At 40.7% G+C, this 72,089-nt stretch overlaps 2 protein-coding genes across 4 annotated transcripts; both read right to left on the reverse strand.

The window, feature by feature from the left end:
• Nucleotides 1–1,863: 1,863 nt before the first annotated feature.
• ALDH18A1 (aldehyde dehydrogenase 18 family member A1) lies at nucleotides 1,864–35,687 on the reverse strand. Of its 2 annotated transcripts, none has more exons than XM_063102111.1 (18): nucleotides 35,534–35,687; nucleotides 34,351–34,466; nucleotides 27,778–27,992; nucleotides 24,643–24,792; nucleotides 24,448–24,552; nucleotides 21,357–21,509; nucleotides 20,839–20,929; nucleotides 17,448–17,572; nucleotides 16,566–16,710; nucleotides 15,830–15,903; nucleotides 14,626–14,719; nucleotides 12,707–12,927; nucleotides 10,512–10,649; nucleotides 8,303–8,498; nucleotides 8,075–8,196; nucleotides 5,723–5,909; nucleotides 4,594–4,689; nucleotides 1,864–2,342 (listed from the first exon to the last, which is right to left on the reverse strand). In XM_063102111.1, the coding sequence occupies exons 2-18, from the start codon at nucleotides 34,436–34,438 to the stop codon at nucleotides 2,161–2,163; spliced, it is 2,382 nt and encodes a 793-aa protein (XP_062958181.1). In that variant the 5' UTR covers nucleotides 34,439–34,466; nucleotides 35,534–35,687; the 3' UTR covers nucleotides 1,864–2,160. The 2 variants fall into 2 exon arrangements, with proteins under 2 accessions (XP_062958181.1, XP_062958180.1); XM_063102110.1 differs by having other exon boundaries at nucleotides 21,351–21,509.
• A 4,145-nt stretch (nucleotides 35,688–39,832) lies between these two features.
• TCTN3 (tectonic family member 3) lies at nucleotides 39,833–67,238 on the reverse strand. 2 transcript variants are annotated; one of them, XM_063102978.1, is made up of 14 exons: nucleotides 66,926–67,238; nucleotides 66,625–66,748; nucleotides 66,203–66,321; nucleotides 54,956–55,083; nucleotides 54,611–54,719; nucleotides 54,300–54,415; nucleotides 53,698–53,733; nucleotides 53,056–53,136; nucleotides 51,904–52,029; nucleotides 50,913–51,020; nucleotides 50,379–50,473; nucleotides 49,933–50,086; nucleotides 47,908–48,045; nucleotides 39,833–40,731 (listed from the first exon to the last, which is right to left on the reverse strand). In XM_063102978.1, exons 1-14 carry the CDS (start codon nucleotides 67,182–67,184, stop codon nucleotides 40,495–40,497), a joined length of 1,830 nt encoding a protein of 609 aa, XP_062959048.1. In that variant the 5' UTR covers nucleotides 67,185–67,238; the 3' UTR covers nucleotides 39,833–40,494. The 2 variants fall into 2 exon arrangements, with proteins under 2 accessions (XP_062959048.1, XP_062959049.1); XM_063102979.1 differs by lacking the exon at nucleotides 53,698–53,733.
• Between the last annotated feature and the right edge of the window lie 4,851 nt (nucleotides 67,239–72,089).

A 72,089-nucleotide genomic window follows, 5' to 3' on the forward strand; every position in this document is an offset into this window, starting at 1 on the left:
TGGAAAAAGGGAGAATGCTGATGGCCCATGGTCTCTGTAGAAATTGACTAAGGCTAAGGTTTTTGCATAGGGAAATGGCCTTGTTGGGTTACTGAGCTTTACCTGTGTTCTCTAGGCCAAACACCACCCCATCCCATGCCCTAAGAATGGCGGCTCCAGTAGAGATTCTACCAACACCAGCTGTCTAGAAGGTAATACCCACCTGTTTGCCCATATAAACTTCTGCCCCAAATTGGTGTACTCACTGCTCCCCGGTTTCATCCCCCACCTCTGGACTTTTGCTTGCAACGCTCTGCCCTCACATCACTCCTAGGACTCATCCTTCTCAGGGCCCAGACCCAGTCCCCAAGGGCTCCAGATCTCTTGGGTCACTTTCTATTTTAGACTCCTGGGGCATCTGTTGTCTGGTTGGGAGCGGATTGTGGTATTTGCGATAGTTTCAGGCAGGACTTTGTTTATTCCCTTTTCAGGCAAGCTATGTCAGAATTCTCCATTCAGAAGGCACGGCAGGCAGAGTAACTTGCCAGACCATGTAAGGGTCTGATGAGAGGTAGAGTTTGGAATCAGCCTGGGAACATGTTCCACCTGACACCATAATTCTTGGGCTCATAAAACATCCTCAGAGGATAACAAGCAGCAGCATGTAAGTGAGTGCTTATTTCTTTAGGAGGGCCCTTACAAGACAGAAATCTTTCAACTGCAGACTGTTGGGTACAAGGGACCCTAAGGACAGGAGCTAGATGGAGGGAGAGAGGTGAGGGGTTTGAGCTCTCAGGTGATCTCGAGGCAACAGGACTGGCAGAGAGGAGCTGGGACAATGAAGTTATTTACATCCAAAGTGAACTGGATGTCAGCTGGCGTGAAGGCCATATGAGTGGATGCTGCGGGGACATGATACAGTGGCAGCACTCCGACTGCACACCATCACCATGCTTTCAGTCTTTATGGGGTTTAACCTCCCGTTTTCCTTTCCTCTCCCCCAGCCTGTGTATCTCCCCTGGGGGTGTGCCTGTGTGGCTTCCACTGACACTGGTGAGGCAGAAAGCCTGTCTCTCTAGACAACTTCCAGAGAAGAGACCATGCCTAAAAGCAGGGACATGGGGGTCACAAGGAAGACAAAGAAGAGAGGAATGACAAATAAGGGAGAAAACTTTAATCATGCACACAGGCTTTTCTTAAGAACTTTATTTCTCCAAAAGGGGAAAAGAATTCAGAGTATTAAAATAATCCTCTAATTTTTGTTTTGAAGGAAGGGACAGGATGACAAAATAATTCATACAAAAATTCCAAGCATAATGGCTGTAGATATGCCTCCCGCTCGGTGGGGAACATCCTGAAACTTGCGCCTCTTGTCTGCAGCTCGGGTTCCAACTGCAACACGGGGAATGTCACATCTCCTGGACCAGGAGAGGCTGCAAGTGTCTGGAATGCTGATTTATTTACTCCGCAAATAAATAAAAGGTCAATCTTCCCAGTGGAAATGATTCAGTATATTTTTGTGACTTTCTGATGAGAATGCTAAAAAGAAGAGCTGCCCTTCTTAAATTCCAAATCTTTCCTTTTCTGAGAAGACGATGGGTGAAAGAAATGAAACATGAGAAGACTTATTAGGAATGACTGGCTCTAGTACCAACCAAATGCCAAGGGAGGCTTTACCTCACCAAGGCGATAAAAGCAGCCACGATTTTTCTTTGCTTTTATGTGGGGAAACCATACCTTCCTGTTTCCATCGCTGAAGGGCAGTGGACTAGGCAAGTGAAGTCCCTATCTGTAGCAATTATTTTCTAGGAAGGAAAGGAAGGAAAGGAAGGAAGGAAGGGAGGGGAGGGAGGGGAGGGAGGGGAGGGAGGGGAGGGAGGGGAGGGAGGGGAGGGAGGGGGAGGGGGGAGGGAGGGAGGGAGGGAGGAAGGAAGGGAGGAAGGAAGGAAGGAAGGAAGCAAGGAAGGAAGGAAGGAAGGAAGGAAGGAAAAGACAAGCTGGAATAAGCATGTTAGCCAAGACTGATACTGACAAATTAAACCCAGAAGCATCTAGGTGCACTTTCTGACAGGCAGACCCTTCCAGGATTGGGAGACAAGATGTGGCTTCTCCCCTGAGATGCTTAAGACAAGTTTAACTGTGAAGTCCTCTTGGAACACTCCCGGGTTTTCCTGGCTCTTTTCAGTTGGTGTTTCTCTGAGGAATGGGGAGGTTCTCATGAAGATATTTTAAACTTCCATGCTCTGAGAAATCGGACACCACGTGGTCCTGCCCTCGTAGCAGCCACTTAGTAGTAAGTAGTCCCTCCAGTCCTACTGGTCCCCGGGCGTGGATTCGTGATGTACTGATTCCCACCTCAGCTCCTGCGAAAAGCATGGATATAAAGTCACGGCTCTTCCCAGCCTCTGCTTCCTGTCCACCCACCAGACCCACACTGTTTCACTCTCCTCACTTGGCACCCTCCCTCCCTGCTAACTTCTGACCCATCCTCCCCAGGCCAGCTTAAATCCCACAGTCCCCATAAGGATTTCTCAGTCACTATAAGTCCTGATGCACCCCCTTCTTCTAACGAAACATAGTGTGTGGGCCTCTCTTCTGTACTTTATCCCCAGTGCATTCTGACAGTGCTAGAAGTGCTGTTTCTGATATGAGTTTGGCATCTGAATTGTGTGCCATATTTTGATATTTGGGCATGTTTTGAGGCATACAACAATGTTTAATATGGAGGTTTCATTTCCCCAAATATTCTTTACATTGTATAAAGTAAGGGACATGTTCTTTGTATCCCCCAGAAGTCTTACATGAAAGGGTACTGTTCACTTCTCTTCCCTCTCGCTCCCAGCTTAGACCTGGGGGACATCAGTTTTCCTGGGTCTGGCTTGGTGCTCTGCACTGTATACAGTGGAGGCAGAATTCCCCCATTCATCACAACTTCACTGAGCATGTACTACAATACCAGGCGCTGTGCTGGGCCCTGGGGGTAAAGTGATGAATAGTAAATATACAAGGTCCTGTGTTCGTGGAGATGCTACTCTAGTGGGCAAGTCAACCAAAGGACAGGGAAGTAAATAATCTCATGCAGTGTTTGAGTGCAGTGAAGGTGCTATGATACAGATGGTGTGATGGGGATGTGGACACCTGGGGGGTCAGGGAAAGCCTCCCTCAGGAGGTTTGTTTTGGCTGAAACCCAAACAATGAGAAGGAGCTGGCTGGGAGGAGCAGGTGGAAAGGTGCTGCAGGCAGAGGGAAGAGCAAGTGCAGAGACCCCAGGGGGATGTGCTTGGGGTAGTGGCTGGCAAGGAGAATGAGGCACAGGGATTCCCATTCTGGTTCAATGGTGTTGAGACCATGTTACTCTGAACATGTTACCTATCTTCATCTCTCATGCTTTAGTTGTTTTATCTGGAAGATGATAGAGCACATTTTGTAGAACTAAGTGAGAAAATGCATGTGATGCACTTAGCATGGTACTGGAAACATAGTAAATGCTCAGTAAATATCTGCCACTGTCACTAATGCATTTCACAGGAATTTAAGTCAGCCAGAGTTTGGGCTTTTTCTCTGAACTGGTGCTGGAAGGATGATGGAATGATCTTTTTTGCTCTTTCCTCATGTCTCATCCCTCATCACCAGTCACCTCAGCCCTTAAAAGTATGCTGCTATTTCTTTTCCAAGAACATGGAGTACAAAGATCAGTGCAAGAGATGTGATAATTAAATCAAAACCTCAACATAATAGAAATGGGGAACTAAAAATAGAGTCTAATGACTAAGAATAACTGAGTAAAATTCCCTTTAATAACTTTTAACAATCCAGTGAGAACTATTTCTCCAGGCAGATCATCTATTCAAAAAGTTCAGGGGATTAAAATACTTAAAGTGGTTGAAATAATTCTCAAATATTCAGAAAATGTGCCATAAATGTCTTATTGGAGTTCTGTATAATGGTAACCCTGAAAACCAGACTATCCAAATAAGCCCTACATTACAGAAGGCTGGAGATTTTATAACAAATGGAAGTTGGGAGAAGGGTGTCTTTCTGAAGCTTTTTACTTCAAAGTCTACTTTAGAAGTTAACCTTGCACCTTTGGGCTTACCAGTGTGTTTTCGATGCTGGTACTTAGGCCCAGTGAAGGTACTAACACCTTCTTTTGTCCTATCCCTGTTGGGGTTCCTATCTCTGAGGCAACCTGGCTATGTCACCCTGAAGAAATAAGTCTGCAGTAGTAGTGTCCTCAAGGGATCTTGGCATGTACACCTGTCACAGCCTGTGCACAAACACAGATAGTGGTCTGCTCATACTGCAGTGGGAGCAAGTTTGGGACTGAATGTCAGCCATGTGACTTCGGGTAAGTTACTTTACTTCTTTGAATCTGTTTCCCCATCTATGAAAAAGGAAAGATGAGCACCTACTTTTTTAACATGTGAAATGCCTACAGCATAGGACTTCCACCAACTCATGGTAGATAACTATTACTCTGATAGTACTACTTTGCCACAAGTCTGTCTCTACTATCTTGATCAAGCATATGACAGTAAATGTCTCCTCCACCTCACCATGCTCTTTGAACAACACAGCAATTCACAAGGGTCTCCTTTCCAAAGTCTTTCTTACCCAGTCCAAAGCGGTAGCCATCAGAGAAGCGAGTGCTGGTGTTCCAGAACACACAGGCACTATCTACATGCTGGAGGAAGAACTCTGCTGTTTTCTCTGCATGGTAAAGAAAGAGAAACTGATTTAGGATGCCCCATATAGAGAACATTCCTGCTTCTAGCCTCTCACTGGTGATAGATCTGGGTAGGGTCTGGGCCCCATGGAGACTCCCCGTGTGTTTTCCTCACATATTAAACATGTAGGCTTGTGAAAAATCTGAAGAGGAAGAAGGCAAACCAGCTTCATCAGTCACAAAGTTGTGGAAAGACTGGGCTGGAGTCCAGATCTCCCACGCAGATGTGCCTCGGCACCCTTATGGTCTGCCCACACTCTCTATTTACAGGCTCCAGAGCCAGGTTACCTAGGTCTCAACTCCAACACCACACCCACAGCTGTGTGATCTTGCGCAGGTGTCTGAACCTCTCTGCACCAGAGTAAAAAGGGGCTGATGACATTACCTGCTTCATAAGGCTGTGGAGAAGATGCAATGAGTTGGCACCCATGGAGCACTCATCCCACTGCCTAGCACCCAGTAAGTGCTCAGGAAATATTAGCTGTTATTACTAGTTATTACTGGTGGTAGTGTTATGACTCCCCAATAAACTGAGTGTAAATTCCTCAAGGGGGTCCTACTGGCTTCCTTCACCATCAGGCTTCTGGTGCCTGCCAGCTAGGAGGGTCCCTCAGTGCACACTTGTGGAGTGAATGAATGAAGGTGCAGAGTTGGTTCTGCCCTTAACCTCTTGGGCCTTGGTTTCCTCAGCTGTAAAATGGGTTTATTTTAACTACCTGGTAAGAATTGTTGCATGGATTAAGTGACAATCCCTCTGACACAGAGTAAGCTGTCTTTAAGGTGGAGCAAATCCTCCATGTCCTGCCTCCCCCGACAGGGCTGCTGTGACTACAGAACGAGGTAAGAGATGTGAAAGAACTCAGCAAACCATCAAATGCAACCCATACTAGGCATTATCATCAGCCTACTTGGCTCATGTTCTCCTGCAGGCCAAGAGGGGCTGAGAATAGCAAGACGACCTTGGAGATCAAAGCAGAGAAGGCAGACACCATATACTTGAACCATCTGGACACTGACCATTTTCTGTGACGATGACATCCGTGTGGGAGCTGCCATATTTGTGGATGTGGTCAATGGCTTCCTGGATGCTGTCCACCACTTCAATGCACAATTCCAGGTCCCCATACTCAGTTCGGAGCGACTTCACTTCGGAGGGGCTGAAGGTCAGATAGGAAGCAAACTTGGGGCCTGCATGAATTTTTACCTGGAACAAAATAAGTCCCAGGGCAACAAGATAAAAACAACAGAAATAAGCAATCCAAGAGCCACCAGCACGATGAACCTGTATGATGCAGCAGGAGACTGTAAGGCCAAAGCCCAAAGCAGCTCATGTGGCCTGGGTAACGGAACCAGTCCCTGCCTTCTGGCCCTCCAGGATGCTCTGCTTTAACACTGACTGGCCACTTGCCAGAAATGGGCCCTGGAGAAAGTGGGAGCAGAGATTTAAGCAGGAAGCCTCTGAATGTTAAGACTGTGTGAGACATTTAATGGGCTATCACCATAAGCCCTTGACTTCTGGCATCTTACTAAAATGAACAGTTGACTATAAAAATCCCATTCTCTGCTTATGGGATCTAAGCACTAGACTCATAGGGAATGATGGCGGTGCCATGTATGCATTTCTACACCCTGCACCTGCAGAAGTCCTTGCTTTGCTTTAGAGGTTTGTTTACAACCTTCATGACATGGTCAGGTTCTTTCAGCATCTCAAACTGTGGTTACTTGTCAGATTTCTGACTGTGTCAGTCTGGCCCTACCTCTAGGTTCAGCTCAGCTCCTTACACTAATCCTGCTCCTGGTTGGAGGAATACTAGGCCCTGACTGAGGCTGGTCACTGAGGGCCCCAGTCACAGGTCTGTTCCCACATAGGCTTTGTTCTCTGAGACCTCGCCAGGACAGGATCCACACCTTGATTCTTTGGGACCAAGTTCTAACCTTTGCTCAAGTTACAACAAGTGGCGTTGGTCTTGTCCTCATTGATCCCAAGAACCTGCTCTGGTTTCCTGCCTGGGACCTCATTTCCTCCAGGACTGTGGTCCAAACATATTTCTCAGGGACTGGAGCCTCACCCCGTGCAAGTCACCTTGCTGGGTTTACTTCCTGCCATACAAAGGCTACACCAATTATATATACTGACTCATTCTGATCTGAGGAATTTCAAAGCAATCCTCATTTTTTATATTATTTTATTTTTTTGGCAGCTGGCTGGTTCAAGAACCTGAACCCTTGACCTTGGTGTTATAACACTGTGCTCTTACCATCTGAGCTAACTGGCCAGCCCAAGGCAATCCTCATTTTGATGACTGAGGATATCATGGGTTTGTCCAAATAAGGACTGGAGGGTTTAGTTCTGACTGAAGAAGAGCTTTCCTCCTATCCAGTCTAGTTCCCTACGGTGGTTGGCAGACATAGGTGCCCAATCAAACCACTAATGTAAAGTAAGGCCCCCAAAATGAAGGATGTGATCTAATTCCCTTTTAATCTGTGGGGTGCATTTTCACTTTCAAAGCAATTCAGGTTCTCACTGGGACCTGCCACATTTATAAGCTGACTGGAGCCTTCTTTTCCAGCAAGAGAATGGAAGGGAAGAGACACATGCTCAGGGTTAAACCAACCAAAGCTAGCAGGCACCTTCTCTACTGCTGCGCTAGTTTATATAATTCTGAAAGCGTGTCATCACATCAGATATCAAAGCTTAAAACGCATCCAAGCAGAAAATTGAAGAGACTGTCCATTTTTGCTTTGAGAGTATCTATTTTCTTATAATCATGAATTTAGGATGGAGCATAACTTTATATTTGAAACTTACTGGCTTTATTTGTTTACAACCTTAATGACATGGTAAAAACGTATAGAGAGGACACTATAAAAATTGCCGACTCCCAAATATCATTGAGTATGTTAATATTGGTAATTGAAAACATCTTTTGGGGGGGGGGAATAAATGCATGTAAATTTCTGGTTTGAAAACATGTCTGCACCATCTTTTCAAATCAAATCCAAAAAGGAATGTGTTTGGAAACATAAATTTTAAACTTTGCTGTCTAAATAAAAGGTTGCCAGAGATAGTCCATTTACCTTGTGGTCTGTCTTACCTTTGAACTCTCTTAGCACGTAACACATTCCACTCTGTCATAAAGCTATTTGTGTATTGATGTAGTCCCCCTACTCGACCGTCAGATGGCAGGGTTTACGTTTAACTCAGCTCTGTACTTAGCATAGAACTTTGTACATAGGAGAAACTCAAAAATATTGTTTCCTAAATTGCCTTAAATGGTATGGCAGCTGTTGCTGATCTAACCCCACAGGCCTCCGAATCTCAAAGTGGAAGACAGGAAGCAGTGTACTAGTCCTGTGGGTCTGTCTTACCTGTTCTACTCTCAGCATATCAATGATCTGGTCGAACAATGGTGTTCTCAGCAGGTCCCGGTGGATTAACAAAGTCTCCAAAGCATTACAGGCTGCTGGATATTCACATTTAGAGTCTCTGACTAAAAGAAGAAGAGCAAAGAATTGTTTCCATTAACATGATCCAGAGCCACAGAGGATTTAATACGTATTTCACCCTCATAAAACAGGAGACCCCACCCAGCTCACCTAGTCTGGTGACCTTATCGACACTGGCCTCTGAATCCACATACATGTGGCAGATCCCTTCACTGTGCCCCATCACTGGAATCCCCTTCGCAGCTTTCTGGATGTCTCTGACCAACTGAGAAGAGCCACGTGGAATGATCAGATCTATCATTTTGTCTAGGCGGCAAAGATCTTCAACTTCTTCTCTGGTATTCACCTGAAGAAGGAGAGAATAAAAAGATAAAGATGACATCTTCTGGACACACAAAATATAGAAACAGCAACTTCCCTTTTATAGATAAATGTCTGCATACCCTGAGAACTAAATCAGGCACTGAGAAAATTTACTCTAAAAGCAAAACTAAGTTCATGAGAATCGAAGTCATCCAGCAAAAGCTTATCAAACACTACACATTCGATTCTGTGCTCTGCATCACAAAACATGCAGGACACAGTCCCTGCCCTCAAAAGAGTTCAGAGCCTAGTAGGGAAGATGGGACTAGGACACCACTAGCCGTAACACTGGGCAGATAATTATAAAAATGCCAGAAGAGGTAGGAAGGGCTGTCTATGGAAGTCAGAGGCTGTATAGATTATGCCAGGCTATGAGGATCACCAAAGGAAGGGCCCCTCTAATCACAGCCTTACGGAAATGCTGGCTCTTGCTAGGGAGCTACAGTTCTCCATGACGTCTGCTGACAACCTCTACCTTGGGATGCTGACTGGACTGACTAAAATGCTTGTGTTGGAACACTGAGATTATGGGCATTTTGTTTTCTCTCCTTGATTTTTAATTTTCCTCCATATGGTCATGTTACTTTTATGACAAATATAAATATACATGTACCAGAACGTTCATAGCAAGCAACTTTATTCCACATAGCCAAAAACTAAAAACAACCCAAATACTCATCATCAGAAGAAAGGGTAAACTATAGTATATGCATGTAAATAGAATACTACATGGCAATAGTAAGAGAAAATTACTGTGAGAAAACTGGAAAACAAGAAAACAATGTGGATGAATATTACAGACATGATGAACAAAAGACATACGACATAAAAGTGCATTTTGTATGATTCCATTTATAGGAAGTTCAAGAATAGGCAAAAGTAACTGAATGTAAAAGAAAGTGGTTACTTTATGGTAGGGGTGGGGCATATTGATCGGGAAGCCCCTTGGGATGTCGGGAATGTTCTACATCTTGTTACAGCTGGTGGGTGGAGGATGTGTGTACATATACATGAACAAGGCCACGGGGTTGTTCACATAAGATCTGTAAATTTAGTGTATGTATGTTAAACATTAATAGGAAGAAAGGAAGGAGGGGAGGGAGGGAATCTATCTAAGCTAGGATGTGGTAGAGCTGGGATACGATTCCCTAAAATCTGTGCTCTTTCTACCCACTGTATTGCCATATGAAAAAACCTGGATTCTCATCATTGAGTGTATAATGCAACAGGTTTGTAGACATTCTCCCAGAAGCCAAAAGAATTCTGGAATGTCGGAGTGAGTGGGCCTCAATGAAAAAAGTGAAGGATCTGGAGTCAGTCCAGGTCCAAATCTGAAGTCTACCACAGATTGTGTGAGTTTGGTAAATTACTTTACCTCTAAGTCTGTTTTTTTCCAATCTAGGAAGTGGGCCTACTAATTAATGATATTTTCCTCATGGGGTTGTAGCAAGGATTAAATGAGATAAAGGATGAAAAGTACCTTGCACACAGTAGGTGCTTAATAAATTATAGGTATTACTATTGAACTTCATTTGACAGTTGAGGAGAGTGATGCAATGGTCAGTTAAAATAATGACCACAGTGATGACAGCATGGTCTCATACTTATACAACGCATGATGGTTAACGACAAACTTTCATAACATGTCTCATCTGACTTATCCTAAATCACTCTGCCAATGAAAAGAACCCAGGCCTCCCACTCTAGGTCTGGTACTCTGCTGCCCTGTGACCCAAAGCATGAAGGTCTAATGGACATTCTTATAAATCAGTAGTGCCGGGACACAGCTGTATGGGAGTGGCCTTCCTAAGCCACCAAAGACTCATCTGGCTCTATGGAATGGCCTAATGTCAGCAGGCTAACCCACTGCCACTCCAATTAAGCCTGCCTGCAGAAGATCTTTGCTCTACATGGCCTAAGCTTTGCTTCTAACACCGAACCTCCTGACCTGGCCCTTCTTGGCCAGACTTGGCTCAGCTCATTCCCAGGGACCTACCAGCTGTACAGCCTCCTTGACTCCATGGATCGAGAGGGCCTCCTGGGTCAGGAGGTGAAGAATCCGGTTGCTGTGTGCGGCCTCCTTCCCTCCTTTGAGTAACAAGCCATTACCACTTGCGATAGCCAACGCTGCCACCTGCAGATCAAAGCAGAGAGCAGTGGATCAAAGGGAAAAAACACCACGGCAACATAACATCGCATTCACTGAGCATTTTTTCTGTGCTAAGCATTGTGTTCATCACTTTATAAGGCCTATGCTGTTGCATCTTCACAACATCCCCCACTTAACAAATAAGGACAATGCAGTCCAGAGAAGTTGGTGACTCCCCAAGGTCACATAGCTTATAAATGGCAGGGCTAGAAGCCAGACTGAGGTGGTTGGACTCCAGAGCCGGACCACCTGGATCTTAGGAACTAAACTAGATGGCTTCCTTGACACAATTAGCAAAGTAACCTGAGATAAATGGCCAGGGTCACACAAATCCCCTCTCCCCTTTGGCCACTGCGGAGAACAGGGTACTCAGCTGCCTCTGTAGGGAAGCACTTGCTCCACCTGACTCAGACTGAGGCTGGGCGCACCTCTGGATGCATCCTACTTTGGCCCTGGAATTGTTCCAAGAGCCCTAAATGCTTGGTACTGAGAACCAGGAGAGGACTAGAACACCTGCCAGCCCCTGGACATCTATTATGGCAGAGACTGCTGGGAAAGAAATACGTGACTTTTTGGGGAGGAAAAGGCAGACCATCCAAGAAGACGGTTAGTTATTCTGTTAGAGTAAAGAGTGAGTGACACTGACCCGATCATCCTAAGACTGAAACTTAATTTCCTGAATGCTCTTGGGATGAATGAAAATCTTCCTGCTTTTGTAGTGTAGGCAAAGAAACTTTAGTAAAAAACCTTGCCTGCCCATATTAATCTCCAGATTAGGGGTTCTTAATCTTTTTTTGTTTTTCTTGTTCCTAAAACAACCCCTTACAAAAATTATGTAAACTTTCTCCTGATAAATGCACAAACACACAGAATCCTGCATACGATTTTTAGGATTCATAGATTCTGTGAAGGCATCCAGGGTTAAGATCCCAGGTGAGGAGCCTCAGCTGTAGTTGGCTAAAGAGGAAACCTTCCTCCTTGTGAGGTATCAGCTGATATGGACGAGAGGTAGCAGAGAAGCTTCATGGATAGCCCAGACAAAGACATGAGACCCATTTCTATGAGCAGAGGTGAGATTTGCAGTCATTACCAGGGCATTTCAGCAAGATGGGTGTGTGGCCAGAGGGGGTGGTGTGCCAGCATCAGCCAAGTGCTGAGGACAGACCTCAGTGGAACAGGAGTCCCTTAGTGAACAAGCTGGTTTTAGGTCATGTCAAGGAGTACCCTCCATGGTCACCTATGCCTTTTAGTAAAGCGATGCTAATTTTTTGTTTTAAAATAGAATTTCCCTTTGAGTCTTTGGGGCTAGTGCAAAGAAAGAGCTGGTATCATCCTACTGGACAGCCCTGTGGGAAAACAGTCTAAGAATTCTGGGAGAGAGTTTAGGGCAACAAAGTGAGGGCACCCTCTAATGCCACCTTCTTTTTACCAACACAGCTGCTTGGCCAAACCTCTAACACATGGTTTCTCAATATCAGCCTGTGATATGTCAACTTCTTTAAAGAAGGTTGCATTCTAGTTTCCATTAACTATTGAAAGTTCTTTTTCTTCATGATGTACCTACAGGAAGCCATCTGTGGCATTAAGAATAAAGGGGTCTTTTTCACATGGGCAAAGCCAGCTATTAGATGCACAACTCTGCAGCAGGCCAGCAGGGACTGGTGGTCAGAGAACAAAGTATACCATGAGCTAAGATATTTAGAAATTTGCTGCCATATCATGGTATGGTAGGTTGATCTGGGCTCCAGTCCCAGTCCACTCTTACAAGTGTGACAGGAATATTAACTTCTTTAAAGTTCAGTTTTTTCCAACTGTAAAATGGACATATGAATACCTACTTCAGCATTACTGGGAACCAAGAACATAAATTACCTTAAGAACGACCTGAGAATAAAGTCTCAAAAATTATTTTTTGGGGTAAAAAAAGATAAGACCTTCACACACAAACACACACAATTATCTTTGAGAGACTTATCTCCAGTCCTGAAAATATACTCTTCCTCCAATTTCCCTACTCCAACGGCGGATTATTAGTCACACACCTGGGGTAGACAGTCAGGGCGAGATTCAAAGATCACCAGTAGAACTCCAATTGGGACAGTCACTTGTTCTAGTTCCAGGTTTTTAGCAATCCGGGTCCGGCGCAAAACACGTCCCACACTGTCCTGTGAGGAGGCTGCGATCTGCCGCAGACCAATGGCCAGGCTGTTCAACTTAGATGTGGAGAGGCTTAAACGTTTCAGCAGAGGAGCTGCAAGTCTCCCTGAAAAGGTGTTAGGAACACATGATAAAGTAAGTAAATCTGGGCAGGCTACAGCCATCAACTAACTGATCTTTCCTGATGTGTTACTGAACACGTGGCTCTGCATTAGGAACAGACAGGGAACTTAGGGTTCTCGGTAAGACAATGACATGCCATTTTATACAGCTTTTCCTCGAGGGCAGTTTGGCAGTATGCATCATAATCTAAGGCTGTATACACCCATACCCTTTATGCCAACAATTTCAGTTCCAGAAATTTCATTTACATGAGAAAGCCTGCATGTAATAAGGATGCTTGCCACAGCATTTCTATAACAGTGAGAAACTGGATTGTACCTAAAAATTCTGACATTGGGATAGAGTGCAGTTATTATAAATAATATATCTATATTTATTAATATGGAAAGCTGTCTAGGATATGGTTTGTGAAAAAGGCAAACTATAAAACAGCATGTATGATATAATCCTATTTATCAAACACTGCATATATATGTGTGCACAGGGAGATGTCTGGAAGGCCTCAAGAACCACGATGCTGTCTACTTTATCTTTTGGCATTATTTAAACTTTTTATAATGACAATTATTCTTATAACCAGAAGCAATAAAGATGTTTTCTCTTGAAATGATTCTCTGTGTGTGTGTGTATATATATACACACACACCCCATTCACTTATATATACACATATATATACCAAAGAAAACCATTTAGAATCACATATCACCAATCATTGCAGTGGTTAATGTTGATATATAAAAATTTTCCCTTTCTTTTTTATAGACACAACCACCAAGATAAAATAATAATATTTCTACTTTGGAGGAGAGGAATCAACCTTACATTAAGAAAAAAAATTAAATCATTCTACCAACTAATTTTATACACACACACACACACACACACACACACACACACACACACACACACACACACACACACACACACTTTTCTTTTCTTTTCCCCATTTGCTAAATACCAAGTTTTGATTACAGTGCACATTAAATGCTACATTCTAGTTTTTCACCTAACAATGCAAGTTCAGCCATCCCACCTACTCTGTCATTAGCACCTCAAGGGCAGCTCTGGATGGCACCTGGTACTAACTCCGGGAAGATCTCACACTGGTTAATTAACTAAAAACAAGCTATTTCTACAGCTCTTTTATATGTTCAGTCCAACTGTGTTTGAATCCCAGGTCCATCACTGGCCATATGGCTTTGGGCAAGTGACAACTTCTCTGAGCTTTAGTTTCCTCCTCTGTAAAATGGAGATGATAGTACTGAAGAGTAAATGAAATCCTGTCTATAAAGCCCTTAGCATAATGCCCTGCAATAAAGAAAGGCCTCAAAAAATGTTAGCTGCTATTAGCTGAATGTCTAATGTAGTTGGGTTCTCAATCTTTCTTCTTTTTTTTTTTCCCCTGAAACTGCCATAGCAGCCCTGGCTTGTGACCTGTAGAGAATGGAAAAAGCTCCTTTGGGGTCTGTACTAAATTACCTAGGTAAGGGTGTGGGGGTAGGATGTGTGATTTGAAAAAGCCCAACTAATACTTAATAAAAATGATGCATGATATACAATTTCTTCTATAATAATCTTGTCTTTAGGCAGACTATGATATAAGAATTATTAGTTAAACAAAGGACAAAACCCTCCCCCAAGACCCCTCCACAACACTGCTCTAAATTGCCTGGTCTTTACCCTCTGCCTCCTCCAAGTCTTTTTTGTTGGCTAACAGGATCTCATCACGCTGGTCCGTCAACAGATCAGCCAGATGATGGATAATTTCCGCTCTCTAGAAGAAAGGCAAACCATTAAAAAATCAAATGGGTATGTCAGTCCCAGAAGAATACACACACAGTTTTTAGACTTACTCTTCTGAGAGTGCCAGGCCTTGCTTCTAAATCCAAGGTCACCATTGATTGAAATCTCCTTACTTCCTATCATTCATTTTCCACCACTGCTCCCCTTATTTCTTCCTTCCTCTCTCACAGTCAACCTCCTCTCACTTCTTTTTACTTTTCCTCCTCTTCTGGCACTCTTGATGATTATCATTAGAAAACTATGGCCCACTGAGGGGGGAGGGAGCATGATAAATTATACTACTTGTCCGTCAGACAGGAGCCAGCATTTTGAATCAGCATGATACACACATCTTTACGTAATGATTATCACAAGCTAGATAGAGATAGCTTATTTCCCAGGTAAGTTTTTATACCTAGTTTTTCTTTTTGTCAATTACTTATTCAATGAATTCAGTCACAGGGAAAAATCCAATCCTAGATGCTTGAAGAGAGCCCAATCCTTACCCAGCTAGATCAGGAAACATGGCAAACTGGCGTGTGCTTACTGAAGGAGCAGAGGGAAGAGGTATGAGAGAGGGAAGCTAGGAGCCTCCTTTGCTTTCCCCTTTCTCTACTTGTATTTATTTTAAACTCTCTTCTCCTTTCTTAGGCCAAAGTATTTCCCAGAAGAAACCTATATTCTAGTTCATTGTAGACAGGGCAGGGCTACCCACTATGGAGCAGGCTCTTGAATTACCATCTTACAGGTAAGTTAGGTGATTTGGAATGGGCTAGGATAAGTAATTTTCCCACATTTCCATGCCCGGTATATGGCAGTATTAGGTAGCCTTCCTAGTCTTGTCATTTTCGTGATGCTTTTGATCAAAACATTGTAGTGATGAAAACCTACCTTAGGCCTCAGCCTACAAAGGACAAAAGGAAAAATAAAATTAAGAAAAAGAAAAAAGGCAGAGCAAATCTGAGTCAGACTTATAACTCAGATAACTCTGTGGAATATTAGGAGAAAAGGGGGAGTCAGCAGGTTGGACTGTTGTACTAAACTGCACAGTATGACTTGCTCTGAAAACTGTTACAAAAGAATCAGTTAAGGTTATTATTACCTGCTCAGGTTCCAAAGTGGCCAACATCCTTCCTCCAGATCGAGCCATTTCTCCCTGCTGTTCGACAGTAGGGCCTGCAAAGATATGTACAAACATCAGATCATGATGAACTTGAGTTCTCTGTCACCTTCCCATCACGTGCACAGAAGGAACACTTGGTGTATTGGTGTGCTTGTTTCACCTACAGGGATCACGGTCACCAAAAGAATGGCAAACGAATGTGCCAGATTAACTCAGACAAAAACACAACAACTTGCCTGCATCTCTGGGGTAGACAATATACTTTCTCTCTTGTGGTGTTCTTTTCAATCCCACTGTGGCTAATATTTTCTAATGTGTTTGCATTTCTGAATGAGGAACATAGGCAATTCTATCTTTTGTGAACTCCTGAGAGTTCATACCATATTTTATGCATCTTTGCATCTCTAGTGCTTATTAGTACCTGCCATCCAGCAAAGGCCTAGCAAATGTTTCTTGAGAAAATGAATGCTTAAATTCTTTAACTCACTGATTTTGTAGAGAAGAGGAGGCCTAGTTAGGAAGGTTAGATAGAATTTTACAAAAGCCAACCAAAATCCAATTTTACAAACAGTATTCAGAAGAATACTATATTTCATAACAATAGCACATTAATTTTGTGATCTATTCCCAGAGTGAGAGCTCAGGCTTCAGTCCCATGTAGGCTGGGTATCACTAGCTAATGTCTACAGGCCTTAGGACCTCATGAAGCACTTACCTGCAGGTTTTACTTCTGAAAAGAAGGTGCCAACTTTTTTTCCCTCTACGATGTCTGTGATGACATGCCCAGACACTTTTGGGTGAGTTCCATTGGCAATAACAACAGAAGTGCCACCTTGCAAAGCCCAGAGGGCTGCTTTCACCTAACAGGACAGGTTAGATTCAAAGATGGGATTCACATTAAAGATGAGATTTAGATCTAGTCATCCATAATTTTAACTTGTAAAAAGATATAAAATGCAATTTGATATTGAGCAAGTTAAGTATGTGCAGGAATGTTTTTAATAGCTCAGAAGCTCTGAAAACACGTGCAGCCCATGTACTCTTCCCAGCCCAACTTTGGCATGTGCTGCCTAAAGATGAACCAACCTCTCCTTTGTTTTCAGCATGCTCTCTCTTCAAGACTCACTAGTATGGGACTCATCACTTCCACATTTGACTTTTTGTGCCTCAGCTTAGAAACAACTTAGTGAACAGCCTGGGGTTTGACCAGAATCTGATCCTGATTACCTTAGTTTTTATAAATAGGGCTCTTGTCCTCATCTCTGCCATTGCTACGTATAGTGCTATACCTTAAGGATATAACTTCTTAGAATAATTAATGGGAGAGAAAGAATATATTTGAGCTGATAATATTAGAGGATTTATGAATTATGAAAAATATGAACACACTATATAATATTAATAAAAAACATACACAGACATGACTAAATATAGGAACACAATATTCATTGAAACTGTATTTAGATATGTGTATATTTAAGTGTGTATATGCATAGTATCTGAACAATCAGCCCCTAAACAATTATAAAAGTAAAAAGGATAAAATACTGTCTTGGCTTTATAATTGTTATAGGCAGTTAAGACACCAGATTCTTACCTTGGATTCCATGCCACCCATTCCCACTCTAGACTTGGTTCCAAACGTCACAGACTGCTGATCTCCAGGATAAAATATATCAATAAGCTTTGCATCATCTGACCCTGGGGGGCTATCAAAGAGGCCTAAAAAGTAGACAAGAGTCGGTAACATCACTCACTTCCATCTCCTGATGACATCACTCACTTCACCAAGTGAAGGAAGTGAGTGTCCCCCAAGACAGGCCTCCCGGGCACCTGTCAAGCACTCTGTACATTACTCATCCAGAGTTCCACTGTACCACCACATGCTCTAACCAGAAAAGAGAACAAGGGATCTGTGGAGTCAACCCAACAAGAAGATAGCTCCAGCAGGACCCGCCTTACATACTTTATAATCTGGCTTAATAAATGAATGTTTCCTAACATCAGAGCATATCCTCGGCACAAAATTTATTAACCCTGCCACAGTCCATTGACAAGCTGTCCCCACCCCTGCCACTGCCACTTATGATGCTGTACCAATATAACTGAAAAAGAAGAGTGGCTATACAGAAACACCGTAGCAGCCACCTGTCTAATGCGACAGTTCCAAGCAGGATGAAATGTGGAACAGCTACTCATTAACTCATAGTACCCTTTGGAAGTCACTAATTCATACTCCCCATTTTATGAGTGAGTCGTTGGCAGATCAGGCTACATCAGCAGGAGAGCTCATGAGTCTCGACATTCAGTCTGGATTTATCACCCTAAAGCATATGTCCTTTTTATAACTAAGGAGAGTGACATAAAGTAGAATCACATGAAATGTTATATGCATACAAGACTTAAAATCCTTACAATTTCACTTTGAAAAAGAGTGAGTAGGAGCCTTGGAAGAGGAAAGGAGGTGGGTGAGAGGGGCCTGAGAAAATGGAGTCAAGTGAAGACCTAACAGGGACACAGGTAGGGAGGCACTGCCTGTGGCTGGGGACTGGCTGAAGGACGTTTTGGGAAGCGATGTTTTTGGTTTCAAGTCATGGCTTTTCCTGTGCTATATACCTCTTCCCTCCATTATTCCAGATACAATCCTGCTATATACAACTTCTCTGGGGAAGTAAGCAAATCGGGGAAGGGGGTGAGGAAATCAGTGTCCAGTATAAAGCAAAGCAGTGCAAACCCTGAGCAGCAATTATAAGGAAAGGAAAAATAATCTCACAATTTCTGTCTACCTTAACCTCCTGCTCCATAGCCCCCCCTATGATTTAGGGCTAAGTTCTTCCCAGAAAATACAGTGTAATGAGATCACAGGCTTAGATTTAGAGGCTATTTCAGTTTCATATAATAATATGGGAAAGACTACACAATTCCAAGCCAAACCTTCTCCAGAGATGCTGAGGGGTTCATAGCATTCCGATATTCTGCCTACTCCTCTTTTTCCCTTACAGCAGACTCTCAGCCTCACAAAGAGCATATTTAAAATTCTGATATTGTTTTAAAAATGAGCATTCAGTGGATAAATAAACGAATTACAGCAAGAGCACAAGCCTGCCAATGACCAGTTTGAAGATACATCAAAACTGTTTACTACAGTCTAGATCAAATCAGGTTTTATATATTTATCTCGCAAACTTACATCCTTGACCTTGCCAGCAGTACTGGAGAGAGGGAAGAGAAGAGCATAGGCTTTTCAACTGAACAGACTTAGATTTGAAAAATGGCCTCTGCTAAGCACTTGCTATGTAACTTTGGATATACCATTTAACTGATCTGAACGTTTTTTAATTTCTTCATCTGTATAATTGGGTTAACTTTGTAGGGCTGCTACAAAGATTGAGTAAATTGACATTTATGAAGCACCTAGCACACTATTTGTACATAGCAGAAACTTAGTAAAAACCTACTGACTAACCAAAATGTCTTTTTCTCCAGGGTGGTTCACACTTACCTTAATTTAGCTGTCTCATGCTGAGACTTCAAATTACAGTAGATAAACACAGCACCAAGGCTTCTTACAGGTAAGTATCTCTGACTTTCCACAAGGTCAGAAGACAGATTAATCCATCCGTATCTGCCCCTGTGTCCACTAGGCAGCCCCTGCCCTTACCTTACACTGCTGTAGGGTAAAAATGGAGACCAAGACCTGCCATATTACCCTGCCTTCGGTGTGGGCTGGGAATTAAATAAGGTTTTTCTGACCTCCTAGAAATGTAACATGAAGCTTTTGGGATCCTGGAGATTCGGCCTATTTTGGGCACAGCTACTATATTTCTTATACTATAAAATGGAAATAGCTTAAAGTGAGAAGAGTGAATGGAGATTCAAATTGAAGCCAAGAGAGGCCCCTTCATGAGGAAGGGGAAAGCAGAGAGGAACAGAATAACATATAAGAATATGGCGGTCATACTGCCTAGATTTTCTACAATGGCTCTAATTTAAAATAATCTGTCCTGTGATTTACATTAAAAACTGAAAGTAATCAAAACCACAAAGAGATATCACTTCACACCCATTAGGATGGCTATAATAAAAAAGGCAGATAATAACAAGTAAGTGTCTGCAAGGCTGTGAACAAATCAGAACCCTCATATGCTGGTGGGAATGTGAAATGGTGCAGCTGCTTTGGAAAACAGTCTGACAGTTCCTCCAAAGGTTTTTAAACATCGAGCTACCATACGATGCATCAATTCTACTCTTAGGGGAAATAAAAACATGCTCAAGCAAAAACTTGTACATTAATGTTCATAGCAGTATTACTCATAATAGCCAAAATGTCCATCAGCTGATGAGAGGATAAATAAAACGTGGTATATCCACAGAGTGGAATATTATTTGGAAAAAAAAGAAATGAAATACTGATACATGCTATAACACGGATGAACCTTAAAAATATTATGCTAAGTAAAAGAAAGCAGTCACAAAGGACCACACAGTGTATGATTCCATTTATACAAAATGTTCAGAATAGGTAAATCCAAAGAGACAGAAAGTAGACTGCATGTTGCCTAGGGCTGTGGAGTTTGGGTGGAAGTGAGGAGTGAGCGCTAATTAACAGGTATGGGGTTTCTTGTTAGGGGGTGATGAAAATGTTCTGTAATCGTGGTGATGGTTGCACAACTGTGTGAATATACTAAAACTCACTGAATTGTAAACTTTAAATAGGTGAATTGTATGGTATGTGAATATCTCCATAAAGCTGTTATGAACCAAAAAAACTGAGAGCACCTGGAAATAACATTTCATCAAACTGCATCTCCCAGACTTGCCCACCCTCTTTAGAGTCATAAAAACCCTTTGTCAAACCATATGGCTCCCAAAATAATGTTCCATAGTAAAAAAAAAAAGATCAGGACTCAAAGAGGGAAACTCATGTGCTCACATAACGCAGCATTTAAAACAGAGGACAGATAAAAGAAAATGGCATTACTTTGTACCTTCTACATCTGAAAGTATTATCAGAAGGTCAGTCTTCATTTCCACGGCCAGACGGGCAGCCAGGCTATCATTATCTTTAACACTAATAACCTAGAATGTAGGTAAAAGGTCGTGAGTGAGCTATGCAGTCCAAAAAGAAATTCACAGAAGCACTCAGCCAGGCTCTGGCAGGCAAAATCAATGGCCCAAATATGTAGATGACAGCTCTTGCAGGTCCTTTCTGTCTGCAAAACACAATGCCTACTGGCAATCCCTTTTCCAAACATGCAGCCTTCTATTCACTGAAATATACAAGCCATGCTCATAGCACCATCTTAAATCACTACAGCACCTCACCCTGTTGAATGAAACCCCCTGACTTCAGAAGAGCTTATGCAGCCACTGCTCCATGATGCCAGCTTCTCCCCAATCTCTCCATCTTGCTTATGCCAAACTTCTGGTGTTAGTACATGCAGCACAGCATGGCATTAGTGTCTCCAGCATGCTCAACCCTTAGGAATACTTCACCCACATTTACCCCCTGGAGGTCACTGTTGGGCTCAGCTGGGGGGACAACAGCATCGTTTGTGTTGACAATGGGGACGATGTTCATTCGGAGGAGCTCATGAAGAGTCCCATTGAGGTTCCGGCGCTTCTGCTCATCGTGGAAATCCAAATTGGTCACCAAAATCTAAAAGGATTAAACAGACCAAAAATGCAGGAGAGAGGAAAATGATGAACTTCTCAGGAATGGTATACAAAAGATACTAAGAGTAGGAGAGTTAAACTTTCAGCTTCTGGGACCTCATACAGATTGGAATAAAATGTCTATCTTTGGATGCTTGTCCAATCCTTTCAGAGATAAAAATTACAATCACCTGGAAGACTTATTTAAGGATACTCAAGCCTTCTTGCAAAAGTACTTTAATCCTCAGAGAATTACTCATCCATTTACAAAATTAAGAAAATTAATGTATCTACTTTAGAGGGATACTGGGGAGATTAATTTACTATCCATTAATTTCTAAAATATCTCTGTATCCTAGCATGTGATTCGGGCCCTGACCATAGTAGGCACTTAAATATTTGGTGAGTGAGTGAATGAATGAATGAATGATTTACCCTGCTTAGAAAAATGTACTAGACAGAATGGAATAGGCCTATGCTGTCACTGTTCCTGCTCTGAAGCAGACCATTACTGGAGTTAACAAAGGCTGTGTTTGAGCGTGTGGGCTCAGTCTGAGAGGTTTATGGAGGTGAGTCTTTAGTCACAACCTGAAAGATGGACTGGACACCATCGGGAAAGGATGAGCATAAGGCCCTCAAAGGTAGAGTGGAGAGCTGGAGGTGGCGGCTGATAAACAGCTCTGCTTTCTTGCTTGAATAAGTACTAGGCAATGTTTAGAAAGAGAGAAAGGTAAATGGGGAGGATAGCAAGAAATTAAATGGTAACAAACCCTAAAGCTCAAGAATAAACGTTTTATTGTAATTCCTCTGATGTTTAAGAAAGAGGGTTTTTACTCTGCAGAGCAGGCTGAAGTTGGAAAGGTTGGAGGCAGATTGTCAAGAAGGAGGGTCCTGAAACAGTCCAAGTGGGGACAGTGAAGGCATGAACCAGGCTGTGGCTTTGGTAACTGAGAACACAGCAATAAAACGGCAGCTTTGACGATACATCAAATGCAGGTGAAGTCAGAGTGGTAACATTACTGAGGGAAATAATTCACTCACTTGATAAAAATCTTGTTAAGTACCTCTGAAATGCTAGGCTCTGTACTAGCTGCCAGAATGGAGAATAAAAATGTTTGTGGTTTGGGGGAAGATGGAAAGGGGCATATTTTTATAAGGGAAGCTCATAAACTTTTCAGAAAAGCTTAGTACTCTAGGAAACAGAACTGGGTCCAAGCTGAACATATAGATTCTGGTCATGATGGCAAAAGATCAAACAATAAAAGTAAACAACGTGTGTAGGAGAGGTGAGCAGGCGGTCTAAAGGTCCAGGGAAAATACCTGTCGCTAAAACAGTTTCACAAAGGTTGGGGATCTGACTGCAAAGGTAGAAGATGAGAGCTCCGAGAGGGAAAAGTATGTGCTTGGAGAGGGCAATCTGTTGAGTACAAATCAGTTTCATTTCTATGAAGAGAAAATAAACTGTTGTACTTGATTAAGTCTTTAACCTGGCAAACAACTTACTAGAGATTTTCAAAAGCCACTGATAATGGTCTTCTATATAGTACTACTACTGAAAACAAGGAACAGGATGAAGTGCAAAGGGCAAAGATGTCCTGTGGATAAGATGGCCTGTGGGGGAGGCACAGGAGTGAGAGAAAAGAGGCCCAGGGATTGGTGCTTGTCAGGAATTGGAGGGGGCACTCTTTCAATATTAATGGAAACAATGTCTGATGTGCACTGACTTAAAACAAAACAAAAGCATAGCTGCTAGACCTAAGTTTTCTCACCTGGCTCCTGCCACTTTTAAAAAGTTAAAGACTGAAATTGTCATCAGATTGTGGAAGAGAGAGCTGATAATTTCTATTGTACTTATAGTAAAAGAAAAAAAATCTAAGATTATAGAAAATGGTGTCCCTGGCCATAGGCAATAAGGGGCCATGCCTTTCTGTTTGAATTCACTCACCCAAGGACACTCTGGACTAATACCAGAACATCACTGTGGATGACAACTGTGAAAAAGACAGAGAAACAGAAAAACAATAGGAAATGAGGAAACAAAACCTGAAATCATGTGTGTATGACAACACCCTTTGTGTAAAATAACACTGGTGTAAATGGCAGGATCAGAGGCAGCAAAGGAGCTGAAAATAATAACTTGGGGAGTTAGATTTTTTTCAGTTGTTCTGTGATGTGACAGCTATTTAGATGTTCTATTTAGTGGGTAGTTACACAATTGGTTAAAAATACAATTTGATGCCTGTACCAGCCAGCAAAAAAAAAAAATTGAAAAAAATTTCAGGAAATTTATGTAAAAATTAAATAATGTAGGAAGAAGATTCTAGAACATTCAGGGATAACCACTAAAAATTTGCAAGTCCCATGAAGACTAGAACCATGTTTGGTTCATTCACCACAGTACCCTCAATGCCCAAAAGACTGCTTGGTACACCATAAGTTGCTCTATAAATATTTGCTGAATGCATGAAAAACCAGCATTCCTCTTTCCCTTCAATGCTCAACAGATATCTACTATAAACGGCAACCAGGCACAAAGAGAAGCAAGGCTCCTGAAATCAAAGTGAAATGAAGTGAAATGAAGACATCTAACTTTTCTGTCTGCAAAAATATTTGGTAGTCCTAAGAGTTATTAGTGTGATGATGAGCTAACACTTACTGAGAATGTGTTATGTACCAGATACTATACTAAGCACTTTCCATATATTTTCTCACTGAGCCCTTCTAAAAACCCTCTGAAGTAGGCACTGATATTATCCTCATTTTTCAGGTGAGGAAACGGGCACAAAAAGATACACTTAAAGACTTTCTCTCAGGCAGCGAATAGTGATGAAGCTGAGAATGTACTCTGGCAGTTGGGCTCCAGAGCCCTGCTCGTAATCCTTTTGCTCCCTAGGAACCACCTACGAAGGTCTCATGCCCCCATACAAAGCCCATCCTCTCACCTGGGCAGCACAGATGCTGTACTGGGTAAACATGGCTTCATACAAGGCCATGAGCCCACTCTGTCCGGCGGCTGCACAAGCTCGTGCCTCTAAGACTGGAATTGCCTGTAATATACCAATCAGACAAGGCATGATTGGGAATGAGGGAGAAAGACGTGAGGAACCCTGTTACAGGGTGTGGGGCACAGCACTCACCATCTCTTTCAGCTGGTTTTGCCCTGAGTGCAGGGCCTGCCGGACACTTTGAGACAGAAGGATCTCATGGCGCAAGCGCTGCTTGCCAAAGGCTACGGCTCCACTGGTTACCAGCATCATCTCTCGGCCCTGATTCTGCAGCACTGACACCTGGCAGTGAGGAAGAAAAGCCACCACAAGGCACTGTACCATCTCCTTCTTCTCTTCACAAGAGACCTATAGGGTAGGCTAATGAGTGGATTCTAAATACTAGTTTGGGCTAGTGTTGGGCTAGCCCAACAAAGGCTCCCTCTCCATCATTTTTTCCCCTTGCAATTTGCAATTTTTTCCTAAACTGAGCTGTTTTTCTTTAGGATTTCCCAGCCTACATTTTCCTGATTGTGTCCCTATAGTAATGTTTAATAATGAGCTCTGTATTTCCTGTAAACTGCTGTTAGGTATGGAGGCTTGATTTTTTTTTTTTTTTTTTGCCTGAGAATCATTTATAGGTTGTAGTGTACATGTCCATTAAGGGATACATAATTCCCAGTTGTCTTTCTTTCTGTGATGTTAGCAGCTGTTGGTGATCATCACCAAGGTCCATTATTCCATTAGGGGGTGCACAATGCTGATATTCTAATTCAATCATTCCTTCTTCATTTACAGGCTGGAATATTTCCATAAAGGGAAACTTTCCTTCATCAACTATTTGATTACCTCGAGGTATAGTTTGTCATGAAAAGCAGGACAAATGGGTGTCTCTTTCCCTTTACTTATCTGTTTTCAAATTAATGAATAGGTTCTTTAGAACCTTCCAAAGATGACCAATAATTATTTTTAAGTATCATTATGAACTCATGGATTTAAACATATTTCATTGCAGTGCACTAATTACCTTTATTGATGCTCAAACAAAGCGTCTTTGGCCAGTGGAAGCCATCTTAACTTGGCTCCTGAGTCCATCTAACACGATCAGATGCCTTGAACAAGAAAATTGACTCTGCATATCAGGCCCTACCCTGATTGAGAGAGCCCTTCTGTTAGGTGCACAGGTAGCCTTAGAAGGGGAGTTCGTGACCTAGGCAAATATTTACCAGCCTCTCCGTACCATTTTCACTAAGTTTCTCCTCTGCTCAAAATCTTCCATATGCTTTTGAGATTGACCACAACTCCCCCGCTTGGCTTTAGAGCCCTGACTAATGTAATGATCCACTTTAATTCCCATTCTTTCTGGTGAGACCACCAGCACTGATTTCGGGCTCGCCTCCTCTCTGGCCCACAGCATGCCATATTCATTTCTGTCTGTCTTCCATCTGGAATCTATTCCTAGAGCCTGTCCCTTCTCCAGAACCACTAGGCTGCACAACCCCAGTACTGTGCCTTTAGCAGTGTGGAACTTTTCCACTCTGTTGGCACAAATCCTACCAGTCTGTCAAGGCCCAGGCTGAGTCCCAGCTCTCCTAGTAAGAACAAGAAAACCACATTCTCATCTGACTTTCTCATCTTTGCACTCATCAGTCACTGCCATTTAGACCCACTCATTTGGATATCTGCTGCCTTTAACAATCACCTGATTATTTTGGGAGTCCCGGTACTGGCTCCCCAAGGGCAGAGATAACAGGTAGGGTTCAGTTATACCCCTCGTAATGGAGATCCTTCATAAATATTTGTTAAACTGAATTGATCTGATGGATTTAATCTGGGAGGCAGGCTTGATAACTGCTTAGTACAGAAATCATAAAAAGAAAATTCCATGAAGTTTCAGGTTAACAGTTTCCCAATATGAATTTCTCAGGAAAGTTGTTTTTTAAAACTTGGAAATATGGTTATGGAGGACAGAGCTGAGTTATAGCTGAAATGGAAGAATTCTGTCTTTATCTCTGGGATGCCTGGGTATCTGGTTTCTGACTTGGCCAAATCTGGCCTGTTGCCTGTTTTTGTAAATAAAGTTTTATTGGATCGCAACCATGCTCATTCGTTTACATATTGTCTATGGTTGCTTCTGTGCTACAATGGCAGAGCTGAGTAGTGGACTCAGAGAAAAAATAGCCTACAACACCTAAAATATTTACTATGTGGCATCTTGCACAAAAAGTTTGCTGATCCCTGCTACTGGCCAAGGTAAGGGTAATCGGATTTATGATGTGATGTTTAGAGTTCAAAACTCCGCTGCTGACATCTGAGGTCAGTTTCTTTACTGATAGCCTGGCTTGAGTGCATGGCCAGTGAGACATAACAACTCCACTGGAAACTTCTGCTTTGAGCCCTCCCAAAGCCAAGATTCCTCACACAAATCTCAGTGAATCAATCTGGAGACAGAGTGTGGTCCATGGATGAATAAATACCCTGGGGGGGCTTGTGCACAGATATCTCTCAGAGCCCCCAATGCTTGCTTGCTGCCTTGTGTCCTTTGCCTTCAAATAAAAGCCTTACACGAGTATTCTCTGTGGAATCTGGTGAGTCCTTTCAAATATGTGAACTAGAGAAATCTTTGCAGTGATAGCTTATTTCAAGATTACTGGCCTAATTTAAAAAGAAAAAGAAAATTAAAAATTTTAAAAATTCCATCAAGCTTCAGATTAGCAGTTTCTCAATATCAACTCCTCAGGAAAGTTGAAAATGTGGTTAGGGGGACAGGGGTGAGTTACAGCTGGAATAGAAGAGCTCTAGCTTTATCTCTGAGATGGTTGGATGTCTGGTTTTTGACTCAACCAGCAAAACAGAGAAAAATAACAAAAGCTCAGAATTTACATACATCCATCTGGGTACTCAACCCTGACAACATATTAGAGTCACCTCAGGAACTTTAAAAACATAGATACTACATCTCGGAGATACTTAAATGGTTGGGTATGAAGCCCAGGCGTTTCCAAGTCCCCGGGTAATCCTATCGTGCAGCCAGGATTAAGAATCATTGATAAATACACCTTACTACGAAGTCTGAGGGATAAGCTACATGAAAACAATTCTACTCCTTGATGTCACCTTTTCTAGCCCTGGGATTCTGTCTCTCACTGACATCTACATAGCTAAAGAGAGTTCTCAGGTTGGATTAAATCCATTGCACTCAAAGCAAGATTATTATCAACATAAGCCTGAACTAACAACTTAAAAACCCTGTTTTAGTTCAGCATAATTTTCCATCTTGGTAATTACCTGCTCAACAATAGAGGCCAGGCGCCCCAGTGCCAGGCCACATTCATCCCCTCGGGTCACCACAGCACTTCCGAGTTTCACCACAATTCTCTTGGCATGCTTCAGCTCACTGCGGTGGGCAAAGGACTTGCCGTGTGTACGACTGAGGGGTACAGTGATAAAGGGGATGTTGCTCCAAGAACGAGCATGTCTGATGGCTGAAGGCTGGACATGATCTGTAGCCCCCAGAGTAAAATGCAAGAAAAAAAGAAATACACAATATAATTTCTTAATAAAAAGATGCACGCACAGTATTAACCAGTTTAGCCACCAAAAAATAGCTTTAAGTAAAACCAGTATACCAAAAACTATACCTAGCATGTTCTCATTCTAGTATTGGATGGAGTTTACACCCTGTACACAGGCACGCTCAAACACTGCTGGTGAAGAGCTTAAACAAAATAATCTTTCCTAAAGACATACCGGCAATATATATCACAAACCTCAAAATGTTTGTATCTTTTGATCCAGCAATTCCATGTTCAGAAATGAATTCTAAAGAACAAATCAGAGATGGGGACAGAGAGATCTATCAGAAAGCTGTGACTTAGAGTGTTATTTATGATAGGAAAAATCAGAAGAATAAATGTCCAAAAAGAGGAGAAAGATTAGTTAACATTTTTAGAATTTTTAATAACAGGAAAATGCCCATAATATGTTAGATTCATATACATCTCTAAATGCATAGAAAAAAGATGAATAAAATAAAAAAAAATTAATATTTTATCTCGATGGGATTACGGGTGATTTAAATTTCCTTCTTTATTCTTTCCTATTTTTTCCAAATTTATGCAGTAAAAATACATTGCTTTCATAATCAGAAAAATGTGTGCTTCTAAAGAAACCATACCACCATTAAAAAAGGGAGAGTCTGGGCCGGCCCATGGCTCACTTGGTAGAGTGTGGTGCTGATAACACCAAAGCCATAGGTTCAGGTCCCTATATAGGGATGGCTGGTTGGCTCACTTTGGAGAGCGTGGTGCTGACAACACCAAGTCAAGGGTTGAGACACTCTTACCGGTCATCTTTAAAAAAAAAAAAAAAAAAGGAGAGTCTGATTAGCAAAGAGAAAAGTAATTGGTATATATAATAATAAAAAAAATAACTAATTCACCCATGATTTTTCTCTCTGACATGGCAGCATGAATCCAGATGCCTGTAACAATGATAAAAGAAACCGGAAAGTTTTTTGAAGGAAAACCAATGTTGAGTCAGATACTTTCTTTCTATCCGTTTGGACATCTGCCCCTAAACAATCCTTTCCTGATTCTGTTTCTTGCAACACTGTACAAGATTTCTAAGGAGGAAAACAAATTCTTGATTAAAAAGCTGAAAAGATATCTGCATAAAGTCGAAAGTAAAAAAGTGAATGCTAAATGTCAGGCACAGAACCCCTTCACCACTTCTCATGGGCCCAACTCCTTCGGCTGGTTGCTTACCCTTTTCCATAAATTAACAGATCCCCAAGTTTTAGCCAGGCACACTGCTACCAATCAAAAGCCTACATTTCCAGCCGTTCTTGCTTAGCTAGAAATGACCATGTGACTAAGTTCTGGCTAGTGAGACACCTGTGAAAATGTTCTGCGAGATTTCTAGGAACTTCCCTAAAAAGAGAGAAGTGCTTTCTTCTTCCCTTTGTCTATACTGCAGCTTGGAACATGGGTATGAAGGCTGGAGCTCAAACATCCATTTTGGACTAGAAGAAAACATTAGGAACTGTGAAGCAACAAGAAAGGAGGAGTATGGATCTCGGCTAATTTTAAAGCACTACTCTGGAAGCCCTGGACCGCCTGCCTTCTTGTAGGACTGCCAGGCTTCTTTCAGGAGAAAGAAAGAAAACCACATTTCTGCCTGATTTGAGCCATTACTGTTTTGAGTGTTCTGTTAAACACACCCGACTGTGACTGACGCAGAAGGCAGATGGGCAGGGTTGGGCCTGGCTGGGAGAGGAGATGCTGGTATACCGCAGATGGGGGAGACGGGGGCAGGGGCTTGTCCTCACTCACAGCAAACAGACCTGCACTTAGTGGGACGCCTTGTTTACAGGAGGCAAGACCAGATGAGTAACACAGGTGCTCAGTGGGACTAAAGTTTAGGGACTTCTCTCCAAAGAATTATCCATGTATCATCACAGACAACTAATAAATATTTGAATGAATTACTAAAATAATCATTCCAAGCCACCTTTCAGACCATTGTTCCATAACCATTACAGAGTAACTGCCTTCACTTGAATCAAACATTATCACCTCCCTTTATGTTTACAGACAAATTTCTCAAAATTTCTCTAGAACTTCTCCCTCTCTCTCCTGACCACTAACTCCTTCCCTAACTGTAATCTAGTTTCTTCCCTACTCTTACTCTCTACAGCACAACAAGGATGGGTAAAGCAGGCAGCTTATTCTCATGGACTGGAAGATCACTGTGTGTTCTCCTCCTTCTCTGCCTCCTTCACACACAAATCTTAGAAAGAACATTTTAAACGAAGTTGTAAAGAGTCCTTTCTGCCCTCCCTCAAATAATCACTTTTTTAAGTGACTATGTTTCAGTTTTTGGAGATACAAGAAAGCCGACCTGGTCTTTTTTCACAGCAGGCTTGCAGTCCAGCTCCTGGCACAAAGCTTCTCAGTAAGTCACCATCTGGGATAGAACTAGGGCTTTGGCACCCTTGCTGGATCCACAGGTGGACTGTCTCTTCATGCTGGGGGAGTCCCAGGGACTAAAGAGGGTCTGTTATTGGGGTTAAGTTTCCTGGAGTGAGAGCTATCTTTCTTCATTAGGTAAATCAATACAGGTACCCTGACTCAGTCTTCAGGGATATTATCCTAAGCAATATATACACCTAAGTCTAAGCTTAAAAGTTGTACACATGATGGTTTGGCCTCACTGACCTGATAGAAGGGTGGTAGAGGGAGAAACCTATTTCCCTGGGGTTTGGACCTAGGATTAACAGTGGCTGTTTGCAGAGGTCAGAGCTACACCAAGTATCACATATCCCTTCGGCAGCTGTCAAGACTAGACCTACTGGCTATTTTCTTCTCCTGCCCATGCCAGGGGCTGTCCTGTTCTGGAAGGGCAGTTAGCATAGGTGTGGCAGCCTGATAGGGCACCTCAGGAAAACAGGTAGTGGCAAGCATGTCAGTCCAGGTGATCAAGTAGCAGGAACCAATCATCTAGGACCCAGGCTAGCATGAAGGGGACTTCTGACCCACAGTCTCTATCAGCAGAGGAGAGAGGCATGGCTCAGTGCTAGGCAGTCAAGGGTCATTCCAGCTACAGGCAACTGGATCACAGCAGTAGATCAGGGCTGACAAGGTTCAAGAGGAGGTTACAAATATCAACAAGGTTTCAAGCAGGTTAAAAACTCAGTGAAGTCCAGTGGGTTCTAGCACCAAGGAGAGCTTCATGGGATCCAGGGCTTTTTGGATTTCCTGTTGAACAATGCATTTTACCTTCCCAGATTGACCCTCCTTTCTTGGGGCATCTGTTATGTTCTACACTGTGTTATACTTTTTAGGGTAAATATTGAGGACCGAGAAGGCCTTGATTAGTTAGGAAAATCCAAGGCTTCTGGATGAAAATTGCTTCTCATCTTCTAAGAAACCTTTAGGCTCTAAGTCCCAAAGAAAATCCATCTCCTCCTAGTAGATATGAGGGGATAGCAAGGTGCGTGTGTATACACACACGTATGGTGGAGGCTGCAGGAGGGTTGTCCATATTCCTCAAACGTGTCATGTATTATACTCCAAGGGAGGTTTTTACTTCTTCAGCATCAGAGTCCTTATGATCAGCAACTAATGAGGTTCTGTTATAGGCCTGAACAAGAAGAGACCCTGGCATGATTTCTCTCTCTCTCTTCCTGGCCTTCTACCTCCTTCTGTTTGTCTCCATATGCTTTCTTACTTTGCCTTTCTTATTTCTTTTCTGCTCTTCTGCTCATCATGGTCAGTGGACACAGGGCTCCAGGCTCTATAATCTGGACAAAAAACTCCAAAAATCTAGAGACAAGATTAGAAAGTGTCTCCTCTGTAAACGCAGCTGAGAATAAATAATAATATCAACCACAAAAATATTGAAGTGAACACTTACTATATGGCAGAAGCTGTGCTAAGTATCTATATACCATATACAAAGGTAGAAGCTGTAAAAAGGACAGTGTAGGCTCTAGAGTCAGACCGTCTTGAGTTGGAATCTCAACCCCTCCACATCCTTGCTGTTACCTTATCTATTTCATAAAGTTGTTATGGGGAATGAAACGAGTTAATGCGTGAACAAGGATTGGCTGAAAGTAACCATTCAATAAATATTATTTGGTATTATAAAAAAGTATTAGCTATCATCATCATCTTACTGAATTCTCATGAATTAAGCCTCATGAGTTAAGCATTATTATGAATTAGTTATTATTATCCCCATTTTATAAATAAGGAAACTGAGTATCTTAACATCACCAGATTACAAAAATGGCTACAATGCTTTACAGCTTTTCCCACCCACAGGTGGAATCTACTTTCCCACTCCTTGAATCTGGGCTGGCCCTGTGACTTGCTTTGACCAAAACAACGTAGCAGAAGGAACGCTTTAAATTCTGACCCTAAGCCTAAAGAGGCCTGGCTGGTACTATGCTTTCTGTCCTTGGGAACCCTGCAAGCAACATGTTAAGAAGCCAGATAGCCTGCTCCAGGATGAAAAGACCACACAGAACACAGATGATCTATCATCCCAGAGAGGCCCCTGAGTCAATCTGAGAGCTGGCACAGACACAGAACCACTGTTTGCCAAACCCAGTCCAAAATGCCAACCCATAGAAATCTACCTAAATAAACAATCACCGTTTTAAGTCACTAGGTTACTTAATTAGTAAACAGCAGAACTAGTTTTCAAACCCAGGGAGCCTGGCTCCAGATCCTAAACTTTTAACCTTTACACTCTTCATATGAATGGGAAATGGAGATTTTATGGATAATTATAAACTTGATTAACTGATAAGGAAGTCATCTTGCAATGAGACTTGGAGATGGGCTCCTGGTAAGATTTAGGTGATATTAAGGAGATAACCGACTCAAAACATCATAAATAGCCTTTCAACAAATGATTCTGGAACAACTGGATATCCACAGGCAAAAAACGAACCTTGACCTAAACCTCACACCTTATACAAAAATTAACTCAAAATGGATCATGGATTTAAATGTATAATGTAAAACTTTCAGGAAAAAAACAAACTCTTCAGGATCTTGGACTATACAAATAGCTCTTAAACTTGACCCCAAAAGTACAATTCATAAAAAGAAAAATGGATAAATTGGACCTCTTCAACATAAAAAGGTCTCCTCTGTAAAAGACTCTATTAAGAGAATAAAATGACAAACTAACAACTGGGAGAAAATATTTGCAAACCACACATCTAACAAAGAATTAACATCTAAAAGATATAAAGAATTCTCAAAATTCAATAGTAAAAAAACAATCCAATTAAAAACGAGCAAAAGACATGAGCAGACATTTCAATGAAGAGGATCTAAAGATGGCAAATAAGCACATGAAAAGATGTTCAACATCATTAGCCTTTAGGGAAAAGCAAACTAAAGCCACGGTGGGATATCAATACACACCTATCAGAATGGCTAAAATAAAAAAGAGTGACAACATCAAATGCTGATGAAGATGCAGAGAAAAGTGGATCACTCACACATTGCTGATGAAAATGTAGAATGGTATAGCTGCAAAAACAGTTTGTCAGTTTCTTATAAAACTAAACATGCAACTACTAACAAACCCAACAACTCCACTCTTGGGCACGTATCCCAGAGAAATGAAAACTATATTCACACAAAATCCTCTGCATGAATGTTCACAGCAACCTTATTCATAACAGCCAAAAAAAAGCCCAGAAATAACTCAGATGTCCTTCAATGGGAGAATGGTTACATTAACTGTGGTACATCTACATAACCACTAAATACTACTCAGTAATTGAAAGGAACCAATTGATACACACAGCAACTTGAATGAATCTCCAGAGAATTATTCTGAGTTAGGTTACATATTGATTTCATTTATATAACATTCTTAAAGTGACAAAATTATAAAAATGTAGAACAGATTACTGGTGGCTAAGAGTTAGGGATAGGGAAAGGGAAGGTGCTATAAAAGAAATTTTAGAGATCCTGTGGTGATGAAATGTTCTGTATCTTGACTGTATCAATGTCAACATCTTGGTTGAGATATTGGGTGAAACTGAGTAAAGGGTATAAGGGACCTCTCTATTATTTCTTATAACTGCAAGTACATTTACAATTATCTCAAAATCACAATTACAAAAAAATTTCATGAACAAAAACAGCCTGTAAAAATTTGGTGGGGAACACTTTATTGACAAATACAAACACTTTGTATGTCACTAGCAGGCTGCCTCCTTGCTTTTGTCCAATTTTGCCAAACTACGTTTTTTTTTTCTCCTTTAAAACCTTGTTTGAAACACTCTTCGGTACTAATCTTCCCCCATACTTATAAGTTTCCTATGGTACATACGAGAGCTGGAGACAGTTGTGCACTGGACCCAGGACAGAAGACGTTGCCTGAAGGGCTGGAACCCACAGCGGTAAGCTTGACTCAACATGTTGAGATGTGGTCACCGATCACAGTATCTGCAGAACACATTTTTTAAAAAGGAAATCATAAAAAATACTAGACAATTCATTTTATTTTCCTCCATTTCCCCATACTCTCAGAGTATGGTGTGTGGTGTGTGGTGTGTGGTGTGTGGTGTGTGTGTGTGTGTGTGTGTGTGTGTGTGTGTGTGTGTGTGTGTGTGTGTGTGTGTGTGTATGGTGTGTGGTGTGTGGTGTGTGGTGTGTGGTGTGTGGTGTGTGTGTGTGTGTGTGTGTGTGTGTGTGTGTGTGTCCGCGCGCGCGCGCGTGTCTGTCTAGACTCAATGTCATCAGTTGAAAAATGTATGCATGTTTTGACTCTGGGTATTTCTCAAGTACCTCTTTACAAGTTCTAAGCAGAAAGCCCTTATCTCACTGATTTGCACAGAGAACTGAACTTCAGTCCCAACAAACTTCACCCAGAAACACACGTTCGGTATATGGCTTAAAATACCAATGAAAGACAAAGACCCGGCGATAAAGCTCACCAGCCCAGAGGCAGGGCGCAGGGGTTAATGATGGGGAAGGGATTGGGGGTGGGGGGCCGGCAGGGATCTGCGTGCGTCCTGATCTGCCAGGAAGGAAATATCACACACCATATGCCACGCTGCAAAAGGGAGCCCGGTTTTGAGGAGAGGATTACGAACGCCCAGGAGGGCCACAGGGAGCTGAAGACACAGGCCGCCGAGAGTGGGGGTGCGGCCAGTTACGAACCCGGGTATACCACCCCCACCACTCCTCGGTGCACTGGAAGCTGGCCCCGGACTCTCGGACCAAGAAGCGGCCCGCAGAGTCTTCAGCCTGCACCTGGCCCTCTCTCACTTGGGTGTACCCAAGCCATCTGTAGACCCGGGGCCTGCGGGCGGATGGGACCGCGCCGGGGCCTTGCAACGCGCCCCGGGCGACCCAGCGCCGCCGCCAACCCTCAGCAGGCACCGGCGCCCACCGCGACCCGACCCCGGAGCCCGGGCCACGCCCCCGCACCCCCACGGGGGCCCGCGGGCCGGCGCACACACCCCTCCCGCCGCAGCCCGGGCGCGCATCCCCGCCGCGGAGCCGCGTACCTGCCTCGCCGCCGCCGGCCGGCCCCGCCGAGCGGCCCGCACTCCTCGCCGGCCAGATGCGCCCGCTCGCTCTCCTTTTTCTTCCGTCCACGTCCCGCACGGTGACGTTACGTCAGCGGCGCTGGAGTAAAGCCGGGCCGCGGAGCCTCCGCTGTTGACGTGAGGCGAGGGGCGGGTCTGGAGCTGCGCCGCGACAAAGACGTAGGTAACTTCTGAGAATCCGGCCCGCGCTCCACGTGGCGGGCACCGTCTGCCACGCGCCTGCCGACGCGAGGAGGCGGGGTCCGAGTTCTGGGGTGAACGCCCACGTCCCCGGAGGGGGACAGGGGCCCAAGACAGTGTCCAAGAGCCACCCCAGCGGGCCTTCCAGGGAGGTGGAAAAGGTGCCTGGCACCGTCAGCTGCTGGAGTAAGTTTCATAAGGTGTATCTGTCAATGTTGATCATGTATATCCCTGGCACACTTCTAAAATAGGTTGGATCGCTTTACACACATTTACAGAGAACCTCCCCCCCCTCCCCTCCCCCCCCGAACTTTGTTTAAATGGGGAAAATGTGGCACTGCGATCAAGTGAATTGCCCCCTAGTCATCTGGAGGTTTCCCCAAAGGTCCTAGCCCAACTCTTTTCATCGAGGGTTGTGGTAAGAATATTGCATTTTAAAAGTGTCTTAAATCTCTGACAATCGGAACGATTCCAAAGGCGAATGCACCCTTAAAATGAGAGCACGGTTTCTCCCTCTTTCCTACTTTGTGTTTTCCTCAAAGGGCACATTCCTGAACAGGTACATAGTGCTGGGCACGGGGGGGTGGAAGGGCAGCACTTGATTGGAGGTCGGTGACAGGAAGGCATCTTGCCTTTCTGTAGTCCCTGACATTACTGCTGAGCCTATTTATTATTCGTTTTTTCATTCATTAAACGTTGGCGACTGCTATGGTCTGAATGCGTTTCTCGAAATTCATGTGTTGGAAACTTAATCTCCAATGCAAGAGTGTTTGGAGGTGGGGCCTAATGGGAGGTCTTCAGGTAATGAGGGCTCTGCCCTCGTGAATGGATTAATGCCAGTTTAAGAAGGGCTTGCAGGAGTGGGTTTGCCCTCTTCTGCTCTTAGGCCATGTGAGGACACAGCTTTCCTCCTTGGCTTGCCCTCTGCCTTCTGCCATGTGAAGGACTCTGTAAGGAGCCGTCCCCAGGTGTTGGCACCTTGATCTCAGACTTCCCAGCCTCCAGAACTGTGAGAAATAAATTTCTGTTCTTTATATATTACATAATCTGTGGTATTCTGTTATAGCAGCACAAAATGGACTAAGACAGCTACTGACTGTGCCAGACATTCCCTAGATGTGGAGGAAGACCTCATCCCCTGCCTAGTTGCGTTCACAGCTTTTCGGGAGAAACAGATATATAAGCAAATAATTAGAACACACCGTGATAAATACTAGAGAAGGGGGGAGCCCAGAGATTCAGAGATGGCTTTAGGGGAGCCCAGAGATTCAGAGATGGCTTTAAAAAGAGAGTTGTCATTTGACTTGTGCTTTGAAGGACAAAGGATGAAGTAAGTAGCTCATCGAGAAGAGGGGAGCAGGGTTATATGAGAAAGAGGGAATAAAATACGGAGAGGCCTGAGACACCCTGTGAGAAGGCCCTGCATGTGAGACATGACAGGAGAGGTATCTGGCTGGGAGCCCACCTTGCAAAAGGGCTTTCTGTGCTATGCTAAAGATCCTGAATTTTATGATCCTCAAAGACAGAACCATGACTTTTATTTATTTTTTTAGAACCATGACTTTTAAAGTACTGGAATGGTATGACCAGATTTTTGTGTCAGAAATTGGTAAAGGGAGTAGAAGCTGGGTGGTTGGTTAGCCTATTCCAAAGGCTCGGGTAAAAAATGATGGCTGGAAAAAAGGCTCCAGCAGGAGCAGGGGGAGCAGAAAGGAGGGAGAGCTGACAGCATTTACTGCTTGAAAGTGGAAAAGTGAGAGAAAAGGAGGAGTTCTTGAAAATCTGATGGTGCTGCAACATGAGTTAGAAAATAGATGAGGGGAGGAGTTCTTTTAAGTGAGGAATGAGAACATGGAAAGTGTGTTACATTTTGAGTACTTTGGGTTTGAAGTGCATGGAAGATGCAAGGGAAGTAAAACTGCTCTCAAGTAAGTTACATCGAGTACCTTGGCATGTAAGATCCTCATGTACTTAGAACAAATTAGGTAAACGTGGGTGTAGCTAGAGCCAAGGGACAGGGGCCTTCTCCACTTGAGGCTTGTTCTGGTTCTTCTCTTAACCCACACATCACCTTGTAATTTCTCATCTGCTTTCCCTGTCAGAATATAAGCTCCTGAGAACAGGGAAGTATATTCCTGGAACATGAGATACTCAATAACTACTTGATAGGGCCGGCCTGTGGCTCACTTGGGAGAGTGTTGTGCTGATAACACCAAGGCCGTGGGTTCGGATCCCTATATAGGGAGGGCCAGTTATCTCACTTGGGAGAGTGTGGTGCTGACAATGCCAAGTAAAGGGTTAAGATCCCCTTACTGGTCATCTTTTAAAAATAAAAAATAAAAATAAAAATTAATAAACTACTTGATGAGTGAATAAATTTAATTTCTTTTAATTTTCTCAAGAAATTGGGCCAGTAACACCATCCTTATCTATTCCATAGGGTTGTTAAGAGCACCAAATATGAAAAATTGTAACATTGTACACCTTCTAGTTTATTTATTACTGTTATTTTTATTACTATTTTGTTTGTAATATTCTATTTCACCAATAGGGAGAAAGGAGTGGGATATGTGACAATGGATTAGAAAACTCAAATACCAGACGTATGAGCTAGTTTGTCCCTCCACAGAAGTCAAGGAAGTAATTCAGCCGTGGTATCTTTCCTGCATGTGATAAAAAGTGATTCTTTTTCGACCGGCACTTGAAAATAAGGCTGGACATGACCAGAGAGTCACATAGGAAGTGGAACATTTAGGGTTGGTCTGTAAGAATGCAGGGTTGAGGACTGTTTCTTTAGATGCTGTCTTTTAGTTGTCTTAGGCTTAAGTTATTTTGGCTTCAAGTTGTTTAATTATAAGAAAACAGAAACTCATTCAAACAAGGCAATTTACTGGAAGGAGTAACTTACAGTCTCCAAGGCCAGGAGGTAAAACTGGGTCTCACAAGGGGTGGGGACAAGGAACTGGAAAGTTAAGAAGCAAGACTGTCCTCCATCTCTATCTCTTGTTTACACTTCTCTTTGCAATCTACTTCCTTTTCCCTCCTTTTCTTTGAACGTAGACTCTCCATTAGTGAACATGTGCTGCGAAATAGCTTCCGCACCCCTAAAAAATTCTTTCAGTTAGTGCCTACTCCTGACTGAATTGTGGTCTTGGTCTCACTTACAAATTCCTGGGATAGAAAATTTTACTGGCCTAGCTTGGTTCAACATTCCATTCTTGGTCCAGTCAGCCGTGGCAGGGAGACGAGTGTCTTGCATATAAAGTGAACATGAGCTGGGCCCACCCTTTCAGCAGAGCTCTGAGTGATGGGAATTTTCAGAGAAAATTCATGAGTTGGCAATGATTGGACAAACACTTAAGTGAAACTCATTTCAGCCACACTATGCAACATTACTTTATAGCTTCACAAACCGAGCTGCACATCAGAAGTACCAGAAAAGCTTTAAAACAAAATAAAACAAAACCAAGATTCTTAGAGCCCTCACTTCCCAGGCCCCCGCTTCCACTGGTGAATCAGAATCTCTGCAGGTAGGGCCCAGGAATCAGTATTTTTATAAAGCACCCCAGAAGATTACATTGTGACTGGCATTTGGGACCACTGCTTTAAAAGGCAGGCCTAGAATACTAAACAAACACTTTGATAGAAAAGGGAAATTACTCATAAATATGGAATATTCCTACATACAATAAATGGGGAGGTTTTTTTAGAGAGCAAATTTCTATTTTCTTCAAAATAGTCTTGTGTTCTGATTATAAAAATCAGAGATGCTATTATTTCAAAAAGACCCATTATTAACTGTAGTCTTGCAGAGTTTTTGTTTGTCTAGGTACACATGTATAAATATTTCTTGTCTTACAAAAATAGGACCACAGAGTATGTGCACTATTTTGTAGTCTGTTCACTTGAAAACAGATCATGAAATGTTTTCCGATGGCAATAAAAGCAGATCTACACAATTTTCAACGGTTGTACAACCTTCCCATCTATGGAAGCAATGGGATTCCAATTTCTCCACTCAGGAATGATAATAGGAAATTATCTTTTAAAGCAGTTTTCTCTGCAAGCCAGAATCTCTGAATTGGCCATGTATGCAGGGCCCTTTCTAAGTTGCCATTGTCTTACACTCAAATAATAGATTTCATGCTGAACTCACTACTAATGTCAGTGCCACAAAATTGGGGTCTTCAGAGCATATCTCCTTACCACAATGGAGGGAAGGAAAGAATAGAAATGAATAGTAGGGTCATTTGCTAGTAGAAAAGGGAGCTGGATTCTACATTCATTTTGGAAAGTGAGTAAGGAGAAAGAATTGCTTTCCGTACTCGGGCCTGGACAAAGGGTGTGGCCAAACCTTGGGTGACAGCAAGAGCATGTTCCTCTTCCTGCAGGGCCCGACTGTGACTGTGAGCAGATGGATGAAGATCTTACAAACCTTTTGTTAGGTATTCCACAACCGGAAGGGCTGGAGGAAGACTCTTTGCCTTCCCAGCTTGAATAGTGAATCAATGTGTACCCGGTGGCCTGCAGAGCCCTAGAGAGACAGCTATGATGGATAAAATATTTTTATTGCTTTTCTAAAATACCTTTTTTTATGTACAAATATTCCTTCAGTTAGGTCCTCTATTATCCTAAATGCTCTTCTCTGGTCATGAGCATTGGTAAGGCTTTAGCCAAGATAAGTAGGCTGCCTCAGAGCTTCCCACAGGAAGAATTGAAATCTGATTATTCTCTTTTCTTCACTTAGGCTCTAGGTTGAGAACTCCAAGTAGTAAGAGGCACAGGATAAGGATGGGAGAGACTGAACCTTTTTGAGAGTCTACTCCTCTGCTGAATACGACTTGGAAGGGAAAGAAAAAGTCGAAAGGCATTTTCCAGTCCATTCTGGGTTGGCCCCTTGGAGGCTCTGGCTTCTGAGTAATGTCCACAAAGTTTACAAGAGTTGTCAAAGATACTTCTGTTTCCTGTTGGGAATCCTACAGGAAGAAAGTCAATGACAGGTCAGTGCTTGGTACCCATTCATATAGCCCTACAACACGGCTGTTATTATTACTTTCCCTGAAAAAAGACCAAAAACAAATCGCCCTTAGCAAGATATATCTTTTGCTGATATTGGTCCTGTGTAGTTCTCTTTCTATGAGACACAAGGAAATGAATTTCTTAGCAACAGTCCATATTAGAACTGTGAACAGTTATACCTACCTAAAGACTGATCCTAGCTTCCCCCAGTTGGGGAGCTGCCTGATGTCAGAGAGGCCAGATGGCAAAACTGTAGCTGTTACATGCATAGCTGCTCTACCCAATGAGGTCCCAGAGGCTCTAGACTCTGAAACAGTACATATGGACAAGTGGAAATAGTAATGGCAATTCTATTCCTTCTTAAATTACAGAAAGAAATTCTGCAATTTAAGAAATTTCTTGGAAAAAGCAAAGAACTCAGTAATGTTGATTTAAAAAAAACCATCAGATTCACAGACTCTTAGAGTTAGAAAGGATCCTTCCAACCACCCATAAATGAAAGTCAAATAAAACAGATGCTCCCAGGAGAAGAGAACTTGTCAGGCTGACTCAAGTATTTAATCTAACAGACATAGCTTTTGGTAGATATGGCTGAAGCTTGATGATGTAGAATAATGGAATTATGTTCATCTAAAATGAATTCCCTCTGTTCTAACTCTGTGCTCACCAAGCAAACTTCTGATAATAACTTGACAATAAATAACTATTTCGTGGAAACTGAAATGAAGATTTTCTCCGTTCACCTTCGTTCACTCTGATGCATACATTATCTGCTGTGGTCTTTAGCAACAGTAAGCACCAGGCTCGGAGAACATAATTTTGCTTGGAATAACCCTTCTAGGGACTATAATTTTTTTTTTTTTAAATGGAAGTGCAGGTCATATTAACTTTTTGCATTCTTTTTTTTAACCTGTGAAGCTCATGAGGGACTTGGAATATAACTAATATAACTTCTGAGGCACTGAAAGAACCACATTCATTCCAAGGATGGCCAGCTTGGGCTGAAGCTGCTGAGGGAATCTGATTCCAGTTAGGCATCAAAAGTTGTTAATAACTTAAGGAAATAGAGAATAAGAAAGAACTCTTAGATATTAAAAACATGATAGCCAAAATAAAAAATTCAGTAAAAAGGTTAAAAGATAAAGTTAAGGAACTCGTCTAGGAAGAACAAAAAGACAAAGAGATAGACAATGAGAGAAAAGAAAAAATTGAGAGTCAATCTAGTGACCCTGTATCAGATTAATAAAAGTTCCAAAAAGAGAGAAGAGAGAAAATGGTGGAGGTGGGAGGGCATTATTAAACATATAATAATTGAAATCTCAGAGAAATGAATTTCCAGAACAAAAAAATCCCACAAATTGTTCAGTATGAGGAATGAAGAAAAGACCTACCCAAAGCATAATATTGTGGAAACTTCACAATACTAGGAATAAAAAGAGATCTTAAAATGGCTTCTGAACAGCAGTATTGGAAACTAGAGGACAATGGAAGAATACCTTTAAAATTGTGAGTGAAAATAATTGCCAATTGGGAATTTTATACCTAGCCAAATGATAAATTAAGCATCATGATGATGGCTGAAAAAAGTTATTTTTAGACATATGAAGGAAAAAAATGTACTTTACATGCACCTTTTCCCAAAGAGGTTATTAGCAACTAGACCATATTATATCAGGTTATGGAGGTCTCCATGAAGAAAATCATAGGAAAAAGTGGAACTGATAGATTACATGGCAAGTTCAACTCTTTGGAAAATTTCATTGAGAGAAATTGTATAGAGCTGTTGGAGAATGTGAGAAGTCTTAGCTATCTCCTCAAAGAAAACTAAGAGTGAAATATGAGGTAATTATTAATTTCACAAAAAATTCTACAAAAATTGAACTACTTGGCTTAGCATGAGTATTTACATAATCATAATAATGAAACACTGACCATTGATTTAATAAAACATTTTGATGGAACCATTGGGAGAGTGGCGGGAGAGACAGGAGAATAACAGAGTAGAACTCACCTACAAAAATAGGAAGTCAATACATTATCTCTGAGACTGATTATTCAAGAGATAACTAAGTATACATATTGCTTAGAAATCAAGGTAAATCCCAGAAGAAACAGCTAAAAGAGTTAAACAGGTAATTTCTGGAGAGCAGGAGGGTAAGAGGGGATATAGGACTTTTTACTACTGGGACTTTAAAAAATATATGTATGTATTATTTTGATAAATTATACAATTATCTAGCATCAGCCCAGTCTGCAGGGGAACTGCAATATAAGGTGGGCTTCATACACCAAACAACTCACTTTGTCCCAGCCCAAGAAAAGAGGGGTGGGCTTTCATATTTCTGCTCCCTTAAGTCACTGGTAAAGGGCCATCAGGGGATGTAAATTCCCAAGCACTTTACAGGTAAAGTAGGTTCTAGTAGACAAAACAAAAAAGGAAGAAGACCTCAGGCATACCCACCAAAAAAAGGGGGACAGGGGATGAAAAATACCAGGGTGACTGCAAAAAGCAAAATTACATTTGGGGATAGTCAACAGGGTACCATATATAAGATATAAAAGAACTAAATGAAATACCCAAATTAAAAACCTATCCATCATCCTTGACTCCTTCTTCCTCAGCCTCCACATCCAAGCAATCAATCAAGTCCTACCTGTGGCAGCCCTAAATCTTTTGAAGTCTGTGTACTTTGTACAGCCCTCATAGCCCCCATATCCTGGACCTGGGTTCTGGCCATCAGTATCTCCTGACGAATTTCTATAGCAGTTTAAGCTGCTATAGTTTACAGTTTATAGCAGCATAAACTGTCCTTTATAGCAGTATAAACTTCACCTCAGTATTGCCTCACACCTTGCAGGGGTGATGTCTGCCTGTTCACCAGTCCATACCTAGCTCCCGGCATAGTACTTGGCATAAAGTAAGCATTCAATAAAGTCTTTTTTTTTTTTTTAGACAAATGAGCAGAGGTATTTTTGGAGACAGGGAACTAATATAAATAAAAAGAGATAATAAATCACAAGGTAGAAAGTATGTCATAGCTATTTAAGGGTCAGTGATTACAGATCTACTTGACCCCATACCCTTTCCACCACACTGTAAGTGGGATCCCTAAATGTTGTGCTTAATCCATTCATTCAACTATGTATTTACTAACAGATGTTTCAAATGAAATGCATATTCTTCATTTATTAAAAAAATTGCCTCCATAATTGTGTGGAGGTTTGGAACAAATGCAGCCCACTAGATAGTCCAATGAAAAGGAACTTAAATTGCATTTGCTGGGTCACTGGATAATACTGAATGTTATTGACCCATTTGAGAATTTGAGTTTTAGTACTACACGAAGAACAAGGGTTTTGAGTTACATTCGGTATGTTATATTTGAATTCTGAAATCTAAAGTTTTTCCATTTGTATTTTAAAAGTTATGTACAGGTGACATTAGAGAATTCACTGTGTAGCATGTAAAGCAAGAAGAGCATTGGAAAAAAACTCCCTCAAAGTCTGGTCATCTCATTTCTTTTATCAAGACAGACAAAAGACACATAGCCAACTCAGCACATTTCTTTTACTGTGGATCCAGTTCAGTTACGTATGGTTGATTTAATTTACTTCTGCTTTAAGCTGTAATATTTTATTATGTTTGCTTCAGAAATTACCACCACCAATTCTGTTTTAACACTTTGTGAGGCCTGGGAGATTTATTTGCTTCAATTCAGTTTATGATGCAGCAAAATCCTTTGTCTCAAAATAAGTTTTACTTTGTAACAACATGAAGAGGTGGAATAGGTTTTTTTTGGCTTTTGTAATATAAAGTACACCCTATATATTATTATATTACATCTTTATAATCACAATTTTTTAACCACTATATACATTAATCCCCTATGTCAAATCGTTACAAATGAAAAATACCTTTGTTAAAGAAAAAGCTGTGGATACTGTCTCCTAGATTTATGTTTTTGTAGCTACATTCAGACTATAAACTAGAACAAATTCATCTTTGGCTCAACTATGTAACTCATTATTGAGCTGTAAGAGTTCTTTATTCTACATATGTGAACTTTGTCAGATACCTATTTTGCAAATATTTTCCCCTAGTCAGTGGCTTTTCATTTTTCTTAAATGTTTTTTCTTTGAATATTTTTATTAAGGTACAATTTATAAATAATAAAAAATATACATCTTAAGTGTTTAATTCAATGAGTTTTTACAATTCTATATGCTATGTAGTCAATACCCAAAACAAGCAGTGGAATGTCTGTCATCTCTGAGTTCTTTTGTGCTCCTTTCCAGTCTATTCTCTGTCCTTCTCCCAGAAGCAACCACTTCCTGACTTTTACCACTAAAGGTTAGTTTTGCTTGTTCTTCTATTTCATATAAATGGAATCTTACAGTATATTTTGGTGTATGTGTTTGGCGTCTTTCAATTAAGATCAATGTTTTTGAGATTCATCCATGTTGTTTTGTGTACCAGTAGTTCAGTGTTTTATTGCTGAGCAGTACTCCATTGTGTGAATGTACCATAATTTGCCCATTCTCCTCATAATGGATATATGGGTTGTTTCCAGTTGTGTGCTGTTATGAATAGGGCTGCTGTGAACTTTCCTGTACAAGTCTTTTCTGGGGCACATGTTTTAATTTTTGTATTGAGACATCTTCATTTTCATAATGGTATCTTGTTGAGCAGAGATTTTTAATTTTGATAAAGTCCAATTTACAAATTTTTAAGTTTTATGGTTACTGGTTTTTGAAACCTTTGCCTACTTCAAATTTGCAAAGACAGTCTCCTGTTTTTAGAAGCTTTATGACTCTGGATTTTATGTATTGGTCAGGCATAAGTATTTTTTTGTGCATGAAGAAAGACAGGAATCAGAGTTCATTTTTTCCTCATATGTTTATCCAATAGTTCCAGTTTTATCCGGTTGTTCCAGCACCAAATGCTAACATTTTTTTCCTTTTTCCATTGAATTGATTTGATTTGTGGATCTATTTTTGGATTCTCTATTCTGTCCCATTGGTCTATTTGTCTATCCTTATGCCAGGGTACTGCATTGTCTAAGATTTATTTTGAAATGAGGTCCTGTAAGTCCTCCAACTTTGTTCTTTTTCAAAATTGTTCTGGCTATTGTGAGTCCTTTGAATTTCCATGTAAATTTTAGAATCAACTTGTCAGTTTCTACAAAAATTCCTGCTAGGATTTTATTGGGTTTACACTGAATCTATAGATCCATTTGAGAATAAATACATTAATTTTGACTCTTCTCCATAAACCATTTTTTTTAGGTCCCCTTTAATTTCTCTCAATAATGTTTTATAGTGCAGGGGTCTTACCATATAAACTGCAGGCAATAGTTTCCGAGATAATCTAAAAAGTAGACGATCTGCTTGGTGATAAACATGAATTGAATATCATAATTTTAGAAAGGTTTGGAGCTTTGGTCCTGTGATGCTCATTGTTCTTTACACTCCCTTATTGTTTTAGTCTAAATTGGTACAGAATACTCTGAAAAACTAGTTTTTTCCTAGAGATATATTTTATTTTTTAAATTTAAAAGTTTATATGCAGACATGAAACATGATGTATTTTATCAATCCTCAAACTTAAAGATTCCTTTAAAGGCCCAATTAGTATAAAATTATAAGCAGCAAAGAACAATGTAAATGCATGCTGACATAATATTATTGTTTTGTAACTCCTTATACTTTTACAGGGGCACGACATCTTTCATGGAGATGAGCTTCTTGACTCAGCTCATAAAGAGAAAATTTTTGCATAATCAAAGTTACCTTTGCAAATCCCTTAAGTCACCCTAAGTAGACGAACATGGTTTTGTGTATTCCATACTACCTCTCAGTAAGTTCAACACAATTCATTTTTACTTCGTCACTGGAATAGATAATGTTTCAGTAGATATGCATGAATGAAGCACAGTTGAAATTCTCAGCTGTCACACACTTACGCCAGTTAGACTGAATGACTGTAAAGTGTGGTTTTGTAGAGGGGGACAAACTTACCTGAAAAGCTAATCTCTGCTAAATGCTAGAAAAAGATTTTGGTTAAAATACTAGTAAGAAAGAGGCACTGGGTGACTACAATGCCTAAAAGAATCAGAGATTTTGGAAAATAAAAAGAACGGTCTTAAGGGTATCTTCCCAAACAATACAGGAAGTCATAAATAAAGAATGAAGATATAGTTTAGAAACATTTAACAATGGATCCAGAGCAGGATCTGTAACATTAAATGAGTCTCACAGAAATGGTTCTCTTTATTCAGTAAACCAACACAAGGAGAGAATGGAATGTTCTCATTAATACAGTTTCTGATAACCTGAGTGTTAATCCCATTTACAGGTATAGAGAACTAAGTTGCCAACCCCATTGTGAGGGAGAGCTCAAGTTATTTTACTTCTGATCTAAATGTAATGTTTTGTTTTGTTTTCTGGGATTTAAATGCAGTGCAACAGATAAGAATTTCAATCTGTTTTAATTTTCATTAAAGTCAATAAACTGGCATACCAATTTATACATGAATCATTTCACCAGGACCTAATCATTCCTAAGTAAAATGAAATATACCCTGTTTTTGAACTTCTAAAGTTAAGGATTAGGTTCTAAGACAAAGGCAGATGCTAAAGCTATCCTAAGGCATATCATAAAAATATGTTTACTACAGACTAAAAGCATTTATTTAAAGCAACACATACACCCAAGAATTGATGACTGCAAACTAGCCACAGCAGTAGCTTTAATCACAGTCAACAGGCTTAGAGGCTGAGACTATCACATTGAATACACATTTATGAAAAATGTTTTCTGTGGTTGAATCAATCAGTATAATAATAGTGATAGGATTTAAAAGAAATTAACCTATACTATAATCTGGGGTCAAGAAATTAAAAAAAAAAAAAAATCTGAGATGAAAGGGATATAGGCTGTATTCACCATGACAACATGTTAAATTCAGTAACCAGGCAGGGAAGATAGACTTGAAAATTGTGTCAGCTCATTCTAAACATTAGTTGGTAATATAAATTGGCTCTCAGAAGTTAAAAAATGATTTGGTGTCAAATGGCTGATAAGACAATGTGGGTTTTGCACAGTTAGTGGTCCTTTATGAGTCATGACTTACCTGTCTGAACTGGCATTGATATAGGAATCTAGCTCCTGACACATGAGCTTGTGGGTTAGACTGGAGTCCTATATTCGCCCACAATACCTGGATCTCCAGGGAAACTGGTATGAAACAGCAGGAAGTACAGTTCATAGCCTGCAGAAGGGGAAAGAAGCACCTGCATGAATTGCCTGATGGTTGCTTATAGTTACCACGCATTAGGTAGCCATTGTTTTTTAAGCATTGTACAATAAGAGAGAAGGCAGTGTGGCTTAGAAGAGGAACATAAAAGTTCACAATAGACCATATTATTGTTCTTGACCTTAAAAAATTTTATATTTGAAAATGGAAATTATGAATATAGAAATTAAGAAAACGTGAGCACATGTACAATGGTTATAAGAAGTGCTCAGTGAATGGTGCATAGTCAGTGCTGTGAAATGGCAGAAGAAACAGCCATTTCTGGTTGGGGATGGCTTTGTGGAACTGGGATGAGTAACATGTGACTGGGAGAAATGGTGGTTAAAGACAAATCAGGTAGAAAGATGGTATATAAAAAGGTGTGCAACTACACTGTGCCAGCACCTCGGGGTCCACCCAGGGACCCAAGGTATGGAGAAGGGGACTGGACCCCCCTCCCACAACCAGGCACACCATGCCAGCACCTCGGGGCCCACTCAGTGACCCAAGGCATGGAGTCAGGGAGCAGACCTTCCTCCCACAACCAGGCACACTACACCAGTGCCTTGGGGCCTGCCCGGGGACCAGAGGCATGGAGAAGGGGACCAGACACACCACACATCCAGGCACACTGCCAGCACCAAGGAGCATGCCAAAAACATCACCTCCATGGGGGTGGCCCACCATAGCTACCACAATAACCATGGCTGCTGCGAAAGCAGCTAGACACCACAACCATCACACAGATGGTCTGCCAGCCACTGGAGTGCATTGACACAAGGAGAGTCACCAGCAGAGATAAAGAAAAGAGGATGTTTCTCTCCACAAAGCCCATTTCAGAGTGACAGAAGAAGCATCTGCTCTATGATAATATTGGGGGACCTGGACACACCTCTCAGCATTGGACAGATCATCTAAGCAACAAATTAACAGAGTAACCATTATTCTTTCAGAAGGAGAGAAGAAATCTAGGGTAATTAAAGGGGAGGGAGGATGGGGAGAGACTGGACAAGGGGCATAAAGAATAATTATGATTTGTAACAATATATATGGTAGTAATATTGATTTGATCAACAAACATATCTCAATGTTGAACCCCCAAAATATGTATTATCAATTTTGATTCAGTAAATTAAAATTAAAAAAAAAAAAAAAAAGGTGTGCAACTAGAACAGCACTTGAAGCCATGAATGGACATTCACTGATTAATTTAAATAACAGATAGTGAGCGTCTCCTATGTGCCAGGCATGTGCGAGGCACTGGCCTTGGGCAGACCACTTGGCTGAAGCAAAGGATTTGAACACAGGAGCAGTGAAAGGTTAAAGATGACACTTTAGGGTTAGATTATGTAGTCCATTTAAGTAGTTTGTTTTGAAGGCATCAAAGAGCCATGAAAATTTCTGGAATAGAAACATGGTATACTTAAAGTACTACTCTAGGAGGATTAATTGTGAGATGCAAGAAGGATATACCATTCTATGTGGTTTCAATTTTTAACCTGTTAGTGTATTTTTATGTAAATGTAAAAATATAAATTTTTGTAACAAGAGAAAGAGTACAATATCAACCTCATGAAAGAATCTGTGCCAACCAAATATTCAAGAATAAAAGAGAATATTTGAAATATATGGTGTGATTTTGAACCACAGACAATCTCTAGATTTTCTACCTCCAAATTTTTTTCTAAGTAAGGAGAATAAGTTAGGTGTAAACCTCATGTGAGATAATGACTTAAAATGGGCATAACTTCTTATAATCTTCCTTCTATGGCAAACTTATTATCTATGGAAACAGAGCTGGTTTTAACCTTACTATCCATATTGAAAATGAGCCTCCATCAGAAGGAGTATTTCTTTCCTTACTGAAACACTGCAGCTCCTGCTGAGGATCCTGGTCCACCCTCCTTTTTGGGCGGGGTCAGCATTACCAAAGATGGCAACATGCTCTGGTCTGGGCCTTCCATGAAGAGTCTGATAAATCTCCTGCTGCAAGTGGCTGCAGTCTGCCTTCTTCAGCCTATGATTAAACACATGGAGACTGAAATCTAATGCTAACATAATAATGTTACTACATTAGTATATTAATCCAAACATAAGAAATAATATTATAAAATAGATTGGAGGAAATAATCCTTAGTAGGTCTTAAGAACTGTGAGAACACTCTCAGCAATATTAATTATTTAGATTAAAAGACTATTCCTAACTAGGAATCTCTGAACTGTATTTAAAATATAAATATTACCATATCAACATATTCCCTACAAGAAAAGATAAAATTGTGGGAAATGATGTGGAAGCAAAGAATTACCTAAGCTTGCATCCAGATATTGCATTCACTCCAAATTGTACCTCATGTCTCTTAACAGAGCAAATTCCATTACCCTGGCTCTTCATGAGGGTCATCTAAGGTGGAAAAGTTAAGGAGATCATAACAGAAAAAAAAGTAGGCAGGATTGGAAAATGTATACTTTCATTGTTCCCTTAACACTATTTATATTTTATTAATATCATGATATTATTCACATCACAAATTTGTATTTTTTCTCTACTAATTAAAAAACACACAGAGATAATTAGTTTTTCCAAAAACACCACCAGTATAAAAGTATCTCATTAAAACAAACAAAAATCAGCCCAATCCTCACCTTTCGCCAGTCTAACATAAGTTTTAAAGCCTTTGATGGCATCAACATTTGAGAACATAATGTATTAACAGTTTGATAAAGAAATTGCTGAATACCTAAAAAATGGGGGAACCCTGAGAATTGAAAAATCCGAAAGATCAGCTGTTGTAGTTTTTCTCATTAAGCTGCAATAGGCCACCCAGCTCCAAAAAGGATACCACATGACGTATATCACCAGTTAGAGCCAAAAGTGGCTTCCCAACAATATAGCCAGGATTCCCACTTTTAGGACCAGTAAGAGAAGCAGCTGTGCTTTGTTGAAAAGCCTGCAGAAAGAGTAAAGAAAAGTCAGTTATGGAGAAAAGCATGCTTTCCCACCTTCTACCTGGCTTCCTACCCTTCTTTAGGGCAATGCAATAAGTGAGCTACACTGAACAATGTGGCTTCCTTCCACAGCATAGAATTTTGCAAAGATTTCTACTCCAGTGTTTCTTTTGCTTTTTTTAATTCACTAAAATAAATCCTGAGTGATCTGCATATTGAAATTCACTATATGCTACTTTTACCAAGGTCTACAACCAAGGTTCTACCAGAGATCCCGTAACCCTATTTCTCAAAAATTGCTATCAGTTTAGGGCTATGTTCAGCCTGGTTGAAACTAGAGGAATTTAAATGTAATTTTAAAAATATATTTTAATTAACTATAAATGTTTCAGCAATGAACTCTGAGAGACACAGGATTTGGATGATCACCTGAAGATAGAACTGAGAACTACTGGGTTCAAAAAGAGGAAGGAAGTAGAAGAAAGCCAAAACATGGTGATCAAAACTGGAATCTTTGATTAAGAAATGAATAAAATGCTGAATGTCCAGAACTATGAGAAAAGCTAGTTAAAGAATTTCTGTGGGTTGTTGCCTGAGTTTATGATTCAAAATGACTATTTAAAAAAAGAGTTTTGATTTGAGTTTAAAGTCCTGTTTGCTGGGGGCCAGATAGAGAATCAGAGCAAATGTTAATGAATAAACAATTGTTGAATACCTAACACTTGTAGTTAAATTATGAAATATTAAATGTTGAGGCCTCAATTGACACACTGAACTAGGTCTTCATAAACTTATTCTATTTCCCATGTATTACAGAAGCAGAGAAACTCTTTCTAACCCGATACTTCTTCCCCTCTTGATCCCCTATAGCAAAAGGGGCCTAACCCTGAAGCGAATGATGAAGTGTTGCTGTAAGGAAGCGCCTGGCTCAATAGTCAGGTTGGTGTGTCCAAAACTAACAGAGACTTTCTGGATTCCAAAAGTCCCATTGGTCTCTATATCATAGATGACCTGAAATACAAAGAAGAACCAATTAATAAAAAATAGTTATTGGGCTGATAATGTTTCGGATATAGGATTTTCTATCTTTATGGGTTTAATTATAATGAATGAGGGAGACTGAAAAAGTAATCTTAAAAATGCAAAACACAAATACCGTGAAAAGATAAAGACAATTTCATATTACATTTGCACATAAAAAAGAGACTGGATAGAGCTCTTTGAAAGGGTTCATGGATGAGGTGAGTTTATGGAAAGAAATGAAAGGGAAGAAAAACAAGTTTTGAGTGTGCGCAGAGGAGGGTGAGTAGAAACAGAGGCATCGTTGAGCATGGACCAGGAACCTGGCTCACTTGGCTCTCACAACGTCTGAGGATGAATAAAGATAGTTGCTTTATCTATGGGATGGAAGTCACATGCAATTCAAGGTAACCTTAAATTTCTGAGCACAGTCTTTAAAATGATGCTTAAGATAATTCTGACTTTTTTAGGTTGGATTGATTAGAAGACAGAGGAACAGAAGTTGACTGATCTACTTCAGACTTTCAGACAATACTGTGTCAACAGAAGAAAATGTGATCAATCAGAAAGAACCAGTAATAGACTACATGTAGGCAAAGGAAGGGGAGTCAGAAATAATTTTAATGTTCTGAACCTGAAATACTGAAGGATGGTGGCAATGGAAATGGCAGAAAAAATTCTTTTCTTTTTTTTAAAGATGACTGGTAAGGGGATCTTAACCCTTGACTTGGTGTTGTCAGCTCTCCCAAGTGGGCTAACCGGCCAGCCCTATATAGGGATCCAAACCCGTGGCCTTGGTGTTATCAGCACCACACTCTCTCAAGTGAGCCACAGGCCGGCCCTATGGCAGAAACATTTTCAGGGAGGAAGGTGATAGGCTCAATTTTTGACATGCTAAACTTCATCTAATGCACAAAAATTCAGGTGGGGTCAGTCTGGTACTTAATGGAAGATAAAGCATCTCTGGTGATTCTGATCACCATACCACAGTCCAGAATCTGAAGTCAGCATCCCTACCTGGGAAACAGCATTCTGACAAGTGTTTCCAGCTAACAGAGGAGGATCAGCCTGTGAGACAAGTGTTACAGGAACCTGGAACTGGCAAGGGAAAGAAGTAAATCAACTAAAATTAAAAGCTATCTCTTCTAGCTACATATCATGCTAAAATGAGTATTTTTCCTTCCCCTTGACCATCTTCTTTCTTTCCCCTTCCTTTGCCAGCCTACAACTTAAATTCAAAAGTCATTCTAAATCAGCACTTTTCAAAACTTATTTCTCAGAACACTAATTCTCTTAGATATAAAATAAGGGTTACATGGTCAAATAACTTTTAGAAATACTGTTTTCAACACTCCCCTCTTAGAGATTAACAAGGCCTTCTAGCAAACTAAAGACTCCAAGAAGCCCACCCTAAATATAGTGTTTAACTTTATTTATCCCAATGTTTTCCAAACTTACCTAACACGTCATGAATGCTTATTTCATATATTAGGCTATTAATCATATAGAACACACTTGCAAAAGTGCTGATTTAGATCCATACTTGACTGATAGATCATGCTTACATTTTCTTTCACCATTACTGTCTAGACTGAAATTGCCTCAGATGCAAAGGAGCCAAATATTCTTTTTTCTTCTTCCTGAAAAATGGCATCATACCTTCATATTCTGCAAATCAGTCATACCTCTTGGAATCTAGAATAACAGTGGGGACATTAGTGTGCACGCACACATACACACACACACACACACACACACACACTTTACATAAAATCACCAGGAGCTTGGGGTTTCATATTACTACCAATAGGCTTTGGTCTTGAAGGAAAAATCAATATATTACTTCCTCTCTTCCACCTGACTCTTCCTTCACTAAAATAACCGGGAGTGTAGCTAGACGGGAGGTTGGATACACTGTGATGCCTACCTACACTGACAGAGCTCTACTAAACAGCAAAAGCAAGAAGTTTTAGTGAAATAGTGAGATATCACTCCCTTCCATCCTCCCCAAAATAGTGAGATGTCACTCCCTCCCACCCTCCCAAGCCAATCCCATTAGCCAAGAAGGTCATAATCTCTCATCCTGTGAGGCGAACGTGATAACCACTACACTACGGAAACAAGCTTATAATCTCTCATCCTGGATATCCTCTTGGGGACTGGTTTCCAATTCAATGTTCTTTCCACTACCCACAACTTTGAGAAGCATGTTGACTTCAAATCCACGGTGATGATAGAGTGGAGAGAGAAAGGACACCCACCTTCAAGACTGTGAAGTTATAATAAGAGGCAGCATCAAGGGCTGGATCCAAGATACAGCTATCTGTCAGGTTCTTGAAGAAACGAGTGCAGGTTGTACTTTTACTTTCTAGGAAACCTTAGAACACAAAGAATTAAGAGAGTGGTAAATGAGAAAGCCCTTTTTTTTTTTGGTGGCTGGCCAGTACGGCAATCTGAATCCTTGACTTTGGTGTTATCAACACCATGCTCTAACCAAACGAGCTAACTGGCCAGCCCTGTGAAAGCCTATTTTAAACTGAGCAAAAAGGCTGTACTTCTGCCCTGGACTCACCTGCAGGATTGCTCTCGGCACACAGTCCCCCAGCTCCAACTCCTGCAGGCTGTCTCAGTAAACTTATTACAGACCACTTGGGGAAGTAAGTCAGAATAGGGTCCCCAGCCTGAATAAAATATAGGAGAAATTTATTCACGGTGAGATTCGGTTGAACAACACCAAAAAAGAAAAAGTAGAAACAAAGTAGGGGAAAAAAAAACCCCAGCTTATCTATATGGACAGCAGTGCCCTTCAGAAGAGCTGACGATGGTTTACCTGGTTGCAGGGTGGTACTACCTTGTCAGTTGTCTTCTATGAGGGCAAAAACCAAACCAGCAATCCCATCCCATTTCCAAGGCTCACCCTGTAAAAAGGTGGTGATGACTGTGTTTGGAATGTTGAAGTGAATGATTCGCCTCCAAACTCTGCAGCCAGGGCCTGGAAGTTGGTTGCGTTGACCTCTTGGAGCGTCTGGAAATAGTTTAATTTTGCTAAAATGTTTTTTAAAAGAAAAAGGGTTTAGATGAAAGAAAAACATTTGTTTCTAAACATCTGGCATGCCAAATAACTAATTTTTAAAAACATTTTTATTGGAGCATAATACATGTATAGTAAAGGGCAAATGCACTAAAGTGTAAACTCAAAGAATTTTTACAAATTTATATATGTGTATTAGCACCACCCAGATCAAGTTACGGAACACTTTTTCCAGAAGAGCCCCAATCAATACTCCATTTCCAAGGATAACAATTTTGATTTCTATCACCTCTTAATTTATTTGTAACCTGTTAATTGAATTATTGTTTTAGTATTAAGATCTGAGATTAGAATATGGTCAACGCATGCCATAAAGTCCAAGTCTCTGATGGCCAAGAATGTGTATGATTAGCAATTTATGATGAAAATAGGAAGCTCACTAATGTTCATACTTGCCTCATACCAGATGAGTCTCTGATATAACAAAATGGTACTGTTTCTGTAGGAACATGGCAAAGTTGGAGACTATATTTATCTATCCTCCCCAGATCTTCCTGTTTCCTCTAAATTTCAGCCGACCACATTCTAATAATAATGTTTCCATCTCTCAAATATACAGATTTCTTATATCTTATTCCTTTCACTTTATAATTCCTACATTCAAAATTACAGATACCCCAAAAAGGTATTTTGTGTAACAATTCTACTATTTCTATTATAACCATGTATAAGTCTATTCAAGCTCCTGCAGCCATCTCTTTATGGCTCTTCAGAACCAGGAGAGAGAGATAGGAAAAGGGCACTGGTAATGTCCTCCACCCAGAGGGCAGCAGGTGATAAACAACACTGTCTGCTTTACCACTGCAAGTCTTTTGCTAACTTGGAAAAGGAACATGGCAGAAACATTCCCCGTTCTAGTTTCATTCTTCATATAATTATGGTTATTTGGACAGAGTCAAAAAGATTACAAGACCTGCATCATTGAAAGCTAATGAGGATTCCACATTAAATAAGCTTGACTTTTATCCTCTGTGATCACAACTTAATTGTTTGGCTTTTCAGTTTTGCAGCATAAAATGAACACAGATCTCAATTCTGGGGCCTTTTAGACTACTGACTCTCTATACATCTAGATCATTGTTACTAAAATGAGAAGATCAGCAGCCCCAGCATCACCTGGGAGCTTGTCAGAACTGTAGACTTGGGCCACTCCCTCGGTCTGCTGAGTCAAAATTTGTATGTTAACAAATCTCCAGGTGATGTACATGCATATTAAGAGTTTTTTAAAAAGCATTGCTTTGAAACAGGTGATGCTGATGCTGCTGGTTTGTGGGCCACTTTCCACCTCTGATCTGAAATCTTCAAATTCTGAAACTTCTAGGAGGTGTTAAACATTTCCTTCAGAACTCATACCCTGAAAACCACCATAGAAGAGATATTTACCTCATATCAAATGCAGTTATTTCTATTCTTACAAATGAAAGAAAAGTTAAAATTAAGCTAAGAAAGAGATGAGCTGAGATGACAAATATCCTTCTGGCATTTTTTCATGACTTAAATGAATAAGAGAAAGTCAACATTTTGTCTCTCACTTCAGTGCAGGGATATTGGTGATAATGGTGGTAAACAAGGATAATGCAGAAAGGAATACAGGGTAAGGAGAATAAGTAAAGAGTTTTTGCCTAAAATTTCTACCACCTTACATGATATATTACACCTAACAGAGCTTAAAGGTACTCAGATTGATACAATTTCAGATGTGCACATCTGACCCAATCCCATTAGGAAATTTGGGAGACACCAGGTCCACACACCCCAATAAGCCATGCCAGAATAGGCAGGAGCCACAGGACCTCCAGTGCAGTTCAGTCTCCACCGCCTAGAGAGGCCTGAGAGCTGCCAGGCCCATACGCCTCGAGTCAGCCACACCAGAACAGGCAGGCGCCACGGGACCCCCAGGCCAGGCCAGTACCTGCCGCCCAGAGAGGCCTGAGAGCCACTGAGACCACAGGCCCCGAATCAGCCATACCAAAACAGGCAGGCGCCAAGGGACCTCCAGCCCAGGTCAGTCCCCACTGCCTAGAGAGGCCCGAGAGCTGCTGGGCCCACATGCCCTGAGTCAGCCACGCTGGAATAGGCAGACCCTGTGGGACCCCCAGCCCAGCCCAAACAGCACTGCCTGGAGAGGCCCGAGGGCTGCCAGGCTCACAAGCCCTGAGTCAGCCGCACTGGAACAGGCAGACGCCACAGGAACACCAGCCCAGGCCAGTGCCCACCATCCAGAGAGGCCCGAGAGCTTCCAGGCACACACGCCCTGAGTCAGCCACACCGGAACAGGCAGGCGCCACGGGACCCCCAGCCCAGGCTAGTCCCCACTGCCCAGAATTGGCAGTCCCTTCAGGATCCAGGCCAGACATCAGGGTGGAATGAGTGGACTGTGATACCCCCTGCCACAATGACTAAACACCAAAGGAAAGATACCAGAAATATGAAAAATCAAGAAAGTACATCACCACCAATGGAAAATAATAATTCTCAAACTTTAGATCCTATAGAACAGGAAGTCCTTGAAATGACAAGGAATTTCAAGCAACAATTCTAAGGAAACTAAATGAGATACAAGAAAACTCAGTTAGACAACACAATGAAATGAGAAAAAATATACAGGATCTGAAAGAAGAAATGTACAAAGAAATCAATGCCCTGAAAAAGAATGTAGCAGAGCTTGTGGAGCTGAAGGATTCATTCAAAGAAATAAAAAACACAACAGAGAGTCTAACCAGCAGGCTAGAACAAGCAGAATAGAGAATTTCTGACCTTGAAGACTGTTTGAATTAATACAGGTGGACCAGAAAAAAGAATTTAAAAAAATCAGAGATAACAGCAACCTTAACCACTCAAATATCCAAATCATGCGGATATTCCTCCCCAGAAGGGGAGGAAAAAGGAAATGGCATTGAAAACATATTCAATGAAATAATAGCAGAAAACTTCGCAGGTATAGGGAAAGTCACAAATCTTCTCATTCAGGAGGCCCAAAGATCACCAAACATATTCAACCCCAAAAGGTCCTCTCCAGGACATGTTATAGTCAAACTGGCAAAACTCAAAGACAAAGAGAGAATCTTCAAAGCTGCAAGAGAGAAGTGGCAAGTCACCTATAAGGGAGCCTCAATCAGAATAACATCAGACTTTTCATCAGAAACCCTAAAAGCCAGAAAAGAATGGGATGATATATTCAAAATACTAAAGGACAAAAATTGTCAGCCAAGAATACTTTACCCAGCAAGGCTATCCTTCCGAAATGAAAGACAAACAGTATATTTCTCAGACAAACAAAACCTGTAGAAGTTCACTATTACACGACCAGCCTTACAAGAAATTCTCAAGGAAGTACTGGGTTTGACACCTGAAAAACAAACCATCACTGCCATGAATACTCAAGAAAGAACAAAACCTACCAGTAAAACAAAAATCCTAACAATAAAGAGAAAAAATAGTTTATCTACTGCCCAGGAAACTAACAAACACAGAAGACAAACAAAATCAGAAAGAAGGGAACAAAAGATACTTAAGACATCTAAACAAAAATCAATAAAATGCTAGGAGTAAATCAATACCTTTCAATAATAACTCTAAATGTACAAGGATTAAATTCCCCACTCAGAAGACACAGATTGACTGACTGGATTAAAAAGATGACCCAACAATATGCTGCCTTCAAGAGACTCATCTCACCTGTAAAGACACACATAGATTAAGAGTAAAAGGATGGAAAATGATATACCATGCAAATAGAAATACAAAACGAGCTGGAGTAGCTATTTTTATATCAGATAAAATAGACTTTAAACCAAAAACCATAAAAAGAGATAAAGGCCACTATATAATGATAAAAGGATCTATCCATCAAAAAGACATAACAATCATAATTATACATACACCCAACGCCGGAGCAGCCAGATTTATAAAGCAAACACTATTAGATCTAAAGAATGAGACAGACACTAACATCATAATGGCAGGGGACCTGAACACCCCACTCTCAACACTGAACAGATCATCTAGGCAAAAAATCAATAGAGAAACACAAGATCTAAACAAAACTTTAGACTGACTGGACTTGGAATATTCTGTAGATATCTGCCATCCAACAACCTCAGAATATCCATTCTTTTCATCAGCACATGGAACATTCTCCAGGATAGACCACATGTTAGGTCACAAAGCAAGTCTTAACAAATTAAAAAAAAATGGAATTATCCCATGTATTTTTTCAGATCACAATGTATTAAAATTAGAAATCAGTAACAAATGAAACTCTTGAAACTATACAAACACATGGAAATTAAACAACATTCTCCTTAATGACATATGGGTACAAGAAGAAATTAAACAGGAAATCAAAAAATTTCTTTAAACTAATGAAAATAATGACACATCATACCAAAACCTGTGGGATACTGCAAAAGCAGTACTCGGGAAGAAATTTATCGCATTAAATGCTTACTTCAGAAGGATGGAAAGATGGCAAATAAACAACCTAATACTTCACCTTAAAGAACTAGAAAAACAAGAACAATCCAAACCCAAAGTTAGTAAACAGAAAGAAATAATTAAGATCAGAGCAGAACTAAATGAATTAGAATTGAAAAACAATATAAAAGATCAATGAAACAAAAAGTTGGTTTTTTGAAAAGATAAATAAAATTGACAAACCTTTAGCAAGGCTAACTAAGAAAAAAAGAGAAGATGTAAATAACAAAAATTAAAATGAAAAAGGTGACATTACAAATGATACCTCATAAATATAAGAAATCATTAGAGACTACTATAAACAACTATATGCCAACAAATTTGAAGATCTGGAGGAAATGGATAAATTTCTGGACGTGTACAAACTACCAAAACTGTGCCAAAAAAATATAGAAAATCTGAACAGACCAATAACAATAAAAGAGATTGAAGCTGTTGTCAGAAGGCTCCCAACAAAGAAAAGCCCAGGACCAGATGGGTTCACTGCAGAGTTCTACCAAACCTTCAAAGAGGAATTGATACCAATTCTCTACAAAAGATTGAAATAGAGGCCATTCTCCCAAACTCATTCTATGAGGCAAACAACACCCTGAGGCCAAAACCAGACAAAGATACATAAAAAATAGAAAACTACAGGTCAATATCCTTGATGAATATAGATGCCAAAATCCTCAATAAAATACTAGCTAACAGAATACAGCAACACATACAGAAAATTATCCACCATGATCAAGTGGGATTCATCCCAGGGATGCAAGGTTGGTTCAACATATGCAAATCAATAAATGTGATACACCGCATCAATAAAAGCAAAAACCAAAACCACATGATCATTTCTATTGATGCTTAAAAAGCACTTGACAAAATTCAACATTCATTCATGATAAAGACTCTCTACAAGTTAGGTATAGATGGAAAGTATCTCAACACAATTAAAGCCATATATGATAAGCCCACTGCCAATATCATCCTGAATGGGGAAAAGCTGAAAGCTTTTCCTTTAAGAACAGGAACTAGACAAGGATGCCTACTCTCACCACTCCTATTCAACACAGTGCTGGAAGTACTAGCCAGAGCAATCAGAGAAGAGAAGTTAATAAAGGGCATCCAGATTGGAAAAGATGAAGTCAAACTGTCCTTGTTTGTGGATGATATGATCCTATATATTGAACAGCCTAAAGCCTCTACAAAAAAATCTTAGAGTTGATAAATGATTTCAGCAAAGTTGCAGGATACAAAATCAACACACAAAAATCAGTAGCATTTCTATACTACAACAGTGAACATGCAGAAAAAGAAATCAAGAAAGCTAGTCTATTTACAACAGCTACCAAAACAACAACAACAACAAAAAACCTTATGAATAAAGTTAACCAAGGATGTGAAAAATCTCTACGAAGAGAACTACAAACCACTGTTGAGAGAAATTAAAGAGGACACAAGAAGATGGAAAGATATCCCATGCTTTCAGATTGGAATAATTAATATTGTGAAAATGTGCATATTACTCAAAGTGATCTACAGATTCAATGCAATCCCCATCAAAATTCCACTGACATTTTTCTCAGAAATGGAAAAAACTATCCAGACATTTATATGGAATAACAAAAGACCATGCATAGCCAAAGCAATCCTGAGCAAAAAATAAATAAATCTGGAGGCATAACACTACCTGACTTTAAACTATACTACAGGACCAGACCCCCCTCTACAACCAGGCACACTGCCAGAACCTCAGGGCCTGCCCAGGGACCTGAGGCATGGATCCGGGGACTGGATCCCCCCCTCCCACAACCAAGCATACTGCCAGCACCAAGGAGCATGCCAAAAACATCACCTCCATGTGGGTGGCCCACCACAGCCACCACAATAACCATGGCTGCTGCGCAAGTGGCTAGACACCACAACCAACATGCAGATAGTCTGCCAGCCACTGGACTGCACTGACACAAGGAGAGTCACCAACAAAGATCAAGGGAAAGAAGAGGATGTCTCTCTCCACAAAGCCAATTCCAGAGTGACAAAAGAAGCATCTTCTCTATGATAATATTGGGGGAACTGAACACACCTCTCAGCATTGGACAGATCATCTCGGCAACAAATCAGCAGAGTAACCATTATTCTTTCAGAAGAAGAGAAGAAATCTAGGGTAATTAGAAGGGGGGGAAGGGGAGGGGGATGGGGAGAGACTGGACAAGGGGCATAAAGAATAAGTACAATTTGTAACAATATATGTCTAGTAATATTGATTTGATCAACAAATGCCAATGTTGAACCCCCCAAAATATGTATAATCAATTATGATTTGATAAAAATTTAAAAATAAGTAAATAAAATAATATAAAAAATAAAAGAAAATAAATTATACTACAAAGCTATAATAACCAAAAGAGCATGGTACTGGCATAAAAACAGATATGCAGATCAATGGAATAAAAAAAAAACCCAGATATCAACCCATACACCTACAGCCATCTGATCTTTGACAAAGGCATCAAGTCTACACACTGGGGAAGAGACTGCATCTTCAGCAAATGGTGCTGGGAAAACTAGATATTTATATGTAGGAGAATGAAACTAGACCCGTACCTCTTACCATATACCAAAATCAACTCAAAATGGATTAAATAAATATACATCCTGAAACGATAAAACATCTCAAAGAAAACATAGGGGAAACACTCCAGGAAGTAGGAGTGGGTACACACTTTGTGAATATGACCTCAAAAGCACAGGCAACCAAAGGAAAAATAAACAAATGGGATTGTATCAAACAAAAAACTTCTGTACAGCAAAAGAAACAATCAACAGAGCGAAAAGACAACCAACAAAGTGGGAGAAAATATTTGTAAAATATACATCTGACAAAGGATTAATATCCAGAATATACAAGGAACTTAAACAACTTTACAACAAAAAACCAAATAACCCAATGAAAAAATGGGCAAAGGAGCTGAATAGCATTTCTGAAAGAAAGATATACGAATGGCCAACAGACACATGAAAAAATGCTCAACATCCCTCAGCATTTGGGAAATGCAAATCAAAACCACTCTGAGATACTACCTTGCTCCAGTTAGGATGGCTAATATCCAAAAGACTGAGAATGATAAACGCTAGTGAGGTTGCAGAGAAAAAAGAACTCTTATACACTGTTGGTGGGACTGCAAAATGGTGCAGCCTTCATTGAAAATGATACGGAAGTTCCTCAAACAATTAAAGATAGATCTACCATATGACCCAGCTATTCCATTGCTGGGAATATACCCAGAGGAATGGAAATCATCATGCTGAAGGTATACCTGTACTCCCATGTTTACTGCAGCACTATTTACAATAGCCAAAAGTTGGAACCAGCCCAAATGTCCATCATCAGATGAGTGGATATGGAAAATGTGGTGTACCTACACAATGGAATATTACTCTGCTATAAAAAAGAATGAAATACTACCATTTGCAATAACATGGATGGACTTAGAGAAAATCATATTAAGTGAAACAAGTCAGGCACAGAAAGAGAAATATCACATCACATGTTCTCACTTATTTGTGGGAGCTATAAATAAATATACAAACAAAAAAGGTGGGGGAGAAGACACAACAATCAAAACAATCCCTTGAACTTAAGACAAGTGAACAGATATGATGTAGTGGCGGGGGAGGGGAGAGAGGGAGGGAGAAAAGAGGAATGGGTAAAGGGACAGGACAATCAACTACAATGTATATTGAGAAGTTAAAATAAAAATAAAAATAAAAACAAAACACCTGATAATTTGAGCTTCATCTAACATTTAAAACTTTTTTGCTTCAAAAGATACCATGAAGAAAGTGAAAGGACAGCCCACAAATAGGAGGAAATATGTGCAAATCATATATCTGACAAGGGATTTGCATCTAGAATATAAGAAACAGAACTCAATAATAAAAAGACAATCCAATTAAAAAATCCAAAGGATTAAATAGACATTTTTCTGAAGAAAATATACAATTGGGTAGTAAGTACATGAAAAGTAATTAGAGAAATGTAAATCAAAAGCACAGAGACATACCACTTCTCACCTACTAGAATGGCTATAATAAAAAAGGCAAACAATAACAGTTATTTGGTGAGGATGTGGAGAGATTGGAATCCTCATGCACTGCTGATGGGAAAATAAAATGGTGCAGCCATTTTGGAAAAGTTTGGCAATCCCTCTGAATGCTAAAAATAGATTTACCATATGCCAGCCATTCTAATCCTAGGTATCTACCCAAGAGCAATAAAAACATATGTCCATCCAAAAACTGGTATTTAAATGTTTATGGTAGCTTTATTCATAATAAGCAAAAAGTGGAAATAACCCAATGTGCACCAACTGATGAACGGATAAACAAAATGTGATATAGTCATACAATGAAATATTATTTGTCAATAATAAGGAATGAAATACGGGTAAAAAAAAAAGGGGGGGGGGGAATTTGGATCCTCAGAGGTAAAAGAGTTGCAAAAGGCCAAAGAGCCAGGAGTAGATGACAGATCTGATTCCTTGTGTATGGTTTTTCCCCCTCCATTGTGCTGTACAGACTTTGACTAAGAATATCCTTTACTGATGATCATTATCAGCAGATATTAAGCACTGTCGGCAAACACAGATATGATTCATCTTTTTAAGGTGCTGACAATTTATCTGGGGAAACATGATGTTCACATAAATTGATAACAATATAAAGAATCCTGAGGGCCGGCCTGTGGCTCACTCAGGAGAGTGTGGTGCTGGTAACACCAAGGCCACAGGTTCGGATCTCATATAGGGGTGGCTGGTTAGCTCACTGGATGAGCACGGTGCTGACAACACCAAGTCAAGAGTTAAGATCCCCTTACCAGTCGTCTTTTAAAAATAAAGAAATAAAAATAAAGAATCCTGTAAGTTACAAGGGAATGACAAATGATAAATGCCTTAGAACTTCTGAGTATGGGCTCACTTCCAACAGGTGAGCGAGAGAAGAGTCATGGAAAAGCTAGGGATTTTAAAATGCAAAGAGAAGAGAAACACCTGAGTCAAGGAGAAAAGCAAATACAAACTTGGGAAAAACGCAAGGCATATGTTGAGAACAATAAGGAGATGAGTTTGGCCAAAGCATAAGGTCAGTGTTGAGAGTAATGAGAGAAATGCCTGGAAAGTTAAGTTGAATCAAATGTAACAGCACCTTGATTGGGCAGGCTAAAGAAGCTGTACTTAGTCTTCAGGCAGAGCGAAGTCATTGGAGGTTTCTGAATAAAGCAGCAACATAAGGCAATGTTATGGAAAGACTAAACTAGCAAAGTGATTCTCCATGGTTGTGTGTGCTGTGTGTATGCTATGTTTGTATCTGTGAGGGAGGGAGGCAAATATTCAGAACCAAAAGGAAGCTTTTGCCTTTTTCGTACTAAATGTGAATCCATTCCCGAGGCTCATTCAGGGAGAATTCATTGATGTAATGATCCACTATTACCACTGGAAGTGACCATACTTCTCAGGCATTGTTGGGGAAATAAAGCTTAGATCCACTGGCCCAGAAGCAGTGTGCAGGATGGTATGGGAGGCAGGAGTGGGAATTAAAAGTAGGGAGCACCAGTTGGACGCTATTGGAATAGCCCTGGAGCGTGATTGTAAGGCTGGATATAGAAGGGAGTAGAAGGTTTGGAAAAGAAGGGGCAGCCTATCTTAAAGTGAAGTACTTACCTTGCTACCTTTACTCTCATAACTGAAATGGCCACAGGGCTCCTTATAACTGCTTCCAAATTCAATCCCCCCAAACCAAAAATTGGTTATTTTCTGAGACAAATATAATTTTGCAATTTCTTTTCTAACAGACAAAATCAGGGTGAGTTGACTTTCAGGATTCAAGGAACATTTAAATCTATTTTGTGTGGGAACATTATTTTGCTTCATAGACATTTTTAAAAGATGTATTAGTTTCATATCTTTAGAAATGTTATAACCAGCACTAGCAAATTTCTAAGTCCATTAAAAAACCCCAATAATAACTACCACTCATCTTTATTGCACTCTACAATTATAGAGTACTTTCATATCCAGGGACAGAGATATTATTTCTCACTTTACAGCTGAAGAAATGATCCTGGAAATGCTAGGGATTTGCCCAGGTCTATGCAGCTGGAAAGGAAATGCAGCACTGAGATCCTAGCCTAATGTTCCATCTCCTGTACTGTTGCCTCGTGAAGTAAAAACAAGGTTGGCAAAAACTCAATTGTCAGAGGCATTCCTTTAAGTATTATTTGGTGCTTACCATGTGTCAGGTACTGGGGATTTAGTGAGTGCTCTCACTGAGCTTGTAGCAAGTGGAGGGTAAAGACTACCAGTAATTATCTGAGCTAAGAGGGATGATTAAAAGTATTGAAATTAAAGTATGAGGCATGAAGTAGGGCATAAGAAATTGCAAATGTTCACTAATAAGAGAAAGAGGGCAGGGGAAGGGGTAGAAGGAGAGGGAGAGTAATAGAGATTCAAAGTACAAAAATAAAAGTTTAAAAAAGAAACAGGTGAAAACGCAAAACACAAAGCCAATTCTCCATAAATGTTAGACAGCAAGAGCAGCCAATGTATTTCTACTCACAGTTGTTCACATGGACACAAAACTGCCCAATGCCATTTGAATCCATGAAAACTCTTGAAGGAAATGGGGAATTACTCCTGAAGATAAGCGAATTATCTACACACACCCAGCTTGAAGACCTGTGAGGAAAGAGGATGGAGAAGATACACTTAGAAGCGAAGGGGTAGGTCTAAAGACGGGTGCTCCACGGAAATCAGTCAGATGCCACAGAGAGACTCCTTGGGCAGCTACAGAGCAGCAGTAAGGTCCTATTCTACTGGACAGCCTTACCCTAGAAAATCATAAAACGAAGGCCACTCCTTGGAAAAACGAAGAGTATGTCCAAGGAGTGGAAATGGGGGCAGGAGGTAGGAAGGGAAACTCGACCTACTTCCAAATATTACACATTCCAGGCCCCCAATCCCCTGAGCACTGCAGCTCACCTTACGCTGCCAGGAAGGCAGAAGGAGAAAACTGTCCTGGGATGGAGAAGATAGCAGTCCCCGTCGCAGCAGCAATTTATATCGCAGGTACCAGGAGTCAAGTCACAGACGCAGATCGGTAAGACTATGAAAGTACACCAAGTGCAGCGAGTGAGATGAGGATCCCCAAACTCTTCCAAGTGCTAATTCCCCCTCTTCTGACAGCCCCACTCCTCGCTTTGTGGCAATTCAACTTTGTTGACAGAATTTTAGATCTGAGAAGTACGTAAATAGTTTCCAGCCTCACAACCCTTCCCCTCACCTGGGAAGAGGTCCACGGTCCTATTCCCAGGCGCCGTAGGGGCCACGAGAGTAGGGCCTACCGTAGAGATCCCAGGCAGCACGGCCCGGGGAGTGGCAGTCCCCAGGGAGGAGGACAGGAGGGTCCCGCCTTGCGTCCCTGATCCCAGCTCCGAAGAGGTGGGGACTGCCCCTGATGGGGACGAAGAGGGCTGAGGCCGGGCGCCCTCAGGAAGCATAAGGAAGAAAACCTGAAGAAGCACGAGTTGCAGGGTGCACATGAGCAGTCAAGAGACCCCTGCAGGGTCCAACGTGGGGCTCCGCGGTCTCCTGACTCGTTGCTAGAACGTGGGAGGGAGGAGTCGCATAGCGTGTGGCGTCGCCCGTATGCATCTGCTGATTGGCTCATGGAGATCTCTGAGAGCTCTTCTGCCAATAGAAAGCGGGGTTGTTGCAGCTCTTGCCGAGTCCCTCAGTCTGCGCCCTCCTCCTCCTCAGGCCTCGCTGGGCGCTGCCTCCGTCGCCTGGCAACCGCCAGTGGCCAAGGAGCTCTTGACCCCACCTCTACGCTAGATGGCAGTAGGAGTTCGGCGGACTGGCTGGGGCCGCGGAGTCTAGCGCACACTTCGCGGCCCGGAGGCCTGAGCCCTTCCTTCCTCCACGGAGGGAAACCCCAGGGGCCGGAACTAGAATGGCATTATCTTTTTCGTCCGGGTTCCAATGGTGACAAACCCTTTCCATGGACCGATAATAATCTCAGGGGGAAAAATACACCGAAAGTCGTATACCTTAAAAAAAAAAAAAAAGTTCTCCCCTAAAAGTAGTGTTTGTTTTTTTTTTTGAAACACATTAGAAATAACGTTCATCCAGCTCACCAAATTTTAAAATGGAGAATTTTTTAGAAACCTCGATAAGTGTATCAAATCATTAAAGGTGGACTGCATATTCGTTACTAGAAAAAGTAGTGAGAAAAGAGGGGTTAGGAATAGGAAATGGGGTAGGGAAAACCTGAGACGATAAAGAGCAAAAAAAGGAGAAGCAGATTTTTAGGATATGAGGAAAAATTAAGATTCAAGAGTGGAAGTAGCCAAGTGATGGAGAATAAAACTTATTATTTTGCCATTATGATCGCCCCTTTTTGTAACCCTCTTTAGGAGGTTTTCGTCTTTCCCAGGAGCGGCGTGCCTCTTCTGATTCGCTAGAGCAGCGCTGTCCTTGGGAACTTTCTGCAATGATGGAAATGTTTTATACCTGCCCTGTCCTATGTGGTAGTCCTAAGCCGTATGTGGGTTTTGTGCACCTGAAATGTGGCCACTAAAACTGAGAAGCTGAATTTTAAATTTTTAAATTTTAATTAATTCGAGGCTAAGTAACCACAGGTGACTAGTAGCTACTGTATCAGGCAGTAGGACTCTAGATGATCAAAATCTCCTTCCTGCTAGGTCCAGTGTTTTTTCTGTGAATTGTGACATCTGGATTATTTCAGTTGTTTGGTTTTGGAATATAAATGAAGATCCGCAAAGAGTTATTTAAAATCTAGTACGCTTATCTAAAATCTAACCAGTATCTCCCTTTCCAGGTGAATCACTTAGGCAGAAAATTTCAGCACACCGACCTTGATCACATCCTGACAACATCTTGATTTTCTTATATTTTCAGTCAGTACCTAAATGTATTTCTGTGTTATAAATGTTCTCAAACATTTTATGTGATTGGGTGATGGACTCCTATGAGAAATACACATATTTGTGTTTGGTCTTAAAACATTTATCCTCCTTATTAGTAATTTCTGCAGGAAAAGGCCAAGTTCAGATTATTCAAATTATATGCGTTTACTAGAATATAAACTCTACAAAACAGGTGATTTTGTCTATTTTGTTCACTGTTTTATCCCCATGCCTAGAACAGTGCCTAAGACATGTTAGGTGTACATCAAATATCTTAAAAATATATCAAAGATTGTTTTAAATTGTTCTTTAGATTTAACTCATGCATATTAAGTTTTTTAAATTTCAGGATTGCATTTCTTTCTATTTCTATTGTACATCTGATCAGAGTCTATTTTATATTTCAAAGCTTGGAATCTAACACAAATCACTGTTATTTGTGTATTTATTAGTATTGGCAAAAGAGTCTGTTGACTGAATAATTTCAGAGTTGAGTGATTAGGAAATAATGTTTCAGGATCTTTCTGAATTGCTTTTTCTTATTTTTGAATTTTAGCACTTTAAAATATTTTTGGAAAAGAAATTTTTTCTCTTCTCTCTTTTGTTATAGTTGAGCAAAAATTTGTTTTATCATATTTTTTATTATTACTATTATGTTTGTTAGGAATATCTGCAATACAGAACTCTTAATTTTTCTGAGACCTAATATTAAAATCTAAAAGATGATTTTGAGTAAGGAGAATGAAATTTATTCACATGTGTTATACAGATGCCAGTTTTAACATGTGAACCAAGTCTTAAATTGAGATTGTTTAATATGACATCACCTTGGAAGCAGAGATTTCCAAATTAGATCATATGATACTAGCATCTGTCTGTGTTTGGGATTAGAAGAGTTCAATATGTGATTGAAAGTTTAACCAGGAGATTGGATCACGATGGCAGACTAAGAATAAATTCTAGCCTCTTGCTGCCTCTCACCTCTTTTCCAAATCTTTAAAAATTACAGAAAAGTAAGATGGGTACACATACTTATGTACATATGTGCATATACCTTGATTCTGAAAAACATGAAGGGGTGTTCTCAAGGGAACAGACATTATGTGACTCCTTGAAAAACAGAAGGCAGATAGGATTGGATTGAAGGTGGACAAACAAAAGTTACATAACGGAGGCCTTATACAGAGGTGGAAGTGGCTCTTGGGGTGCTCTAAGTACACAGAAAGAAGCTATTGGGACAGTAGGTGCCCTTAGACAATTGTATGAATTATCAATTGAGGTACCACCATAGGAAGAGCCAGGTAGGTCTGCCTCTCAAATTTACCCTCATTTGTGCATGCAGTGGGCAGCAGAAAATTGGCCCATAAAAGTGGGACGTGGGGAGGGGAGGTAGGCACTTTTGCTAAAAAGGCAGTACAGTGCCCTGGATGGTGTCTGACATCTAGAGGAAAAAGAGAGGCCCACATCTTGAGACTGGTATTAACAGAACTTGTCAAATTGCATATTCACCATTCCCTTCTGCACAGATCCTGGAGGCAGAATGCAATGAACAGATTCAGCACGTGCACATACTGACAGGGAATTTCAATTACCAAGATGAATACACAATCAAGAGATCCACATTTGAAAAATTAAAAAACCTAGCAAACAAAAAAGGTGTACAATACTCAAGAAGAATTAAAACATTATGAAATGAGTTAATAGAACAGATTAGAATAAAAGTTCAGAACAAATATAATTAACATCCCTAGAGAGATACAGCAGAACGTTGCATCTATTAAACAGGAATCAACTAGGAGTTATGGTTAAAGATGGTAGAAAGATGCATATTTGACTCTTTTTCTGAAATTTTATTAAAATACCACTAAAACACTGAAACGGCCATAAATCACAAAAACAAAAGGAACTAGGGGGTCTGGGTTTAACATCAGTAGATGATTTTCTATACATTTCTGAAGAAAGAAGTTGGAAGAATGTTGATTGAAGAAACAGCAGCCTAGAATATACACGGGGAGGAGACTTCAGTAAAGGAGGCAGCTGACTTCCAGAAGAATACCACAGACTAGTCAGACTTAAAGATATAGCAGGTGAGAGAGAGGGCAAAGGATGAAGTCGACTGGAAGCAAGGAAACAACTGAAGATGTGTATATGAAATAGTTTGCCTTTGAGCTCAAAATGACCAATAGCTAGATATTTTCTTTCGAGAAATGAATATTAGAGAGTTCTTTCTAGAAATGGATACACTGTCTAGTTAGTGTCCTCAAAGAGATTTGAGAAGTAATTCATAAAACAAGAGCAGAATGCTTTAGCAAAGGAGCAATCAGAGAATGAGAGAGTTCCTGGAAGTTAAAACTGTGATTGCTGATCTTAACTTTTTTTGTTTGTTTAAAATTCTCTAAGATAAGTATAAGTACATCTCCTAGCCTATGGAACAAAAAGATAAATAGAAAATATGAAACATAGAGGGTCAAATCTAGAGGTCCAATATTTGGTTCATATGAGTTCCAAAAATAAATAATAAAAGATAAAATGGAAGAATTAAATTGGTTAAGAAATATTAGCAGATTTCCCAGTGATAAAGGAAATGACGTATATAATGAGTACTTGAATCCAATAAACAAAGAATACTCATTCAAAGTGAGCCTTCAGATGAAAGGATCCACTGAATAAAACGCAGGATTAATGTAAAACATATACACATACAGAAAGTAATGGGGATAAGGTAAGATAGTGGAATATTAATGATGAAGGGAAATCTTAAAGGTTTCCAGAGAGAAAAGAAATTTGGAACTATTTCTAAAATAATGAGAATAAAATTGACAGTAGATGTCAAATCAGCCATACCAGGTGCAGGTGATCAGCAGAATAATATCCTGAAAGTTCTAAGAGAAATTATTTGAGGCTAGAATTCTATACCCAGTAACAGCATCGTTCAAGTGCGATTGCTAAATAAACACATTTAAAAACATGCACATGCCAAAATTCTAACATCCATAAATATATATGAAAGATTTACTAAAGGATGCCTTTCAAGTCTCTTTCTGCCCCCATCGCCAAAAAAATTCAGAGAAAAAAAGTGTGGAGTAAAAGAAGCAGCAATGAGTAGAGAAATCTTTTGGTCTTATTCATGGGAGAATATAGATATGAATTGTAATAGTATGAGAAATATGTGCTGTAACAGGCAGACTCCACTATCTCAGGGAAGGGTTTTCATACTCATGTCACAACATAGTCCAATGAGGGTTGATATGGGATTCTGCTCCCTTAAGTCATTTAAGGACTCAAGTTCTTTACACTAAGTGGCTTCGCAATCCTCAAGGGCCTTGGAATAACACACCAAATCCTCTGGATGGGCTGGGAGATACATAACAAGAGGGATGGTGGATCTTTGGGGGAGTTTTTGGGACCTGGAAATTATATACATTTCCTTCACCCACATTTTGTTGTCTAGAACTCTGTCACCTGGTCCTGCATAATTTCAGGGAAGTCTGCAAAATAAGTTTTCCCTCTTCCCATGAA

This window comes from Cynocephalus volans, chromosome 7, assembly GCF_027409185.1.
Source record: "Cynocephalus volans isolate mCynVol1 chromosome 7, mCynVol1.pri, whole genome shotgun sequence".
Classification (NCBI taxonomy): domain Eukaryota; kingdom Metazoa; phylum Chordata; class Mammalia; order Dermoptera; family Cynocephalidae; genus Cynocephalus; species Cynocephalus volans.

Excerpts from the sequence above, each read along its gene's own strand:
- TCTN3 (XM_063102978.1), bottom strand. The coding sequence starts at position 67,184 with ATGTGCACCCTGCAACTCGTGCTTCTTCAGGTTTTCTTCCTTATGCTT. Across the intron at positions 53,734-54,299 it reads ATAACTTCACAGTCTTGAAG|ATTCCAAGAGGTATGACTGA; the intron begins GTGGGTGTCCTT and ends CTGTTATTCTAG. Across the intron at positions 50,474-50,912 it reads CTGGTGATATACGTCATGTG|ATGACCCTCATGAAGAGCCA; the intron begins GTATCCTTTTTG and ends TTTCCACCTTAG.
- ALDH18A1 (XM_063102110.1), bottom strand. The coding sequence starts at position 34,438 with ATGTTGAGTCAAGCTTACCGCTGTGGGTTCCAGCCCTTCAGGCAACGT. Across the intron at positions 8,197-8,302 it reads CGATAAGGTCACCAGACTAG|TCAGAGACTCTAAATGTGAA; the intron begins GTGAGCTGGGTG and ends TTCTTCTTTTAG. Across the intron at positions 5,910-8,074 it reads ATATGCTGAGAGTAGAACAG|GTAAAAATTCATGCAGGCCC; the intron begins GTAAGACAGACC and ends ATTTTGTTCCAG.